Genomic DNA, 68,831 nt, shown 5'->3' with positions numbered 1-68,831 from the left:
CTGTGTGCTGTGGTGGGTGAGGCCCTACCCTGATCTTTAAGACGGACTCCCCCTCCCTCCCCACATGACCTGGTCCATACATTGTTTTAAAATTATTTATTTATTTATTTGGGTGTGCTGGGTCTTACTTGTGACACTTGGGATCTTTAGTCGTGGCATGTGGGATCTAGTTCACTGACCAAGGATTGAACCCAGGCCCCCTGCGTTGGGAGCATGGAGTCTTAGCCACTGGACTACCAGGGAAGTCCTTGTCCTTACATTTTTTGTTGTAAAATCTTTACTGTGAAATGTCTTATATGTATAGAAGAATATATTGCGTATATCCATGTACATATACACATATAAAAATATATGTATTGTTTACAGAGTGAAAATGAAGATACTTACTACTAGTTTAATGGGACATTTTAGTACTTTTGAAGCCCTCTGTATCCCTCTGTATGATCCTCCTCCATGGCCTCCCTTTTCCTCATCCTTCCAGAGAAAAATATTCTGAAAATGGTGTTAATCGTTTCTTTCAGTTCAGTCATTCAGTTGTGTCTGACTCTTTCTGACCCCATGGACTGCAGCATGCCAGGCTTCCCTGTCCTTCACTGTCTCCTGAAGCTTGCTCAAACTCACGTCCATGGAGTCAGTGATGCCATCCAACCATCTCATCCTCTGTTGTCCCCTTCTCCTGCCTTCATTCTTGCCTAACATCAGAGTATTTTCCAATGAGTCAGTTCTTTGCATCAGATGGCCAAAGTATTGGAGTTTCAGCTTCAGCATCAGTCCTTCCAATGAATAATCAGGACTGATTTCCTTTAGAACTGACTGGTTTGATCTCCTTGCAGTCCAAGGGACTCTCAAGAGTCTTCTCCAACACCACAGTTCAAAAGCATCAATTCTTCTGTGCTCAGCTTTCTCTATAGTCCAACTCTCATATGCATACATGACTACTGGAAAAACCATAGTTTTGACTAGTCAGCAAGGTAATGTCTCTGTTTTTTAGTATGATGTCTAGGTTGGTCATAGCTTTTTTTCCAAGGAGTAAGTGTCTTTTAATTTCATGGCTGCAATTACCATCTGCAGTGATTTTGGAGCCCAGAAAAATAAAGTCTCTCATTGTTTCCATTTTGTTTCCCCATCTATTTCCCATGAAGTGATGGGACTGGATGCCATGATTTTAGTTTTCTGAATGTTGAATTTTAAGCCAGCTTTTTCACACTCCTCTTTCACTTATATCAAGAGGCTCTTCAGTTCCTCTTCACTTTCTGCTGTAAGGTTGATGTCATCTGCATATCTGAGGTTATTGATATTTCTCCCAGCAATCTTGATTCCAGCTTGTGCTTCATCCAGCCTGGCACATCGCATGATGTACTCTGCATATAAGTTAAATAAGCAGGGTGACAATATACAGCCTTGACGTACTCCTTTCCCAATTTGGAACCAGTCTGTTGTTCCATGTCTGCTTCTAACCGTCGCTTCTTGACCTGCATTAGATTTCTCAGGAGGCAGGTAAGGTGGTGTGGTATTCCCATCTTTTGAAGAATTTTCCACAGTCATTCCTTTAATGGTGTTAATCATTTGGGCTGATTTATCCACTGGGCACAAGAAGCATAGTACCTAGGGGTCTCAGTACTTTTCAGTTCAGTTCAGTCGCTCAGTTGTGTCCGACTCTTTGCGACCCCATGAAGCGCAGCATGCCAGGCCTCCCTGTCCATCACCAACTCCCAGAGTTCACTCAGACTCACATCCATCGAGTCCGTGATGCCATCCAACCATCTCATCCTCTGTCGTCCCTTCACCTCCTGCCCCCAATCCCTCCCAGCATCAGAGTCTTTTCCAATGAGTCAACTCTTCGCATGAGGTGGCCAAAGTACTGAAGTTTCAGCTTTAGCATCATTCCTTCCAAAGAAATCCCAGGGCTGATCTCCTTCAGAATGGACCGATTGGATCTCCTTGCAGTCCAAGGGACTCTCAAGAGTCTTCTCCAACACCACAGTTCAAAAGCATCAATTCTGCGGCACTCAGCCTTCTTCACAGTCCAACTCTCACATCCATACATGACCACTGGAAAAACCATAGCCTTGACTAGACAGACCTTAGTCGGCAAAGTAATGTCTCTGCTTTTGAATATGCTATCTAGGTTGGTCATAACTTTCCTTCCAAGGAATAAGTGTCTTTTAATTTCATGACTGCAGTCACCATCTGCAGTGATTTTGGAGCCCCCCAAAATAAAGTCTGACACTGTTTCCACTGTTTCCCATCTATTTCCCATGAATTGATGGGACTGGATGCCATGATCTTCATTTTCTGAATGTTGAGCTTTAAGCCAACTTTTTCACTCTCCACTTTCACTTTCATCAAGAGGCTTTTGAGTTCCTCTTCACTTTCTGCCATAAGGGTGGCGTCATCTGCATATCTGAGGTGATTGATATTTCTCCCGGCAATCTTGATTCCAGCTTGTGTTTCTTCCAGTCCAGTGTTTCTCATGATGTACTCTGCATAGAAGTTAAATAAGCAGGGTGACAATATGCAGCCTTGATGTACTCCTTTTCCTATTTGGAACCAGTCTGTTCTTCCATGTCCAGTTCTAACTGTTGCTTCCTGACCTGCATACAGGTTTCTCAAGAGGCACGTCAGGTGGTCTGGTATTCCCATCTCTCTCAATACTTTTAGGGGTCCACAAAAATGTTTTAATTTATTTTACACATAGAGTTGATTTATTCTATACTCTTTAAACTTACACATGTATGTTAGTTATATCTCAATGAAGCAAAAAAATATATCAGAAATGACTGAATTAATAGGGAGAGCAGGCATTTTCCTTACAAAATTCCAAAATATGTAGAAACTCTCTCCTCCAGGAGGGGGCACTTTATCAGGTTAATGGTGCTTTATACCTAACTTGGGTGGCCCAGATGGTGACGAATCTGCCTGCAATGTGGGAGACCTAGGTTCAGTCCCTGGGTCTGGAAGACCCCCTGGAGAAGGAACTGACAACCCACTCCAGCATTCTTGCCTGGAGAATCCCCATGGACAGAGGAACCTGGCAGGCTACAGTCCATGGTGCCGCGAAGAGTCAGACACGACTGAGCGACTAACCACAGCACAGCATTTCTAAGCCTGGCTCCTTTGCTCTTTTGTTTTCTCCATCAATCAGGACTTGTTCAATTATAAGTTCAAAATAGCCCAGAATAGCTTAAGAAACACAGGAGAATTGCTGGCTCACTCAACAGAGAAGTCCAAGGGTACCTTTAGGTGCAACTGGAATCAGCTGATTCAATTGACTTCCACACTCACTAGGTCCCTGTTTCTGGGCTCTCCTGCCAGGCAGTAGGCACGCACTTCCTTTGTAGTGGCAAGATGACTGCCTGCAGCTCCAGGTTTATAATCTACTTAGTCAACAATTCCTGGACAAAGAAAGTTTCTCTTTCTCGGTAGTTCCGGGAAACTTCCTAGGGTTGAGTTTCCTTTGCCAGCCCAGGATCATAAACCCATTCCTGGAGATAGGCTGGGCTCAGCCCCACAAGAAACGTGCACTGAGCTTGTAGCAGCAGTGGTTTCCCCTGAAATATAAAGACATTGTTACTAAAAGTGGGACAAATGAATGGTGGGAAGGCAAAACCCACAGCTACCCACCTGTCATCCTAGAGCTATCTATCTAAGGCATAGGCCCGAGTTACTCTCTATCACATCACCCTGTTTTCTTTCTTCAAAACATGTAACACAATCTGAAATGATCTTAATTGTTTTGATTCTTTATGGCCTTCCTCTCTTCCTTTGGATTGAAAGTGCTCAGAGGACAGGGATCTTGCTTATCTTGATCACCGCTATATTTCTAGCATATGAAAGTGTCTGGTACACAGTAAGTATTTAATAAAGGCTTGTGGTAGGAATGAACTTGCTGGAGAGCTCATCTTCTCTTGCTTTTTCAAGAATCTCCTACAAAAGAAAAAGAAAGAATTCCTACACGGGAACCTCCCTGGTGGTCCAGTGGTTAAGACCCCACAGTTTCACTGCAGAGGACTTGGGTTCGATCCTGGTCGGGGGACAAAGATTCCACAAGCTGCACAGGGTGGCCAAAAAAAAAAAAAAGAATCTCCCACATGAAGTTGATAATGCCAGGCAGCCTTATTTTCCCTTCTACTAGATCAACCCCATCAGCATACAAAGGTGCTCCTAGCAGCTCCCATCTTACAGAATCCCTATTCCACTCCACCTGGAGGAGGAAATGACAACCCACTTCAGTATTCTTGCCTGGAGAATCCCAAGGACAGGGGAGCCTGGCAGGCTGCAGTCCATGGGGTCACAAAGAATCAGACGTGACTTAGCAACTACACACATTCGACCCCACTTTCTTCCCAGCTACCACTCCATATTTCTCTGCTTTTCAAAACAAAGCTTACACAGAAGAATGGTCTGCATTTGCCATAACTGCTTCCTTAATTTCAACTTACTGCTCAGCTCTCTTTTCTGTTTCCCTCCTCTACTGACAACCGTCCCTGCTCAGGCTCCTTGGCTGGTCCCTCTCCATCATCACCACTTCTAAGCATGGTGTCTCTGACTTATGTCCACTTCTCCATCAACACCTTCTCCCAAGGCCATTCATCCTGTCCCATGGCTTTAAGTACCATCTATGGATGACTCCGCAGATTTAAGTCTCCAGCTGTGACTCTCCAGTGCTGACTTCCAGAAGCCTCTGTACACTTGCCTACTTATCATGGATATCCAGCATGGGTGTTGTGAAATAATGGGTTATATAGATGCCCCCAGTTCCTGACACAGAGTTCCTAAAACGCTTGGAAATTTCTGGGTCATAGGAACATCTTTTGTTCTAATGAGGTGACTCTTGGTGGGCACCTGAATAGCTTCAGAATGAGAGCTGGTCACCAGAAAGACCAAACCATGATTAGAAGTTTGGAACTTTCAGCCCCTGCCCCTACCCCATCCTTGGGCAAGGCGGTTGGAGATTGAGTTGATCATGTTCAAGTGATGAAGACTTCATAAAAATTCCCCAAAGTACAGAGTTTGGAGAGCTTCTAGGTTGGTGAACATACCCAACGCTGGCAGGGTGGTGCACCCCAACTCAGTGGGACAGAAACTCCTGTGCCCAGGACCTGCCCAGATCACACTCCTTACATCTTTTTAGGTGGTTGTTCAACTGTATCATTTATTATATAATAAACTGGTAAGTGTGTTGCCCTGAATTTTCTAGCTGTTCTAGCAAATTATTGAATCCTAGGGCTCAGAGGTTAAAGCATCTGCCTGCAATGCGGGAGACCTGGATTCGATCCCTGGGTTGGGAAGATCCCCTGGAGAAGGAAATGGCAACCCACTCCAGTATTCTTGCCTGGAAAATCCCATAGACAGAGGAGACTGGTGGGCTATACTCCACGGGGTAGCAAAGAGTCGGACATGATTGAGTGACTTCACTTTCTTTTCTTTCCGGGGGATTGTGGGAACCTCTGATTTCTAGGTGAGTTGAGAAACCTGTATGCAGGTCAGGAAGCAACAGTTAGAACTGGGCATGGAACAACAGACTGGTTCCAAATAGGGAAAGGAGTACATCAAGGCTGTATATTGTCACCCTGCGATTTCACTTATATGCAGAGTACATAATAAGAAACGCTGGGCTGGAAGAAGCACAAGCTGGAATCAAGACTGCCGGGAGAAATATCAATAACCTCAGATATGCAGATGACACCACCCTTATGGCAGAAAGTGAAGAACTAAAGAGCCTCTTGATGAAAGTGAAAGAGGAAAGTGAAAAGCTGGCTTAAAGCTCAACATTCAGAAAACTAAAATCATGGCATCCGGTCCCATCACTTCATGGCAAATAGATGGGGAAACAGTGCAAACAGTGGCTGACTTTGTTTTTCTGGGCTCCAAAATCACTGCAGATGGTGTCTGCAGCCATGAAATTAAAAGATGCTCACTCCTTGGAAGGAAAGTTATGACCAACCTAGATAGCGTATTCAAAAGCAGAGACATTGCTTTGCCAACAAAGGTCTGTCTAGTCAAGGCTATGGTTTTTCCAGTGGGCATGTATGGATGTAAGAGGTGGACTATAAAGAAAGCTGAGCACAGAAGAATTGATGCTTTTGAACTGTGGTGTTGGAGAAGACTCTTGAGAGTCCCTTGGACTGCAAGGAGATTCAACCAGTCCATCCTAAAGGAGATCAGTCCTGGTGTTCATTGGAAGGACTGATGTTGAAGCTGAAACTCCAAAACTTTCACCACCTGATGAGAAGAGCTGACTCATTTGAAAAGACCCTGATTCTGGGAAAGATTGAGGGCAGGAGGAGAAGGGGACAACAGAGGATGAGATGGTTGGATGGCATCACCCAGTCGATGGACATGGGTTTGGGTGGACTCTGGGAGTTGGTGATGGACAGGGAGGCCTGGCGTGCTGTGGTTCATGGGGTTGCAAAGAGTTGGACTGAGCGACTGAACTGAACTGAACTGGACAGACAAAGTTGTGGTAACTTCGGGATCTACCACTTGTGACTGGTGTCTGAAGTGAAGGGCAGTCTTGTGGGAATAGGCCCTTTACCTGCGGGGTCTGCGTTAGTGTCAGAATCAAATTACACTGAATCACAGGACACCCAGCTAGTGTAGAATTGCTTGGAATAGGAAAACGCACGCACACATTTGGTGACCAAAAGCATCAGAAGTATTCTGTGAGTATTGAGAGGAAAGAAGAAAAACAGAAGACAGTTTCCAAAATAGGTATCCACAGCAAGATTGTTTCCAAAGGTTTCCTTATTCCGTATGTGTGTAGAGCTTTACTATCTAGTAAAATACGCTTTTCCGTTCTGTGTTACTTCTTTTTTAAACTGAGTTTTGCCTTTCTGTGTTAGATGGATGCAGAGAGCATGATTTTACAAGTCAGACTTTCATTTTCTAACACACAGTAACTCAAGCATAACATCTGAATGCTGCTGTGCTAATGTTAGTTATTTTAAAAAATCATTTCACCTTTGAACTGAACGTATACACCTTGCAAGGTATACTGTTCCTTGTCCATGGGTGCCCAGTCACTCAGTCCTGTCCGACCCTACGGACTCTAGCCCATTGGGTTCCTCTGTCCATGGAATTTTCCAGCCAAGAATACTGAAGTGGGTTGCCATTTTCTTCTCTAGAAGATCTTCCTGACCCAGGGATCGAACCTTCGTCTCTGTGTTTCCTGCACTGGCAGGGGGATTCTTTACCACTGACCCCCCCTGAGAAACCTTAGTTAGACTTAAAAAAAAGGGAAGATACATGGACCATTACTATAGATATTTCGATCCTTATTTTTGTAGTGAAGCAATTATCATGTAGGGGGTAAAAAAAATCCAAATACAAAAAAACCCTCTTAACCTTGATTTCTTTATTAAACCTGCTCTGCCCTTGGTCTTTCCCATCTCAGTCAAGGGCACCACAATTCAGTCTGCAGCTCTATCCGCAAAACCAGAGAGCATTCCCTCGCCCCCACACTAATCCATCCACAAGTCCTCTCAGTTCATCTCCAAATAAAATCCAAATCCATCCCTCCTCCCACCTCCTGCCATCACTCGGGGCCTGGCCTCCATCCTCTCTCAGCTGGATTACGGCAGTAATCTCCTAACCCATCCTCCTCTTGCTGCCTTTCAGTTTATCCCCTACACAGCTAACAGCAAAATCAGATCCCCACTTAAACCTTTCAAAAGCTTCCCCTGGCCTTAAGGTAAAACCCCAAATCCTCACCCTGACTCCCAGGCCCAGCTCCTCTGACTTCAGTTGTCCCCATTTTCCTGCTGGCTTAGTAGGCACTGAACACCCTGATCTTTCTGTCTCAGGACCTTTGCACATCCTATTTTTTCTACTGGGAAATCTCTCTCTCCAATTCCACATAACTGACTCCTGCTCCTCTTTCAGGTCTCAGCTCAAATGTCACCTCTTAAAAGAGAAGCCGTCCCTGACTCCCCTTTCTATCATGTCACCAGATTAGTCCCTGTTCATGATTTCTCGGGAAGCACTATGACCTCATGGTTGAAAACAGGCTCTGGAGGCAGATTGCCTGGGAGTTGAATCCTAGCTTTGCTGCTCCTGTACCATGTCACCTTGACCACAGTTACTTAACCAATCTGTCCTTTGGATTCCTTATCTGTAAAATGGGAGTATGTTAATAATAGTACCTCAAAAGATAGGCACTCTGTGCCATGTAGAGAGTAAGCATTCAATAAATATCGACAGGTATTTTATTGTTCCTTCATGGCACATTTCTTGGGATTTAATTATTTTGGTTTCTGAAATGTAAGCTTTTGTGGGAACAGGAATTGTGCTTTTCTTATTCACTGCTGTACTCCCAGCACTTTGCACAGTGGCTGGTACACGGCATATGCTTAATTACATTGCTGAATGTAGGAAGGCAGATTCCGACTCATCCCTTTTGGAACTTACAATCTAGAAAGCATAGACTCTAACCTTGTCCTTCTTACCTTCGACACTTTGCCATCTTTTTTTTTTTAAAGATTTTTTGAAGTGGACCATTTTTAAATTCTTTACTGAATTGGCTACAGTATTGCTTCTGTTTTATGTTGTGGGTTTTTGGCTGCCAGGCATGTGGAATCTTAGCTCCCCTACGAGGGACTGAAGCCACACCCTGCACTGAAAGGTGAAGTCTAAACCACTGGACCGCTAGGGAAGTCCCACCTGGCCGCTTTAGAGCTGTGAAAACAGAGACCCATAAAGGTGGGGTGATTTGAGCAAAGCTTCCAGGGGCAAGGGGCATTGCTCTTTCCAATATCCCACAGGGAAGTAAAATTGTTACTTTTCAGAAACCTGTTGGAGCCCTAAAAGCACATGAAACCTGCTACATCCATTGTGAACACAAGTCACAGCTGTTTATTCTAGGAATAAGATCCAGGGCAAAATTTTCATCACAAGAGGGGAAAAAAAAAAAAAAAGAAAGAAAGAAAACCTGTGAGGTCTCTGGATGGAGCGTGACTGAGATGGTTGACATTGCGCCTGTGCCTTCCTGGGGAAGGTATCCAGTCCCCATCCAAGTCACTGCCCTCCCTCTACCCAGGCATGTTGTTCATGCCACCTTTAGGAATCCAGGGGTCTCATTTAACAAATATGGGAACAGAGGCTTAGTGAGGAAAAGGGACTTGCTCAACACAGGTCCACATAATGAATTAAACCCAAATCTTCTGACTTCTAGCACAAGATTCCTTTAAGCCCTAATTAACACAAAAGCTCTTACTATGAGGTGAGAGGGAGGAGGAAGTTAGAAAAAGGAAGAGATTGTTGAACGAGGTGCCCACTGGCAGACAGGGGCACTGACAGGTGTGCGGGGAGACCAGAGACCCTTGTGGGGAGGGCAGGGGAGTCTGTTGAGGAAAGAGGAGATGCAGGCTGAGGCCGAGCTGGGTTATTTTCAGAGCTGCTATCTTTATCTGCATCTGCTAAATTATTAAACTGATATCACATCCTAGAGGGTGCCAGGCCAGGTTGCCAGGAAGAGACTGAAATGGAGGTGTTGGATCTCTTAGCCGAGGCCTTGAATCTTCTAGCTGGGATGGAAGTCGACTTTTCAAGCCTTGACTTCCTACCCCAGCCCCCTCTCAGCTGACAGAGGGGATCCTGCTTTGGGCCGCATCTGCACTCGCCATTCCCTTTGGAAGGTCCTGTGTCCGCAGCTGCTGTCCTGAAAGGGGTGTGTGTATAATGGATAAGACTCTGAAACCAGGTCCCCCCCACCCCCCTCACCTCGCCGCCAGCCTGCCTCTTCTCTTTCAAGGTCTCTGACTCAGACCACAGACAGACATGACTAGCTGTGAAACCTTGGAGGAATCCTTGATCTTTGTATGTCTTTGTGCCATAGGTATTAATGGTTCCATTCCTCAGACCCCGAAGTTCACAGAAAAAGCACCTCTCTCAGGGTTATGCAGCTTGGAAAGAACTAAGCTTCAATTCAAATTCAGGTCTTGCCAATTCCAGCTGCCTTTCCTCTCTATCCTTTAAAATATATATATTTTAGTATTTTCTCTATTTCCTGCAAAGAGAATGTACAACTTTGATAAGATCAGAAAGAAAAGAATAATCATTAGTTTAAAAATGTCTTTTCTAATTCCAAATGTTGTGTTAGCTGGGCTGGCTGTACCCTAAGAGATGGTTGGCTGTGGCCCTTGGCCACTCCTGGGAGCATGGAGCTCAGGGCAGTTAAGGAAGCTGGCAGATGCCAAAGGTCTCTCACCTCTGGTCCTGTACACGTGGTGTCCCCATCCTGAATCCTTCTCCCTTCTTGTCCCCCATCCCCTTCTGTGCATCTTGCACTTTGATTCATCCTTCAGATCTCTGTGTAAATGTCTTCTTCTTTGGGGAACTCTCCCTGATCCCCTCTCCATCTAGCTGGACTCAGTGTTGGCTCTGTGTTCCCACTGCCACTCTCTTTCTCCTATCCCAGGAGATAACTGCAGTCACCTGTGTCCCCCCTGGACTGTGTGCTCTCTGAGGGCAGGGCCCCATCTGATCACCCCTTTACCACCAGCAGCCAGCTCAACAGAGAAGGTAATGATCAGATTTGTCAGGTGAGTGAAATAAAGGGTGAATGAACAAATGAATGAAGAAGAGGACCTCTCCACTCTTGATTAGCTCTGAATACCCTTGTATTATTTTTCAATTCAAACGAACACTATGTGAGCGTCCTTATGGAGACAGGCACTGTACCTAACTTGAAGGACTCTCATGAAAAGCAAAAGCAGTCTGGGAAGAGACTATTAAGTAACTAAACAATAAACACATACATACATACATATATATATATATATATATATATATATATATATATATATATATATAGTGGGAAATGCCATAGAGGGTAGGAACAGGATGTATCAGAAAACAGCAGGGAGCAGAGCTATGCCTTCGGGGTGGGTCAGATCTGTGTTTGAATCTTTGTCTTGTCACTGATCTGTGGTGTGACCTTGAGCAATTATCTTCACTTCTCTGGGCTTCGGTTTCCCAGGAACAAAGGATCCTGATGCCCCTCCCTTAGGGATGCTGTGGAAAGATGAGAATGTTCATCTATTCGATAAATGTAGGCTGAATTCAGAGAAACAACTTGCCCAGAGTCACCCAGATGGGCAGTGTGTGTGGAATTCAAACTCAGATCTGACTGGTTCGCTGGATCTGGCCGATGGTGGAAGGTGGAGGTAAGTCCTAATCTTTCCCCCCTTGATTCATCCCCCAGAAGTGGGGAGCTGTGATCTGCGTGATTATCACCTGTAGATCTCCCCACAGTGATGGGGGAGGGGTCTTCTGCACAGAGGACACAGGTTTGATGACACAAAGGAGACCATTCAAAGGGATGACACCAAGCAGCAGGGCATTCCGTCATCCCTTGAGCGCCTCTGACTCCCCAGGCCCCATCCTCCCCGCTGAACTTCCCTTCTCCTTCTTCCTCTGTGAGCCTCTAGCACCAATGCGCCCCCTAGACCCCTCTTTCCTCACTGAGTCCACCACATTGACTGAGTCCCTCCCCTCGCCCTCCTCCGCGCCTCCACCACTCCTGGTCACTGAACACCCTTCCCCTCACGCCCTCCTCCTGAGTCTTCCTCCCTTTCCGTTCACTGAGCTTGGCAGCCCCCTCATGGACCTCTCCTTCCTCTCCCAGCCCCTGCGGAGCTGCTTCTTGGGAGCCAAGCTGTCTCGCCCACGCCCACGAGTTCCCATCACTCAGTCAAAGGCACTTAAAAGCACTTAGAGAACATGACCGTGCGGGGGTGGGGCGGGGTGCAGTGTGTGGAGGCGGTGTGCCCCCAACCTCCTCTTCCTTCTCCACATCAAGGCAGCGCAGCGTCCCCTTCAGCCTCCTCCTCAGGCTGAGGCGGTAGTCACACCGGCCACACTTTGGGCACGTCCCCCTCATCCACCCCCACCCCCAGCCCCCGCCCGATCCCTCCTGTGAGCCCAGTGTCTGCTGCAGTTCTTCTCATTCGCTCTCAGCTGGTTTCCAGCCTTCCAGCCCCTGCCACCACTTAACACAGAGCCTTTTTATTTCTGATGGCACTTTCCAGTGGATGGCAGTGCCATGGTGTCTGGTCAATGCTTGGAGGGGGTATGGCAGGATCCACTGCGGCTGTGGAAAAAATAACTAGAGCTCAGTTCTATCATTTTGCCAGTATGACTAAAGTCCCAGTTAAGCAAAGTCCCCTCAGTGACAGTGAGCCCAGGTTATCTGAGCTTCCCAAGGACATGAGTGGCTGAGCTGGTCCCATTCAGTGGTCCAGAATGAACCATGGACCACGGGCAAGGCTCCCCTACACCTTCTGGGCCTGTTTGCTCCTCTCTGTGAAAGGTGTGGGGCTTGGAAAGAATTTTGCCCACTGAAGGGTGGGCTCCTCTGGGGGGAAGGGGGTGGGCGGGCACTAAGGTTTGCGAAAGCTGCGCCAAGTTCCGCAGCAAGTGCTGAGGTTTGCTCTGCAAGTGCAGGGCCTGGCTGGTGATTAGTCAGTCCTGCCAGATCTCCACCAGGAGGGGCCAGTTGCCCCTCTGCGTTAATCTCTCCATGGCCTCCGGGAGATTGGAGAAGGGTGTCCTGGTGAAGTTTCCGGCTGGGGAGGCCAGGTAGAGCCGATTCAGCGGCGCGGCAGCGTTCGGTACTGTGCCAGGAAACAAGCCTCCTGAGTTCTATTTGAAGCTTTCAACTGTCACATAGTGTGGCTTCAGGCAAAACTCTCCCGCATGTGGGGCCCGGGGTCCGTGATTTCTAAGCCCCAGCTACCAAAGCTTATGACTCAGGGGTCAGACCGGAAACGATGCGGCGGCCCCTTTTCACCCAAAATGTGGAGGAGGTGGATGGGTACTGGATGCCGGTGGGTCGAAGGACGAGGGGACCAGAAGGGTTCCGGCAGGGTCCTGACGGGGCGGGGCATGGGAAGCGGGTTCAGGGCATGCACGTCTCTGATTGGCTGTGCTGCCCTTCGCTCCGCCCCCTGCTCTATAAGACGTGCGCGCGCGGCTCGCCTAGCGCTTGTGGGGGCTGCGGCTGCATCCTCACCCGTGTTTGCTGCGTCCATCCTCCCCCGCGTGGGGGAAACAGCCGGCCAGACCAGCGGACCTACAGCGGGGGCCGCCAGGGGTTGGGGGCGGGGGATGCCGGGCTGCCGCATCAGCGCCTGCGGCCCGGGGGCCCAGGAAGGGTCGGCGGAACCGGGGTCCCCGCCGCCGCCGCTGCCCCGGGAGCCCCTGTCGTGCCCTCAGCCCCCATCCCCAAGTCCGACCTTGGCCCCGACCCGGGCTCAAGCCTCATCGCAGCCCGAAGCGGCCCAGGAGTCGGGGGGCTCCGCTGAGGGGCTGGAGCTGCAGCGCTGGCGCCAGGGCGCTAGCGGGGGCGCGGGGGGCCCCGGGCCGGCAGGGGGCGCGGGCGGCGGCCCGGGTGCCGCGGGGGCGGCGGCGGCGGCGGGCGTCCGCGCGCTGGAGCTGGCCGAAGCGCGGCGGCGACTGCTGGAGGTGGAGGGCCGCCGGCGCCTGGTGTCGGAGCTGGAGAGCCGCGTGCTGCAGTTGCACCGCGTCTTTCTGGCGGCCGAGCTGCGCCTGGCGCACCGCGCCGAGAGCCTGGGCCGCCTGGGTGGCGGCGTGGCGCAGGCCGAGCTCTACCTAGCGGCGCACGGGCCGCGCCTCAAGAAGGGCTCGCGCCGCGGCCGCCGCGCCCGCCCGCCCGCGCTGCTCGCCTCGGCGCTGGGTCTGGGCGGCTGCGTGCCCTGGGGCGCCGGGCGCCTGCGGCGGGGCCACGGCCCCGAGCCGGAGTCGCCCTTCCGCCGGAGCCCGCCCCGCGGCCCCGCCTCACCCCAGCGCTGACCTCCGGCGCCGGGACCCCTGGCCACCCCGAGAGACCACCGCCCGGGTGCCGACCGATAGACTGCGGACGCCGGCTGGGTGGAACGACGTCACCGACGCGGATGGACAGATTGGCCGACCACAGGAAGAGACAGTCGAGGGGCCGGGGGCCCAGTAAAGAAGGCGAAACCGAGGTGCGGTCTTAGAGGCTGGCGCATCCGAGGGGCGGGGCGGGGAGACCTCCCTTCCTTAGAGCTTCTAGAGTTCGCTAGGTCGTTAAATAAAGCTGTCCACTTTCTGCTGCCGCCTCTCCCAGAACTCCTGGGGAATGAGGTAGTGGCACTAAGTCCCCATTATAGAGTTGGACACATTGAGGCCGCTCAGATGCCAGGAAGGGTTTGTCAGCAAACTTTTACCGGTTGGAGCAACCCCACTCTCACCTCCTCCAGCGTTGCCTTTCCTGGGTCCCTTGGGACTGTAAGAAGAGTCTTGCCCTTGAGGCTGCTACTCTGGCACGCCCTTTGCAGGGCAGAATAATGAGGCCCCAGGATGGGGTGGCGGCTGGCACAGCGATGTGGCTTTGAGTTGTCTGCTAAGGCCCTGTTTCCCATTTGGGGAGATGGAATCGCAGAGAGGTTAAGGAATTGCTCCCATCATACTATGCTTAGGCCCTTCCACTTCTGGGGGACAGGTCTTTCCTCAGGCCCTCATGCAGCTTCGCTGACAGCTGACTCAGACGACCAGAGATGTTTGGTGACTGCCTGAAGGTTTGCAGGTTCTCCTAGGGGCTCCCAACCTGTCGCTAAGATGGCTCTGCCAGGGATGGAGCCAGGTGACATCCTGTAATGGGCCCCAGGGGAGCAGGTATGTCATCGGCTTCTAGATTCTAGAAAGTGGGGCCTTAAAGGGCCAGACCTGAAATGAGATCCACTTTCCTTCCACATGCCCTTCAGGCCCACTCCCCTGCTCCACGCAGCTGTGAATGGCCTGGCTGATGCTTTGCTGCCTACCAGCTGAGCTGACTGCAGTCTCACTTGTTGGTCTGTGAACTGGGTGTCTTCACCTCCTGGAAGGTTTGTTGGGAGGTTAACACAGGGCAGAAGTCTGTCCTCTCCCATAAATCATGGAAGAATGTCTTATTCTCTTACGTCACACCTAGAAACAGGCACTGCTTTTGCTGCTGGAGCCCTGGAGCTGATCTGAAGTCCTTATTTTACAGAGTGGCAAGGTCACCTGCCAGCTAGGGACAGATCTAGGTTCCAGGGTGTATGTGTGTCTTTCTTGCTGTATCTCTGCTGGCCAGGGGGAGGGGCTAGGTAGAACTGGTGTCAGCTTGTCTTCCGTGTGACCTAGAACAGCGGTCTCCAACCTTTTTGGTTCCAGGGATCAGTTTCTGGGAAGACAGTTTTTCTACCGACTGGGGCTGGGTGGGTGGGTGGGGGGATGGTTTGGGGATGATTCAAGCACATTACATGTATTGTACACTTTATTTCTATATTATTATGGCAGCTCCACAGCAGATCATCAGTCATTAGATCCCAGAGATTGGGGACCCTTAACCTAGAACAACTGCATCCCTATATGGGGTGGTTTCCTCAGTCCCTCTCTGAACATAGCTGTCCCTTCTCATGTCAGAGCTTTCAGGGGAGAAGGGGGTAGAACGAGGCAGCTAAGAGTCACGGGAATCTGGTTTAATCCTAGAGTCCTTGGGGTCAGGCGCACTGCTCTGAAAGCCAGAGCCCCAGGGGCCCTCACCTATCCCTTCTCCAGCTAGCTCTTCCTCTTCCCAGGTACCAAACTTTTTTTCCTGGTTTCTCAGCTCACAGCCAGGCCTTCCTGAACCCATTTTTAGCTGGGGAGGGGAGGTCCAGGAGGAGGCCTCAGAGACTCTGAGAGCTTGGGGACCGAGAGGGCAGTGAGGAGCCCTGGCATCCTCCGGTCTCCCGAGGCAAAGGACCTTCCAAAGCCACTTGGGTCACTTTGGGTCTTGAGGCCCAGAGAGGACAAGGACTCCCTGAGGTGACAGTGAGGAGCTTCAGGCTGCAGTGCTGGGCTGCAGCCAAGACTGTTTGCATGGGAGGGACTCTTGGTCCAGAGAAGCTTTTAGCTAATGGTTTAAAGTGCTCTGTGACACCACAGTTTTGCCTTTCTCTGGGATTTATTGGTAATCAGCTTTGCCCTGGTTTGGAAGAGGGGAGTGGGGCGGATAGCGAATTAGAGATGGCTCTTGCTGGAGTAAGAGGTATATGTAGGGATGGAGATTGGTCCCAGGCTCACAGGAAGCTCTGTGCCCTCCCTCCACTTCCAGATGTCCCAGGCTTCTCATGAAGGGCCTCAGCCAGGGCTCACAGTGCTCACTGACTTAAACCCCAGCTCTTGGTTCAGTGCTCTGTCCACTACCCCTCAGCCAACAAATATAAGTCATCTTCCCACCCGTGCATGTCCCACCCAGGATCCCTCTAGAAGGTTCCATTTTCTCCTCAATCAGCAAACATTGATCTCTGCTCAGTCCAGGCGCTCAAGAAGCAGCACTGGATCAGAGAGTCTCTGCTTTCAAGGGCTTGTGTCTCCCAGCCCTCCTCTAGACAGCCTGCCCTGGCGTTGTTGGAGGAGGGCTGTCTTCAGGCCTTCACAACTAACTATGCAGTGAGTGAAAGTCGCTCAGTTGTGTCAGACTCTTTGTGATCCCGTGAACTACACAGCCCATGGAATTCTCTAGGCCAGAATGCTGGGGCGGATAGCCATTCCCTTCTCTAGGGGATCTTCCCAACCCAGGTTTCCCACGTTGCAGGCAGATTCTTTACCAGCTGAGCCACCAGGGAAGCCCCACAACTAACTCTGGCCCCTGGTTATATATTGTAGCTGCTCCCCCCGCCCCCTCGAGCCATGACTTCCTAAACACTTTCTAGATGGCCCAGCCATCTAGCCCTGGGGACTGGACTGAGGACAGGTGATCCTGAGGGATCTGTGCACCGAGGACACATGGCCACTAGTGAAGCTGGGATGTCAGCAAGGCGAAGGGAGGGGCGGGAAGACCAGTTTAGGGATTTAGAGGAACCTGCCCCTCCTCTGGATGAGTCCTGTCGCTCTTTTGGCTGGCCCTGGGCAAGTGTGGCGCCTCCGGGCGGCGCCACCAGAGGGCAGTGTGGGCTGCTTCCCGGGGCGTGGGGGCGTGGCCTGGAGCAGGTTCCCTCTGTCCATATCCCCGCCCCCAGCCAGCCCCAACACCTATTGCCCGGGCATCTCAGGCGTTGAGCTTTAAGGGTCTGACAAGAACGTGAGAGTACTGGCGGTCACTTAGAGAAAGGGCGGGCCTCACCTCAGAGGGCAGGTCCATCAGGAGGGACTTTCCTGGAGAGAGAGGTTGCACCTGTTGGCGGTACCATCTGAGTAAAAGCCCAGAGTACTTTACCCCTCCCAGATGCGTTAGACTGATAATTGATCAGAACACTCCACCTCTGCCTCCGCCAACTGGGGATCAAGGTAGCTTCCCAGAGATTAGGTTGAAGCGACAATTTGCAGCTAAGGTGCTCCAAGCCTGCAGTGGGTAGTCTCTAGAAGGCTCCCTTACCCTGACAGCCAGGCCCTTCCAAAAAAACTTGGGGTCCCAGTCTTCTCCGAACTGAAGGAGGAGAACCTTTATTTCCTCCCCGCCTTTACATCCAGCGTGGGAGGAGATAGTTGGGAAAGCTGGGAATCCCCAGCCTATTTCTTCCTGCATTAGATCTTGACCGCACCCTGGCTAGGAGTGATAGGGGAAGGGAATCCTTTGTTGAGGAATAGTATATTAACCACCACATCTATGCCAGGTACTGTGCTAAGCGCTTTACACCCATTAGCTGTTTCAATCCTCCCAGCTACTCTGCCAGCAAAGTAGGAGTTATTCCACAGATGAGAAAACTGAGGGTCAGGGAGAGCGAGTGACTGGCCCAAGGACATAGAACACCTAAGTGGGGGACACCTTCAACATTAGGCTATGTGGCTTTCTGTTTATCAAGATATTGAGGCTCCACATGGGTTTCTAAGCGCTCGCTCTTTGAGTCTGGGTACAGGAAACCCTAGTCCTTGGTTCTGGCGAGGGATGTGATCAGACGTTGGTGGCACATGGTGCCATCCCTCCAAGGTCTGGCCACACCCCCCAAAGGCTGGCTCCCTAGCTTGGTTGTGCTCTGGGGTATGAGTCAGGCTGAGTCAGCAAGGGCAGGTCAGGGATGCTTAGGGCCTGGGTTTGCCTTGGAGGGCTTCCTCCTCCCCTGTGCACCTGGGCTGGCATGATTGGAGAGTGAAGAGCCTGGGATGGTAGAGGAGGAGGCTGACTGGCTCCATGGTGGGGCAGAAAGTGTCCTGATACTTAGAACAAGAAAGACCTGGGATTTAGTCCTGGCCTGGAGCTCAGCTGGGAGAACTTTGGCAAATGACTTCCCTTCTCTGGGCCCGTTTCTTGTGTGTGTGTGTGTTTTATGGGGAGTTAGGGAGGAGATAATTTCTGAGTATTAAGTGAGAGGTCACATTAAGTGCCTAGCACACAGAGAAGGTCTGTAAATGCTCCGTGGAGCCAACCTACCTGGCTTAGGAGAGGCTGCCAGGACAGAGCCCCCAGGCAGTGTGGGCCTTTGCTTCTCCAGAGCATCGCCATATCAGGCATCCCAGAACAGTCCCCCTTCTCCCCCCAGTGCCTTCCCCGAGAAACTCCATAAGGGGAGATGTGGAGGAGGGGCAGGCGTTTTATCCCAGGAACATTCCATTCCAGCTGCTCAGACCAATGGGGATCCCAGCCAAGGACAGAGGCCCTAGGGAGCTTGCCCCAGGAGCCCCCACCCCTTCCAGGGCGGGAGCCAGTGGAGCCCTTTTCCAAAATATTGCCCTTGTGCCTTCTCTCCACAATGGCCCCTCTTGAGGAGATAAATGCTGAAGGGTTTGGGTGGGGCTGGGTGGCTGTGTGAGAGAGAGGTAATGAAAGCTCTTTAAATTATTCTTTCCAGCTCCTCCCAGCTCCTCCAAGCCTCAACTCAGGATCTCTCTTCTGGATTCTGCTCCTTTCACCTCCTTCAGGAAGACTTCTCTAATCCACCCTGCACAAGCGCAGCACCCTCCTCACCTCAAAGGAGCCCCTCAGTTGGCAGTGGCAAGGGGCTGGGTTCTAGGGAAGTTGCCTCTACTAGGAATTTATATATTCCTGCATTTGACTCCGGCTTACATGGTACAACTGGGGATGTTACAAGTCCTTTGAGATGCAATCAGATTAACAGAGCAGCAAACCTTTCCATTGAGAAAAGGATTTCTCTTTAAAAAACAAGACTCAGCACAGCTGGGGTCCCCATTTTGGTAGATGCCGGTGTTGCTCAGTTGAACAGTGGCAGGAGGGCTGTTTGAGGGAAAACGTTGCTCTGAACAATCCCTCAGTTTCCTTTGCCCACCATCCTTGCCCTGTGTGGGTGCCTGCCTGCGGCCCCTCAGAAAGATAATGGGCTGCTGGCTCCCAGAGGAGACACCTTTCTCAGGAAGAGGGGTTGACCACATAAAAATATTAAATTTTAAATGAAAAAGGGAGCACGATGGTCGACTGAAGGGGCCCACATGGACACCCAACCCAGAACTTGTAGAATTCTGCAAAATGGATGCCTCTGGAGTCAGTTGCCTGTTGTGTACATTCAGGAAGAATAAATCTCGGTGACGTGAGATAAGCTTGTGTGGCCTTGAGGTCTCCTCTGTGAGTGCCCGTGCCACCTTGCCTTTGTGCGTGCCTGTCAGGGCTCTTTAAGTTGGCAGTTCCTTGAGCAGCTTCTGTGTAGTTTCGTTTGGCAATCTGGGCCTGTTGATGGATTTGCAGACTGGATGCTCCCTTGACTTGGCTCCAAGCTGAACCTCTCCAGGAAGTCTTCCCGAATGAAGGATGTGGTGCGGAAGCTCGGGGATGGGATGCCCTCGGGACAAAGGGGTGTGAGTGTGATGACATGGCTGCACGGTGATCCGCGGGGAACTGCGTGTGGCTGTGCTGGTGAATGGGTGGACCTGTCCGTCGGGGTCCCAGCAGAGAAAGAGCACGCTCAAACTGGGGAGAGATTTTAAAAGGGACTACTTCTTGGACTTTCCTGGTGGTCCTGTGGCTAAGACTCTGAGCACCCAATGCCGCAGACCCAGGTTCTATCCCTGGTCGGGGAAACTAGATCCCACATGCTGCAACTAAGGGTTCACACGCCACAACTAAAGATCCCGCTGCAATGAAGATCGAAGGTCCTGGGAGCTGCAACTAAGACCCAGATCAGCCGAATAAATAAATTAAAAAAAAATTTTTTTTTTTTTTTTAAAGAGACTATTTCCAAATCTGTGGGCTGGGCTTAAAAAACTAACAAGGTACTGCAGCTATCTGTGGGGCTAGCAACAGACAGAAGTCTTTACAACTCCTGGGCCTGAAGGGGTAAAGAAGGGAGAGGGGAGGCAAGGGCTTTGGGAACTGGAGAGTGCAGCTGTGTGGAGAGGGACCCTGACAGGAGCAGTGGCCTTTGGTTGAGCGATGTAGGCAACCACCACGATGGGAAGTTGGGAAGGGAGCAGGGAAATAAACACCCCATTCTCCTCCTCCCTCCGATACCTCCTGCTGGGGACTCTCATTGGCTGAGCCCAACAGAGAGACAGGGAACAAGGGAGCCATTGATGCACAGTTCATAGAGGTCAGCCTCCCAGGGGCACAGGGCATGAAGGAGGGCAGAGAGTGGGACTGGAAGGGCCAACACGTCCAGCAGCTGCCCGGGGGCCTATCTTTCATTCCCTAAAGTTCATAACAAGGCAGTTCCCGCTCTGGAGCTCTCCTACCCACTGTGGGTCCTGGGAGGAAATGGACTGTTGCTTGGAGAGGAGAAGGGGTATGGGTCTTTTCCTCCCTCAGTCTTCCCCCCTCTGGCTCCTAGTTCTCGATTCTTTCCTGTCCTGGCATCTTAGATGGCTACAGGGATTGTCCATCAGAGAACAATGCCAGCCGCTGAGTCAGTGTTTCTCTCACACCCGGAAACACTACACCTCCCCCAAACACACCCACAGGCACGCCCGCTGCCATACAGGCCTCTGACACTGCCACCACAGCCATATCTGGTGTCATGGATGCATCAAGAAAATGTACAAGTGGGCACAGCTGCTACACTCTGCCATCGTTGTAAAATGGCCAAGGCACAGCAATGCAAGCTTTTTTATCTGTCACATGCCAAACGTGCCATGTCACATGTATGTATAGGAGACATATTGTCATGCCCAACCAGGTGAAACCAGAGTATAAGGGCAGGATGGTGCAGGGGTTAACGGCAATGGCCCACAAATCTCTCTGGCATCAGTTTTCTTGTCTGTAAAATGGAAATACTTGTTCTTCTCTCGTGGAGTTGTTGCCAGGGTGCATTGGGATGCTGTGACTGGGGAGATCTCAGCATGCCGCCCAGTCTGGGGGAGAGCTATCCAGAAGTGGTAGCTGTTAGTGGGAAACTCCCATCTCCCACTTCTCTTGGGGAGCACACACACCTGTGCAGGGTGAGCTGGGCAGCCTCAGGCACACGTGCCCTTCCCCAGACACACCTGCCAGGAGCATGTGATGAGTCCCCTCCACCCGGAAGGCTCTTTCCCCAGACATCCGCATGGTTTGCTCCCCATTGTCTTTGTTCAATCAGATTGTCGCCCTTTCAAGGAGGCACACCCTTTTTAAAATTGCACACCTCAGCACTTCCAATCCCTTACCCAGCTATGTACATTCTTAGGCGTCACTGACCTTCTAGACTATATAATTTATTTTCTATCTTTCCCATTCGAGTGTGATCTTCACAAGGGTAGGGATGTTGGTCTTTGTTTACTGTTGTGTTTCCACCCCATGGAGGGGTAGCCAGCACATGTGGGCTGAATCCATGCACACACGCGTATGCCATGGATTTCTGGCTCTCCCCTCTCGGAAACAAGCACATACCGGTGAATCCCACTCCCCACCCAAGAAGCTAGGCCTCTGTGCTTATGCTGTGAGCTTCCCCCTCACACCCCAAAGCAGGAGCTGGGACAAACTTAGTGCTCCCCATCCTAGGACCCTAGTTTGAGTAGGCACGGCCAGGGTAGGGTAGGAGGATGCTTTTAGTCACCAAGCAAAGACAGCCTTTCCACTCATCCTTCTAGCCATTCTGAGCCCAGCAGGGACGCACTGAGCAGGTGAGATGGCTGGACTCAACCAGGTGGCCTAGGGCCTCCTCCGCGGCCTTGTTTTCTCCACTCTGACTGGAACCATAAAAGCCAGCACTTCAGAGGCCACTAATGAGCCTCAATATGTTAAGGACATTGCACTCCCTGGATCAAAGAGGCTGGGTAAACAGTAGGCAGCGTCCAGGCCTGTGACTGGCTGATGCCCTGAGGGAACACCTCCCTAAGAGCTTGTGGCTGGTGGCTGGCACTCCCAGGCAGCCAGGCATGGTCCCAGCTGGGTTTGGAAAGGAGAGTCCTTGCCTCTCTAGGGGACTTGCTTAGAGCAAGGCATCCCCCCACCAGCACTTGGGGATGCGAGAGGGAGGAGACAGCAAGGAGATCAAACCAGTCAATCCTAAAGGAAATCAGCCCTGAATATTCACTGGAAGGACTAATGCTGAAGCACAGTATTTTGGCTACTTGATGCGAAGAACTGACTTATTGGGAAAGACCCTGATGATGGGAAAGATTGAGGGCAGGAGAAGGGGATGACAGAGGATGAGATGGTGGGATGGCATCATTGACTCAGTAGACATGAGTCTGAGCAAACTCTGGGAGATAGTGGAGGACTGGGAACCGTGGCATGCTGCAGTGAGGTTGCAAAGAGTCGAACATGACTTAGCGACTGAATGACAACTCCCAGTGGGGAGGCCAAACCTGGGCTCTGGCTTTGGAGGTGCCAGAAGCCCCTCTCAACCTAGTCACAGCTGCCACATCTAGAGCAAGGGTCTCCAGTCCAGACTCCCCCTGCTTGTTCACCTGCTTCCTGGGGAGGGTTGGGAAGGTTGAGCAGAGATGGAGTCAAGCAGCCCTGAGGATTGGAGTATGAGGCCAGTTCCAGGACTCCAGGTAGGAAACACTGAAACATCTGCTTTTTAGCAAGAGATTTGCTGAAATGATGTGCAGGGGCAAATCACATGTGTGGACAGAGGCTTGTAGCACAACCGCCAAACTAGGGGAAGTAGGGGCATTCCCTAACAACCCGCCAGGACTCACACCCTGACCCCCCCCAAGTCCCCTCCCCCAATACAACCCAGACTCTGGCTGGGTGAGAGGCAGCCACAGACCCCACTGCCATGGAAGGTCCTTCTCCCAGGAGAAAGCATGGTGCTAAGCTCAGTGTGGACAATCTTTATTGGCAGGTGTTAAAAGTGCAAAATAGTAACAAATCCAGAGGGATGGGAAGGGAGGTGGGGTATACCTCTCCTTTCCCTTGTGAGGACCCTGTAACCAAGCCAGGAGGGTGGGATCACTTGACTGTGGCTACATTGGACCCAGCACCTTCTAGAGAACAAGCTCCCAGGCAGGAGGGCTCCTCACCACGTGGGGGAAGGGAGAAGCACCCTGACAGGGGCATGGCTTGTCTTCCACCCCAGGCTGCTTGGTTCCTGCCCAAGGTGCACCTAGACAGCTTGGGGTAGGGGTGTTAGGGGGCTGAGCTAAACCTATCCCTCTCCAAACCTAGGCATCTGCCTCAGTTTCCCTCCTCCTAGTTAGTGGTTCAGCCCAACTCAAAGTGCGTGATTCTCATAATATAACAATATTTTAGCCATTGATGGGCTGCAAGCCCTTGGAGGCTGCTGATGTCACTGAGGGCTGGCCCTAGCCAGAAAGACCCTTTCTAGGTCACAGAAATCAGCCTGAGATGATGGGCCTTGAGGCTACCATCCCAAACATTCTTTGTCTCCTCCTAAAGGCAGTTGACCCTCACAACGAATTACCCCAGCACCCCACAATTATGCTACTCCAAAAGGTGGCGCAAATAACCAAAAAGTCCATGTACCGAGAACCCCAGCTTGGCCTTCAGTCCTCTGGGGCCCTCCCTCGGGGGAGAAATCTGGTTTGTTCAGTCTGAGGCCTGACTCTGCAGCAGTGCTGGGCCCTCTAGCCCTGGCTGTCTGTCTCTGGCCGGGTCCTCCCCGCCCTCCTGGAGGCCCCACTCCATCTGGGGTGGCCAAGTCCTTACCGGCCAGGGGCTGAGTCAGTTACAGGGCAGCCAGGTGGGATAGGAGGTGTGGGCCCGGGCCAACAGAGGCTGCACGGGGGTCACATAGTAACTGACGGTGGTGGCGGGCACCACCCCGTCAGGGATCACGGGGCAGCGCCAGGCCAGGGCGGCGGCGGCCGCTGGGCCCTGCTCAGCCAGCGCCTGGAGCGCCAGCGCGGCGATGAGGTCCAGCGTCTGGCGGCGCTCGTGGTTCATGAGGCACACGGTGCTCTCGTTGACCACCCGGTGCAGCGTCACCAGGCAGGCATAGCGGCGCGCCGCGTCGGCCCCGCTGAAGTGGGCCTCGAGGTAGCGCTCCAGCGTGCGCCGCTGCTCCGCCAGGTCGGGGAAGTCGATGAAGAAGCGGGAACACATGTAGCGCTGCAGGGCGCCCACGTCGGTGCTGGGCCGCGGCCGGAAGCCCCGCACCAGCAGGTGGCAGTACTTGAGGAGGCCGCCCCCGCGGATCTCTTCGGGGCTGCGCGTGGCGATGACTCGGTGTCGCAGATGGTCCAGGGCCTCGGCGAAGTCCCCGTACAGGCTCTCGCCGGTCACCGACGGGTGGAAGGCCTCCGACATGGGCGTGGGCGAGCACTGGCCGAAGAGCAGCAGGGAGTCCAGGAGGATCTGGAACGAGTCGACGCTGAACTCGAACTGGCGCCTGACCGAGTCCACGAACTTGAGCTCCACGTTCTTGCCGCTCTTGTTGGACAGCGAGATGAGGCTCCAGCGGTCCGTGTCAGTGCACACTTTCACCAGCTTCTGCACGTAAGCCTCCTTGAGAGTCAGCGGCGTGATCTTGGCCCGGCTCACGCCGGCCGGCAGGAAGTCCAGCAGGCAGGCCAGCACCACCTCCTTGGTCAGCTGGAAGGACGCCTCGCTGCGCAGGTCCACGCGGAACACCAGATCCAGGTCCTTGTAGCCCAGGCCGCTCTCGGGGTCCAGCACGTGGCTGGCGGCCGAGCCGTGCAGCCGCACACCGTGCACCTGCAGCCCCTGCTCCTCCAGGCTGCTGCGGACGACCTGCAGGGGGCCGGCGGGAGGAAGAATTGTCAGCGACCCGGCTTCCAGGAGGATCCGCTCTGGGTTTAAACGCAATAACCACAGTGACATCAACCATTGTTGACCACTTACCAGCTGGTTTGCCTTTGGAAAGTAATTTCATTCTCTAAACCTGTATTTCCTCATCTGGAAAGGGGCCCCTTTGGAGGAATGACTCAGAACAGCAATAATGATAACACATAGGTGCATAGAATTTACTAAATGCCAGGTCTTGATCTAGGCACTTTATAATTAGGATATAAACTCACACAATTCTTACAGTAACCCTATGAGGAAGGTACTCTTACTCCCACTCTACAGATGGGGAACTGGAAGCACAGAGGGGCCAAGTACCTTGCCCAAAGTCACACAGCCGGTGAATGCAGAGCTGGGAATTAAACTCAAGAGTTCATGTCTCAACCACTATGCTATTCCACCTTTCTAAAACTGCAAGTAAAGCAGTTTTGTGCCAGGCCTTATGCAAACCGCTCAAATGTGTTGGGAATGTAATTGGCACTTCACATGCATTACTACCCTTACCCTCATAATAATCCTGATTTTTATGTATTATCATCTCAATTTACAGGTGGGGGACCTGAGGCACAGGAAAGTCATGTCCAAAGTCAGAGTAGTCAGGCTGAGACCAGAACCCAGGTCAGTTGAATTCTCAAGTCCATGCACGCTCTTTTGATTATGACACACTCATTTATCTTTACAAGGACCCAGCGAAGCAAATATTAGACTCATTTTTACAGATGAAGAAACTGAGGCTTCTAGTAGTAAAACACTTAAGGTTCAGAGGAGAGGCCATTCAGAAATGGCAGGGCTGGAAGTTAAAACCCAGACTCTTTCTGCTCTTGGGCAGGGGGTGGGTCAAAATCTCAGGAAGCCTTCTGAGCCAAGTAGGAAAGGAAAATGAAGTCGTTCAGTCATGTCCGACTCTTTGCAACCCCATGGACCTACCAGGAACCTACCAGGCTCCTCTGTCTGTGGGATTTTCCCAGGCAAGGGTACTGGAGTGGGTTGCCATTTCTTTCTTCAGGGGATCTTCCCAACCCAGGGATCAAACCCAGGTCTTCCACATCGCAGGCAGATGTTTTACCGTCTGAGCCACCAGGGAAGCGAGCCAAGCGGGAAGAATGTAGCAGACCCCATCCGCTGACATAGGAACATGACAGGGAAACCTGTGTCATCTCGAATCTGTTCCTCTAGCAGAGGCCTAGCACCAGGGAGGGGAGAAGAGAGGAGCTGGGCTCCGACACTGTTTTCTTAGCAGCCCAGCTTCACACACCGAAAGTGACCAGGCAGCATTCCTACCCTGAGGATTCTGCAACCCCGCCTTGCTGCCAAGTCAGCTCCAGGCCGGCTGCTCTGCTGGCCTCCCAGGGAATTACTGCAAAGAATGCACCTAAGTGCTGAGGAGGCAAGCTGCAGTGGGGCAATCTGAGGCGGGCGGCTCCCTCCAAGAAGCTTCCTGGAGGAGGACCCTGACTAGGGGAAGGTATTATTGTGGCCATCAGGAACCTGGGGGGCCGGGCATTGGGCCTTCTCACCAGAACCTATGAGGGATTAGATCTTTAACATCTCCAAGTTATAGATGGGGAAGCTGAGGAGTGAATTACCTACACAGGATCACCCAGGGGTGGTTTAGTCACTAAGTCGTGTCTGACTCTGGTGACCTCATAGACTGTAACCTGTCAAGCACCTCTGTCCTTGGGATTTTCAGGCAAGAATGCTGGAGTGGGTGGCCATCACCCAGAGGTGCCTTCAGATTCAGCTATGGCTGACTTCCAATCCTATCCGCTTTCTACTGCATTACCAATCCAGGGTTTGGAAGGGGCAGAGACCAGAAACTAGGGCTCTAATCTGCTCTCCATTTCAGAGTTTCAAAGTGAGAGCAACCCTCCAGTCACTGAAGCCCAGGGTCAGAGTAGCTAGGGAGCAGGAAGGTGGGGCTGGGGGAAGCCATGGCCAGGCAGATACGGGAGGCTGGAGGTAAGGGGCCAGCCTGTGGGACTACTTTCCCGCACTCTGGCAGCTGTGCCCGTGTAGGCCAAGGGGAGGACTGGGCCACAGACCTTTGTCCCAAGGACTCTGGCAGAGCTGCAGCATTGACCAGCCCCCTCCCCAAGTCCCATTAGAGCTGACTGAGCCTCACTCAGTGCCAGCTCCTACTCCCAGGCTGATGCCCACCCCAGGGCATGGCATCTGGCCTGGTGAGTAGGTAGGAGTACCCTTGTTAAAACTCCTGCGTCAGGCCATGGGGTTGGCTGTGTCAGCCAGCCAGCGGCTGTTGTCTGGTTCCCAGGTGTGACTACAGCCAACTTGGCAGGCAGTCCCCAGATACTGCCACACCCAAGGACTGCAGGGCAGCTTGGAGCCTCCTGAATCAGACTTTCCAGCCATGGACGGGGCAATGGCTGCACCCTCCTTGCTCTTGTGCCAAGGCCCTCTCCCAAACCACTCTGCTCCCAGACTGCTGCTGAGACCTGCAGGGAGATCATAGGTCCTGTCAGCCAGCAGGCTTACAAAACTTGAGTCTGGAGCCACCTAATACAGGCCCTTTGGCTGCAGCTGGAGAGATCAGAGACGAGTTCAATCCTCTGAACCCAGAGAGGGCAGAGGACTTGTTTAGGGACACACAGTCAATAAGTGGCTGAACTTAAGTAGAGTCAGTTCTCCCAGAACTATGTTCCAGGGGGTGGGGTGGGGGTGGGGGCCTCCTACAGGAGAGTAGGTTCCTCTAGCCCAGGTACAAGCAGGAATCGTATCTCTAAATGCCCAGATTACTGCTGGGCAAAGCTTGTTGGGGGGCAGAGAGGGAGAAAGTTTCCAATTCTTGAACCATGGGACAACTCAGCACAGGTGAGAAGCCCAAAGTCAACAAACCAGCATCTCCCACCACATACACACAAACAGGACCCCCTGCCACCACCCGCCCCCCATACACATACACACACACATCCCAATAGCTTGTGAAGCTGCCAGCTACAAATTCCTGACAGAAGATGGACTTTCTTCCCTGTGGAGGCATTTGTACAGGCCACGTAAAGGACCCTTTGGATTCTGGAAGCAGAAGGGGCAATGGAGAGCAGTTCAACCCATCCCCATTGAACAAAAAGGGACACTGGGTTTCCCAGGGGGTACTACTGGTGAAGAACCCACCTGCCAATGCAGGCGATGTTAGAAACGCAGGATGGACCCCTGGGTTGGGAAGATTCCCCAGGAAGAGGGCATGGCAACCCACTCCAGTATTCTTGCTTGGAGAATCCCATGGACAGAGGAGCCTGGTGGGCTACAATGCATAGGGTTCCACAGAGTTGGACTTTGCTAAAGCAACTTCGCACGCACAGGGCCAGCAAAGGGAATTGACAATGGTCCAGGCCCTGAAACTAGATGTCCAGCCTTCCAGTCCAACTCTCTAAGTCGCCACTGTCCTCCTCCCCCCAACAGCCGGCAGTTCCCTGGTCTGTGTATTTCTGACCCTAGTCTAGGAGACATTGTACTTTTATCACATTGTAGAGTCAGCTCCTATTGACCTGCAGTCTTCCCCACCTGGATGGGAGTAGCTGGAAAGCCAGGGGGCTGGGTCTCAGTCACATCTGTGCCCCTGGTGTCCTGAACAGGGCTTGGCACGGAGAACATACCAGTAAAGGCAGTTTGGACCATACTGACAGGGGCAGGGACCTCCCCTTAGGGCACCCCAAGTCCCTGCAGAGAAGAACTCCCACACTGGGCTCATGCCTGGGATAATAGTCCTGGGGATATAGCATTTGGGGCCCCAAGTTTGACCTGACTGTCAAGGAGGAGAAAAACCTCAACTGGTTCCTAATTGCCCCATAACAGCGGGGCAGCCCAGGAATGCCTCGCCACTGATGACTCAACCCTAGGGAATCTGCCCCCACCCCCTCCCATTCCTTGAGAGGGAGGGAGAGGTAATCCCACAACAAGCAACCCTCCCCCTCTGTGGAAGCTAAGACAGAAGAGCCAGGGATGGGGGGTGGTCTGCTTTACCTGGCTTGCATGTCTACTTCCCCATCTGCTGCCAGGAATATGCAGGAATTGCAGCTAGATTTTCTGGTTTCTTCTAACTGCTAAGACCTACAAATTGAATCTTGGGAACTTGGGAAGTCTTGGGGAAAAATGGGAAAGCCTTGAACTTGTAGTAACCAGCTCCTGGGAAGACCAAAGATTCTCTGGGTTTGCTTTTCACCTCTAGGAAATCTTAGGGAGCTCACGGCCCTTCTTGGGGCCTCAGCTTCCCCAGCTATAAAATAGGTACAGTAATTACCATATTATGGTATTTCAGAGCATGACAGTGCCTGGGCTATATAGGTGAAAGAGCAATTTTAGGGTTGTTGAGGGCCAGGTAAAGGGAAGAGGGAGTCTGTGGAACAGGAAAGGAGTTGCCAGAATTCTCTTCCCCTCAGGAGAGAGATGGGGCTTGGGGCCAGAGACTCAACCCTCATTTCCAATCTTGGGAAAGGAAAGAAACAGCTAAACTGGACACCTGATGTCCCCCCACCCCACCCCGCACACAGGCATCAGGTGCCTCATGCTTAATCTCTTCCTGCCACACAACCCCAGTTGAGAGGGAGTCCTAGCTGGAATTTCTCAGCTTTCCGGAGGGGGCTCTTGAGCCGTGGGCTGTGGGAGCAGAGGACAGAGAGAATCTGCTCCTAAATCTCAAGAGAGGGAAAGGGTTGGGCATGAGACCTGGGGATGACGGTTTGGAGATGAAAAGAACTATCTCGGGTTCAAGCGTGCAAAACTACCCAAGCTACCCACCCAGGGCTGCCTGGCAACTCCTGTCCTTGCAGGCGGGGCTGTTCTTCCTCCCAGGCCAGGTCCCTCCCCACTTCCCGCCCCCTCCAGCCAGGACCTAGGTAAACGGTCCGAGGGCCATCGGGGCTCCTCAAGGGGCGGGGGACAGGAAAGTCAAGTGGGGAAAAAAGATTATGAGATGCGGGGGTAGTAGGATGTGGACTCCCATCAAGGTTGCGCGATTTTGTTACAGCTCTTGTCCTTCCCCGAGCCTTGTTTTCCTAGCTGTCCAACAAATCGAACAGACTCCGGGAACCTTGCAGCCACGAGAGCCTCAGGATGGAGACTTCCTATCCACCGCCCAGTGCCTCTCACCTGCACGATCTGCCGGGGCTGCACGCTTAGCGTGGGGAAGTTGCCGCGCCCGTGAATGGGAATCGGCTCGCTCAGGAGCGCATCCAGCCGCTTCACCTGCGGCCAGCTCAACCCGCTCAGGTGCTGTCCGAGGGAGGCCGATGAGGCCTCCGGGTCGGGGCCGCCGCCTGCCGGGGCGGCCTTAGCCACCGCCGCGGCCGCAGCCGTCCCCACCTGTGCAGCCGCCCGGTCCCGGCTCTCCGTTTCGCTCTCCGACGGCATCATTAGCCCGGCCCCGGGGCCCCGACGGCAGAAACCGGGGGGCGATTAAGGGGAGGAGGGCCGGGAGAGCGGCTGGGCCCCGACCAACGCGGAGGACGCAGGGACCGGACAGCAGCGACGGCGAGGCAAACCCAGAGCACACCTCCGACGGCGACGACCAACCGACCCTAAAGCTTGTCGCCCGGGGCCCCGCGGACTCTTATAGGCCGCGGGCGACACACCCATTGGTCCGAGCAGCTGTCACCCAGCGGGAACCGCCCCGCCTCTCGACGCGCCTGCCATTGGTCAGCAAAGCTTTGCACGTGAGTCACTGGTCGCCAGGAGGATTCCGATTGGTTGGATGGCACACCCCTGCCCGTCCTCCTGCTCCGGCTTAATTCCCTCCTTTGGTCCTTAAAGAACTTCTGTTCTCGGTGATTGGCTCGGGCCGAAGGCAAGTCCTGGATTTAAAGGGACTGCGCCCTCCAGGGGCAGACGAGAAGGAAGTGACCTGTGAAGTTTGTAGCGAAATTGGACCACTAAGCTCTTTTTTTTTTTTTTTTTTTTTGCACTGGAAGGAATTTAGAAATCACTGGGCCTGGTCCTAGTCATCCACTATTTTCAGAAGCTCAGAGAGACTGCGCCAATTGTTCGACTTCACACCGTGCTCCTCCTGCTCTCAGGCAATCTTCCAGAGTTGAGAAAAGGTGACGAACTTGTATACCGAGGTAGATACTTTGTAATGTACTCTCCTGAGCACACCTCTACCTGGCTAGCGTTAATGTTTTGGTTTGTGGGCCTGCTCAGTCGCTTCAGTCGTATCCGACTCTGAGACTCTATGGGCTGTAGTCCAGGCTCCTGTGTACATGTGACTCTCCAAGCAGGATATTCAATGGAGTGGGTTTCCATGCCCTCCGCCAGGGGATCTTCCCGACCCAGGGATCGAACCTGTGTCTCCCGGGTCTCCTGATTTGTAGGCGGATTCTTTACCCACTGAGCCACCTGGGAAGCCCCATGTTTTGGTTTAGGGATGAGGAAACCTGCTCAGAGAAGGGGCTTGACTGTCTCAAGGTCACACAGCAAGTGAGACAGGCCCTGGTGTTGAACCTGCACTAGAGAGTCTGCAGGCACTTGCTCTTTCCACTACACTTGAGCAGACTCAGGGCCTTCACAGGGCTGGAGGTTGGAGGGAAGCCTGAGCTGGAGTGTTGGTCTTCTGGCAGCAGCTTCCTGGGCAGCAGGTGGAAGTCCTTCCTGCCAGCCTCTTAGCTTCTCAGGTCCTGGTGCCTTGGGCAAGTCCCTAAATCTAAGTCGGTTTCCTCATCTACTCCAGAGAAGGGGCTCAATAAATATATATATTCTTAATTTGGTTTGGTTATTTATAGTTGGCAAAACATATTCATGTGTTCTATTGAAATAATACATTTACATGTTTTTCTCTCCCACTTTACAGAGCCTAGTGGGATGAGGCTTATTGTTATTATGTTTAATCTTTTCTTATTTTAAATATAGGTGCTGGCGGCAAAATTCTAGAAATTGAGTCTGATTCATCTCTGCAATATTCTCTCTTTTCAAAAAATATTTATCTATTTGGTTGTGGCATGTGGAATCTTTAGTTGCAACATATAGGATCTATTTGATCAACCAGAGATTGAGCCCAGGCCTTCTGCATTGGGAGTGCAGAATCTTAGCCACTGGATCACCAGGGAAGTCCCTGCAGTATTCTCTTTTAAATTAAACATCATTTTTCTTAACAATTAAATATAATTCTCCTAACACCCCCATTCTGTAATGTAGGCTGGGCAAGAGCAATGTGTCCAATGTACAGAGAAACCAAGACCTAGAAATAGTAAACTACATTCCAAGGTCACCAGATTACCTCAGACAGACCTAGGACTAGATCCCAGGAACCTGACACAGACTAGAGCAGCTGTTTCCTCTATCTGGAGGCCTGCGCAAGCAAGATCCCGCCCTTGACCCTTCTCTCCATCTTGTCTGGGGTCAGGGTGGGAATCTGCTATTTGCTCCACTCATTGGCTTTGTGACTTGGGGCAAGCCTCAAGCATGCACTGTCCTCAGCTCAGTTGCTTGCTATTTTGTTTTACCTTCTCTTGAAAGATAAGAAATAGATAAAAAAAAATCCTTCAGCTGAACCCAGAGTCTCCAAACCCTTGACCTATCCCTTCCATGTCCCAGCAGAGGGAGGAAAAGAAGGGAAAGTAACATTTACTGGGTAACCTACTAGGCACAAATATTTTATACACATGACATCTAATTCCTAAAACTACATCTCAAGATGTGGCATCATTATCCTCAACTTAGAGATGAAGTACCTAAGATTTAGAAAGGTCAAGTGACATGCCTAAGGTCATACAACTACTAATGGGCATTGTGAGACTTGAATCCAGGTCTCCTGATTCCAAAGTCCTCTTGCTCAACTGCTCTTCTTAGAAGAGTTGGCAGAGATCACAGTCATGCTTGGCACAGCCCTGGTACCACCCTCAGGATCCATTCATCCACTTATTTATTCATTCATCAACCAACACTGACATATTAAGCACCTACTGTGTACCAGGTGTTGAGTTAGGCCCTGGGGTATGATAGCAAGATCCCTGCCCTTCTCAAACTGTCATTCTAGTGTAGTAAGACCATAGTCCAGTAAGTAAATAAATAAGACATTTCTAATAGTGTTAGGGAGAAAATAGAACAGGGCAATGGGAGGGAGAGCAACCATATGTGTGAGTATGAAAAAGTTTTCAAGAGAGGGAAGAGAACCAGAGAGATTCATATACATTGTTAGATGGTGCAGTTGTGGAAAGCCTCCCAAAGGAAGTGATATTTCCATTGTGTCTACTGAATCCACTTCGGCCCAGTCTCCCCCTGCTTGTCCCTGGACAGCTAAGGCAACAGAGATGGTGCCAAGTCGCATATTCCTAGAACTCTGAAGGCTTGAGCTGACAGGCTCTTTGATAATCATTTTGTTTACTCTCTTCCCACTTTGTAGATGTGGACACTGGGGTCCAGAAAGCAGAAAGGATTTGCCCCAAGGAGACTGGCAAGGGCTGAAACTACTCACAATTGGGTCTTGTGAGAGTGGGCTGGTGCTGCACCCACTCCATACCCTGGAATTAAGATCTCTAAAGAAGGAAAGTTAAGAGGTCTCTTTTCCTCTCCCCTTCTTTCTAGGAGCGCTAGGAGGAGCAATTGGCAAATTCAGGGGCTATGAGTCACCCTTTTGTTGACACTTCTATTTCCAAAGCTAATTAGTCTAATGTTTGACCAATCACAGGACCCCAACGTCAGTGCTGGGGTGGGGGTGTGACTTGGGGATGTAGGAAGAGGAGAGAGAAGAGAGAGAGCAGGGGTAATTTCATAGGGTTTCATTTTCACCAAGGTCAACTTTTAATTGTTCCAGTGAATGGAGGGGAATGATGGCTAAAGTACATCCTGAAGAGTTCAACTGTCTTTCAAATTTTATATATAAGCCTTTCCCCCCTCGTACACATTTCCTATCTTAATCCAGACTTCAACTGATTTCAAAAGGGAACTTACTCTGTATGATAATTGAGTCACAGTGACACATGTTAAGTCACTTTTCCTATCTGGGCCTCAGTTTCCTATTCTGTAAAAAGGAAGAGAAATGGGAGTCAGGCTCTTCCAGTCACACCTTCTATGGTCTGAGATGGTGGGAAAGGAGAAGGGGTCCCGGGAGAGTCTTGGGCCCTACATTGGCCCCTCCTCAGCTCTGAGACCCAAGACAGGAACATCCTGGCATCCGCCCCCATTACAGAGCACCCTGTGCCTGAAACCACACCAGGCACTTTCTGCACAGCTCATTCAATTTTCAGAACATAATCTTTTGACTTAGGAATGATCTCTTGCTTTGCATGAGAGAAAACTGAGGCTCAGAGAAGCTGATTAACTTGAGTACGACCCCCATGAGAGGGGGTGGGCAAGAGGGGCTTCATACTCAGGTTTGGCTGAATCCCAAGCCCATGCGCTACCCAGGGCCCTGCGTCTGAGGATGACTTGGTTTGTTCAGTGACACATAGATGACCCTCCCCTATGGAGAACACCCGTTCCCTCCTCCCGTGGTTCTTGTCCTCCACCCTGCCTCAGCCCCTCATGGCCAAGATAATTTCCCAGACCTTGTTATTACTCATAATTGTGCCCCTACCCTGTGTAATTTAATTATCAAGTGTTCCATCCTCCTGACACCGCCTCCTGTCTTTTCTGCTCACTCCCTCCGGAACCCCGACTCCATCGCTTCCAGACCCACGAGGACCTTCAGTTCATTGATCTTCCCACCTTTTCCCCTACTGCTCCTCGCCTCCCTCATGTCCTGACTTTCCTCCTTCACCAGCTTAGATTCCATGGACCATCATTATAATGACTTCCTTGCATACGCCCTCAACCCCCTTGCTCCTTTTGTATTAAATTGCACTCACCTGGCAAAACCACACCCTGGTTAATCCAAAACCACAGCCCTGCACTTGCACCCACACAGTCGACAGAAGTTGGAGAAAGACACACAGCCGTGATGATTGGTTTCACTTTAATGTCACCCCCACCCTCCTCCGGGGGCCCCTTAGCACTGTCTTGATATCCTACCCTATGACCCAGTCTGGTCACTCTGTCGCAGTCCTATAGACAATTTCTTTTCTTTTCTTTCTTTTTTTTTTTTTAAAGCAGAATTATTTATTTGGTTGCACTGGTCTTAGTTGTGGTGGGTGGGCTTCAGTAGTTGCAGCACGTGGCCTTAGTTTGCCCTGATCTTAGTTCCCTGACCAAGGCTTGAACCGGTATCCCCTGCACTGCAAAGTGGATTCTTAACCACTGGACCATCAGGCAAGTCCTCCTATAAACAATGTCTTACTTCTCCTCAGTCCCTGATAGCTCTTCCCCCCAGTCCTCCCTCAGCTCTTGACCTTGCTTCCTAGGTCACTGAGAAAATAGAAGTAATCAATGGACAGTTTCCACAAACTCTCAACACCCCTTCTACCCAGTCCCTGAGTCTGCGCTGCATTTTGCCCCTCCCTCCTGCTATTTTGGATGAACCCCAGTTGCCCCTCTCTGTGCTTCCCCTCCACTCACACACCGGATTCCCTGCCTTTCACCCACTCAAGGACTTCACTTGGGCCATTTCCCCCTCTCCTGGATCAGTCCAATCAGCACTGAAATATAACTTCTTGCATCTCAGAAAAAAAACATAACAAAACCATGAAGTCTCATGTCTCATGTCTGCCTCCTCTCTACCCCATTTCTCTATACAGATCTTCCTTGACTTACGAGGGGGTTACATTCCATAAACCCACAGTGTCTGGAAAATATCCAAAGTTGAAAATGCGTTTAATACATGTAACCTACTAAACATCATAGCTCAGCCTAGCCTACCTTAAATGTGCTCAGAACACTAGCATTAGCCTGCAGTTAGGCAAAAGCAACTAATACAAAGCCTATTTAATAATTGAATATCTCATGTAATTGTTTAAAAAATTTTTTTGGCTGCTCTGAGCACAGTATGTAGAATCTTAGTTTTCCAATCAAGGCTCAAACCCATACCCCTGCACTGGAGGTCCAGAGTCTTAACCACTGCACTGCTAGGGAAGTCCCCTATCTCGTGTAATTTATTGAATCCTGTGCTTAAAGTGAAAGAATGGTTTAAGTGTATTGGTTGTTTCCCCTCAATGTGATGTGATAGTGTGATTCACTGGGGGCTGCAGCTTGTTGCCACTTAAGATGCATCATGAGAGAGTACTGTACTGAATATCACTAGCCTGGGAGAAGATCAAAACTCACAGTACATTTCCTACTGAGTGAGTATTGCTTTTGTACCATCGAAAAGTTGAAAAGGTGGCTCAGAGGGTAAACCGTCTGCCTGCAATGTGGGAGACCTGGGTTCAATCCCTGGGTCAGGAAGATCCCCTGGAGAAGGAAAAGGCAACCCACTTCAGTACTCTTGCCTGGAAAATCCTATGGACGAAGAAGCCTGGTAGTCTACAGTCCATGGGGTCGCAGAGAGTCGGACACAACTGATCGACTTCACTTTCACTTTCAAAGTTGAAAACTTGTAAGTTGAACTATTGTAAGTCGAACCATTATAAATTGAACCACTGTAAGTAGAGCACCATTTATATAGTAAAAGTCCTTGAAAATGTTCACACTTGCTGCCATCACTGGTTCTGTTCTCTTCTGAACACACTTCAGTCAGGCTCTTGTTCCCACCACTAGACCAAAACTGCTTTTGTCGAGGTCACCTCTCACCTTCACATTGGTAAGTCCAATCATCAATTTTTTTCGAAAATAGCTTTATCGAGATATAATTCACCCAACATATTCTTCTCACATATGAAGACTAGGCACTCGGGCTCAGTAGTTGTGCTGCATGGGTTTTGTTGCTCTGCGGCTTGTGGAATCTTCCGGGACCAGGTGTTGAACCTGTGTCCCTTGCTTTGATAGGCAGATTCTTAACCACTTGGACCACCTGGGAAGTCCGGTCAATTCTTAATCCTCATATTTTCCTATATCTATAAATTGCATGGGACACAGCTGGCCATTCCCTCCTCTTTGAAATACTTTCTTCACTTGGCTTTTAAGAGATCTTACTATCCTGATTTTTCTGATTCACTGACTACTGTTTTGTGGTTTCCTCCTCATCCCCTCCACCATTAAACAGTGAAGTACCCAGGACTCATTCCCTGGTCCTCTTAGCTTTTCTGTCTACACTCACTCCCTTGATGATCTCATTCAGTTTCATGCTTTAAATACCATCTCTCCGCTGGTAGGTCCCGGCTTTATACATTCCAGCCCAGAGCTCTCTTTTGACCTCTATATACTCATTTGTTTAATTTTACACAACATCTCTCCATGTCTCTTTATGTTCCTCAAATTTTGCACGTCAAAAACTGAATTCTTGAACTGAATTGCTCCTCCCACAGCAAATGGCAACTTCCAGTTCTTGGGCTGAACATCTGAAACCATTTCGTATTCTTTTTTTTCCTCTCCCATCCCACATCAAATGTGTCTGCAAGTCCTGTGGGCTCTACCTTCAAAATAAGGGTCAGACTCTGACCCCATCTCGCCCCTCACCCAGCTTGCTGCCAGCTCCGTGGCCATTGCCCCCGCTCCTGGATTATTGGAGCCTCCCGACCAGCCCCTTCTTTTATTGCACTTGTTGCTGAGAGTGTGGTTTCAACGCAGCAGCCAGAGTGATCTTTTTCAAACATAAGTCAGATCATGTGTATTAATGCCTCCATCTCAGTTTGAGTAAAAGCCAGAGTCCTTCCACTCCGCACAAGGCTCCATGGAACACCCCACCCCCATCTCCTCCCCCTCTGCCCTCCATCATCTGTTGCGGGTACACTGATCTTCTCGAAGCCAGAGCTCTCCCACCTCAGAGCCTTTGTAATTGCTTTCATCTGCCCGACACATTTATTCTTTCTTCTTCCCAGTTCTTCCAGGTCTTTTTCTCGGTGAGGCCTCTCTAACTATCCAGTTAGAATGGCAACCTTGGGATTTCCCTGGTGGTCCAGTGGTTAATAATCTGCCTGCCAATGCAGGGGACATGGGGTTCAATCCTTGGTTGAGAAGATCCCACTGCGATGAGAAGTTCCTGCACTGCAACTAGAGAGTAGCCCCCACATGCCACACAGAGAAGGCCCAGGTGCAGCAATGAAGGCCCAGTGCAGCCAAAAATAAATCTTTTTCAAAACCTAAAAAATAATAAATGGCAACCTCCCCTCCCCACCCTCTCCTCTGCTTTATTGTTTCCATAGCACCCGGCACCATCTACACATCATGCTGTGTGTTTACCTGTCTATATGTTGCCTCTTTGTTGGAACAGAATCGACAGGAGGGCAGAGAGTTTGTTTTCTGGGTATCCCAACTCCTGGAGTCTATAAAGATTCATGAGACAAGTGAGGGATGCTGGAGGGAAGAGCACTCTTCTAGAACCAGGGCGTGGTGCAGTGTGGCTTCAGGCAGATCTCTGAGGTGGGCCTGTGAATGGAGTCCTCCTCAAGGTCATGGAAAATCGGTTTCTGTTTTCCAGCCAAGGAAGCCCGGTGTCGGAGAAGCCAAAAGCTTGAGTTCCTGTTCCAGCGTGGCCTCTTATTGGCTGTGTACCCTGGGCACAAACCACTCCCTTTCGCTGAGCCTCAGTTTTCTCATCTGCTCAGTTCAGTCCAGTTCAGTTGCTCAGTCATGTCTGACTCTTTGCAACCCCGTGGATTGCAGCATGCCAGGCCTCCCTGTCTATCACCAGCTTGCTCAAACTCATATTCATTGAGTCGGTGATGCCATCCAACCATCTCATCCTCTGTCGTCCCCTTCTCTTCCTGCCTTCAACCTTTCCCAGCATCAGGGTCTTTTCAAATGAGTCCATTCTTCGTATAAGGTGGCGAAAGGATTGGAGTTTCAGCTTCAGCATCAGTCCTTCCAATGAATATTCAGGACTGATTTCCTTTAGGATGGACTGGTTGGATCTCCTTGCAGTCCAAGGGAGTCTCCAGAGTCTTCTCCAACACCATAGTTCAAAAGCATCAGTTCTTCGGTGCTTAGCTTTCTTTATACTACAACTCTTACATCCATACGTGTCTACTGGAAAAACCATAGCTTTGCTGCTGCTGCTGCTGCTAAGTCGCTTCAGTCGTGTCCGACTCTGTGCAACCCCATAGACGGTAGGCCACCAGGCTCCCCCATCCCTGGGATTCTCCAGGCAAAAACACTGGAGTGGGTTGCCATTTCCTTCTCCAATGCATGAAAGTGAAGTCGCTCAGTTGTGTCTGACTCGTAGCAACTCCATGGACTGCAGCCCACCAGACTCCTCCGTCCATGGGATTTTCCAGGCAAGAGTACTGGAGTGGGTTGCCATTGCCTTCTCTGTAGCTTTGACTAGACAGACATTTTTTCATCAAGGTAATGCCTCCGCTTTTTAATATTCTGCCTAGGTTGGCCATAGCTTTTCTTCTAAGGAGTAAGCGTCTTTTAATTTCATGGCTGCACTCACCATCTGCAATGATTTTGGAGCCCAAGAAAATAAAGTCTCTCACTGTTTCCATTGTTTCCCCATCTATTTGCCATGAAGTGATGGGACCAGAAGTCCCATCAGAATACATGAAGTGAGTAATACCTCATCTGCTCAATGGGGTATTATTACCAGGTCTGGACTGGCATAAAAGATCCAGTGCAGGAGGGATCCTGGCTTGTATCCAGCACTCAGTGCATGCTCCCTCTCTGCAGAAACAGTTCTAATTTGGAGCAAGGTTCAGACAGGTGTGGGTTTTTTGGAAGTGGGGGTAGGGAGGAAGGCGGAAGAGAGAGTGAAACCACAGAGGCAGAGGAGGCTCTGGGAGAAAAAGAGGAGCCTGAGGGCTGGACCCTGAAGGATCGGGATACACACCAGAAGATAACTGTGATCAGGGCGCTCTCAGGCCTCACATCCCTCAGGTACCAGGCAGCTCACAAAGACCCTCCTTGTCCCCAAGCTCATCTGAGCCTGTGCAGCCCCTTGGGGAGGCAGGCAGACATGACTGATGATTGTGTTTAGTCGCTTCATTTGCGTCTGACTCTTGAGACCCATGGACTGTAGCCTACCAGGCTCCTCTGTCCATGGGATTCTCCAGGCAAGAATACTGTAGTGAGTTACCATTTCCTACTCCAGGGGATCTTCCCAACTGAGGGACCAAACCCATGTCTCTTTACCACTAGTGCTACCTGGGAATCCCTGACTGATGACTGTTTATGCCCATTTCATGGGTGAGGAAACTGAGGTTCGAGAGGCAGCAATGTACAGCTGTCTCATCTCCCCCACTAGAAGTTAAGGTCCTCAGGTTCAAGGGCTGCCTACTCCCATTTCTGTCTCCTCAGGGCTGACACTGCAGACTAAAAATAGGAGTGGGTATTCATCCGTGGGTTTCCAGCCCCAGCAGATCCCACACCCTCTTTTATAATAAGTTTCTGGCAATATTGCGCTTCCCTGGTGGCTCAGACGGTAAAGAATCCTCCTGCAATGCCGGAGACCTGGATTTGATTTGTAGGTTGAGAAGATCCCGTGGACAAGGGACTGACTATCCACTCCAGTACTCTGGCCTGGAGAAGTCCATGGACAGAGGAACCTGGCAGGCTACAGTCTATGGGGTCGCAGAGTCAGACACAACTGAGTGACTTTCACTTCTGGCAATATTGCTTTCCTGTAATGGGATGAAATTCACAGATAAAATATCCTATTCACATACTCCTATTTTTGTTAAAAAAAAATAAAAATCAAGATTGTGCCCTAACTGAAACATAAAGAAGAAATGAAGTTCATGGTTTTTTTTTTCCCCTCATGATTTAATTATTAGTTGCTATATAATTGACATAAAACATTGAAGTTTCAGATGTATAACTTAATTTTATATTTGTATACACTGAAATGATTCCCACAATGTCTAGCTAACATCTAGTTACATTTTTTTTCTTGTGTTGAGAATTTGTAAGATCCACTCTCAGCGACTTTTGAATTACCATACAGCATTATTTTTAGCCACCATGCAGTACACCCATGAGTTATTCATTGTACTAACTGGAAATGTGTAGACATTTATTTATTTGCCTTGTAAATACACAGGCCGGCTGACACTTGCAAAACAGGGCTTCTCAAAAGGAAATGTGCATAGGAGTTACCCGAAGATCTTGTTAAAGTGCAGATTCTGAACAGCAGGTCTGGGGACGGACCTGAGAACCTGCAGCTCTAACCAGCTCCTGGGTGCTGCCCAGCTGCTGCTCCGGGCGCGCTGGCGGGAGAAGAAATGTCTTCTGTTCCCTGGATCCGCGCATTGCACCCGCCTTCCCAGCGAGGCCTCCGCCCAGAGCCGCCCCTTCCCCAGTCCCGAGCGAGGTGCAGTCCCGTCGAGACGGCCCGGAACAAACGCTACCCAGGTAAGCGCCCGCCCTGCCGCCAAGCCTCATTCCTGGCACCCACGTGGCTGGATGCCCGCTGCCGAGACAGCAGTTCCCACGGGAGGAGCCCGCCGGGGGGTTCTGGCCGCTGGGGAGGGCGGGGCGGCCCGGGAATTGACGTCTGAAGGGGCGGGGTCTTTGACTCCCACGTCCAGTCGGCCCCACCCTATATCCTGACGGAGCTCGCAGCTTGGCCTAGTAAATTCCAGGGCACTGTCTTCTTGCCGGAGCGCCCTCCCATCCCTCTGTCTCCCACTCCTCCCTCCTTCCTTTGCCCTCGGTCTGGCTTAGGCCTCCGTCGTGGGGAGCCCAGATGAATCCAGAGGTTCCCTCTCCTGAGAAACTCTCAGTCTGGAGGCCAGCAAACAGGCAAACCGACACCTTTCACCTTTAAGCGGGTGTTCTGTCAAAGGAGGTATGTGGGAGGGAACTCATTGCCAACCTTGTGGGTGCCAATCAGGGAAGGTTTCTTGGAGGAGGCAGGAGCTCAGCAGGGCGTGATGACTACCGAGGGATCCCTTAGACAGCCCTCTCTCCCAGAGTCCCCACCTGGCCAGGGTGCTGACTTGGGGCACCAGCTGGGGCGTTGCTGCTGTAAGGATTCCAGAGGACCCCATTTTAGGGGTCGGGGTAGAGCAGAGAGGCCTGGGTTTGAGGCCCAGGTTTGCTGCTGACATACTGTGAGCCTCCTGGAGCAAGCCCTTTTCCTGTCTGGGCCACTATAAAGGGACAGGACCTGAGGATCCCCCAAGGCCAGTCTGGCTCCGAACCCTGCAATCCCTTCGTGGCCAGTGAGGAAAATTTGTCATCTCTAAGGTGGGGAGGCGGGGAGTCCAGGCAGCTGGCTTATGCAGGGCTGGAGCCAGCTTTGGGCGGTGGAGTGGGTTCCGGAGAGACTGAGGAGGTCTCCCACCCGAGAGCTTGGCCAGACCAATCCACTTTCTGGGCTCTGCTGGAAGGCCAAGCATTAACCCATGACAACAGGAATGCCAAATGCCCCTCCCTCCCAGGACAACTGCACCACACCCTAAAAGCACTTTTTTTTTTATTTTTTGTGTGTGTGTGTGTCTCCTGTATCTTTCTTTTTTTTTTAATTTTAGTTTTTATTTTTAAATTTTAAAATCTTTAATTCTTACATGCATTCCCAAACATGAACCCCCCTCCCACCTCCCTCCCCATAACATCTTTCTGGGTCATCCCCATGCACCAGCCCCAAGCATGCTGCATCCTGCGTCAGACATAGACTGGCGATTCAATTCACATGATAGTATACATGTTAGAATGTCATTCTCCCAAATCATCCCACCCTCTCCCTCTCCCTCTGGAGTCCAAAAGTCCGTTATACACATCTGTGTCTCTTTCCTGTCTTGCATACAGGGTCGTCATTGCCATCTTCCTAAATTCCATATATATGTGTTAGTATACTGTATTGGTGTTTTTCTTTCTGGCTTACTTCACTCTGTATAATCGGCTCCAGTTTCATCCATCTCATCAGAACTGATTCAAATGAATTCTTTTTAACTGCTGAGTAATACTCCATTGTGTATATGTACCACAGCTTTCTTATCCATTCATCTGCTGATGGACATCTAGGTTGTTTCCATGTCCTGGCTATTATAAACAGTGCTGCGATGAACATTGGGGTACATGTGTCTCTTTCAATTCTGGTTTCTCGGTGTGTATGCCCAGCAGTGGGATTGCTGGGTCATAAGGTAGTTCTATTTGCAATTTTTAAGGAATCTCCACACTGTTCTCCATAGTGGCTGTACTAGTTTGCATTCCCACCAACAGTGTAGGAGGGTTCCCTTTTCTCCACACCCTCTCCAGCATTTATTGCTTGCAGATTTTTGGATCGCAGCCATTCTGACTGGTGTGAAGTGGTACCTCATTGTGGTTTTGATTTGCATTTCTCTAATAATGAGTGATGTTGAGCATCTTTTCATGTGTTTGTTAGCCATCCGTATGTCTTCTTTGGAGAAATGTCTATTTAGTTCTTTGGCCCATTTTTTGATTGGGTCGTTTATTTTTCTGGAATTGAGCTGCAGAAGTTGCTTGTATATTTTTGAGATTAGTTGTTTGTCAGTTGCTTCATTTGCTATTATTTTCTCCCATTCAGAAGGCTGTCTTTTCACCTTGCTTATATTTTCCTTTGTTGTGCAGAAGCTTTTAATTTTAATTAGATCCCATTTGTTTATTTTTGCTTGTATTTCCAGAATTCTGGGAGGTGGATCATAGAGGATCCTGCTGTGATTTATGTCTGAGTGTTTTGCCTATGTTCTCCTCTAGGAGTTTTATAGTTTCTGATCTTACATTTAGATCTTTAATCCATTTTGAGTTTATTTTTGTGTACGGTGTTAGAAAGTGATCTAGTTTCATTCTTTTACAAGTGGTTGACCAGTTTTCCCAGCACCACTTGTTAAAGAGGTTGTCTTTACTCCATTGTATATTCTTGCCTCCTTTGTCAAAGATAAGGTGTCCATATGTGTGTGGATTTATCTCTGGGCTTTCTATTTTGTTCCATTGATCTATATGTCTGTCTTTGTGCCAGTACCATACTGTCTTGATGACTGTGGCTTTGTAGTAGAGCCTGAAGTCAGGCAAGTTGATTCCTCCAGTTCCATTCTTCTTTCTCAAGATTGCTTTGGCTATTCGAGGTTTTTTGTATTTCCATACAAATCTTGAAATTATTTGTTCTAGTTCTGTGAAAATGTGGCTGGTAGCTTGATAGGGATTGCATTGAATTTGTAAATTGTAAAAGCACTTTTTTTAAAAAAAATATATTTTTTAATGTGACACACTGCTTTATTTATGCATTTTTGGCTGTGCTAGATCTTGCTTGCTGCACAGGTGCTTTCTCTAGTTGCAGAGTAGGGGCTACCCTCATGTTGCTGTGTGCGGACTTCTGTTGTGGAGCACAGGCTCTAGGCACGTGGGTTCAGTAGTTGCAGCCTTTGGGCTCAGTAGTTGTGGCGCACGGGCTCAGTGGCTCCTCAGCGTATGGAATCTTCTCGGACCAGGCATCAAACCCACGTTCCTTGTATTGGCAGGTGGATTCTTATCCGCTGAGTCACCAGGGAGGTCCCAAAGCAATTTTCTTCCTTTCTTCCATCTCGTTTGATCCTCAGAAACTTGGTGTTACTGCCATTTGACAGATGAGAAAACTGAGGTCCAGAGAAGCCAAGTCATTAGTGCAAGGAATCAGAACAACTAAGAAGATATCCCAGGACTTGAACCCAGTAACCCATCCGTGTTTTAGGAAAAGTTTCCTGGATCTCTTGGGTCTGAATTGTCCAGGAAGTACAACCCTTCCAACCCTTGAACATGGGGCCCTAAATTCCCATCAAGATCCTTGGCTTTTTTTTTTTTTAATTTATGTTTATTTATTTGGCTGCAATGGGTCTTAGTTGCAGCACGTGAAACCTTTTAGTTGTGGCACATGCGATTTAGTTCTCTGGCCAGGGATCGAACCCGGGGTTCCTGCATTGGGAGCGCAGTCTTAGCCGCTGGACTTCCAGGGCAGTCCCAAGATCCTTGGCTATTAGAGCTGGAAAGCTGAAGCTGTCACTCTACAGATGGGGAAACTGAGGCTGTAGAGAGGAATGATCTTGCCCAATCACCAGATAAGGCCCTGGCCTCCACCTCTAGGGTCTCAGATGAAGTTCCTGGGGCTTTTACAGCTCCCTGTCCTGCTGGTGACTTGGAGACCTCTGTTTGTGGACAGTGGGGATGGAGCGTTTAGGGCAAGAAAACTCCAAGTCACAGAGAGAGCCTGACAGGAATGGGGAAGGGTTAGGTCTATGGCAGCCCACTCCAGTACTCTTGCCTGGAAAATTCCATGGACAGAGGAGCCTGGTAGGCTACAGTCCATGGGGTCGCAAAGAGTCAGACATGACTAAGCAACTTCACTTTCTTTCTTTAGGTCTTAGAAAATATGTTTTGCCTTTAGGCTTTGTTTCCGAAGTTGAAGGTGTGTCACTAAAACAAGGAGGAGATGGTGATGGGTTTTATTTGGTTTTGTTTCACACTGTTTGCTTCCTAGGCAGGATCTTAAGCCTTGTCTGCAGAGGTGGACGGTGCTGAGCCAACCCCTGGCCAGGCTTGCTCCCCTCTGGGCTCAAGGGCTGGGCTTTGACATGATTTTAGGGCTGAGCCTATGTCAGGCACAGATAGAGGTGGGAGATGTGTGGCCCCATCATAGCCCAACCCAGAACCAGGGTGGGGTGCTATCTGTGCCTGGGTGGAGATCTTTGTCACCGGGCTCAGGTCCAGTTTATGACCAAGGTCAGGGCTCATCTTGGGATCAGGGAGTAGGGAGAAGCAGCCTCTTGGTCCCTCCCAGGACAGACCCAGCCCAAGAGGTTGAGTCAGACAGTCCGGTTCGGAATCCACAGGCTTCCTTTAGGCTCCTGGGCTGGAGCAGAGGCTCTGGTGATGCCCAGGCTCTCGGTAACCATCAGGTGTGTCTTGAGGGGAGGGGGACTTCCCCTCACCTCCACCTCCACCCAATATCCTCCCACCAGACGACCTGAGCACCAGAACTCTGGACCCTCCTTGCACTGGTTGTGCTCCAGCCTCTGGAGTTTACAGAGGCAAGTGGTGTAGGTCAAGGCCTCTGTCCTCAGGGTTTGCTGGGCAACTGACTACCCAGGAAAAATAACCAAAAGCCCTCCACTGTCTTGATTTGTAGCCACCTATGATGGTGTTGGAGAAGACTCTTGAGAGTCCCTTGGACTGCAAGGAGATCCAACCAGTCCATTCTGAAGGAGATCAGCCCTGGGATTTCTTTTGGAAGGAATGATGCTAAAGCTGAAACTCCAGTACTTTGGCCACCTCATGCGAAGAGTTGACTCATTGGAAAAGACTCTGATGCTGGGAGGGATTGGGAGCAGGAGGAGAAGGGGATGACAGAGGATGAGATGGCTGGGTGGCATCACTGACTCGATGGATGTGAATCTGAGTGAACTCTGGGAGTTGGTGATGGACAGGGAGGCCTGGCATGCTGCGATTCATGGGGTCGCAAAGAGTCGGACACGACTGAGCGACTGAACTGAACTGATGTGTTGCCACTGCGTGTGGCATTGGGAAGAGATTCGCAGCATCGTGTCTTGCAAACAGGAGGAGCCGGCTCTAACACACCACCAGCTCTGTCCCGGGACAGGCCCACCGCTGTGTCCACGGGCAGGTAGGGCTGGGGTCCTGCTAGCGCACAGGGCTGGGGTGCCCTCCAGGGTTTCCTGTCCTCCTCTTGTGCCTGTTGGTGTGAAGGTAATGGTGATGATGACCCTGACTGATGTCGTACTTGTGATGGTTGAGGCTTCAGTTGCTGCTACTGACCTCAGTCAAGGAAATACCTCCATCCCCCAAGGGGGACTGCCAGGAGGTGCCCAGGAGGATGAGGGCCTCCCTAGGGCTGTATCGTGGCTCTGTTGAGGACACTGGAAGCCTGACGTGGCCTTATGGACACATGTCCCGCCATCTCCTACTTCCCCTGTGCAGTGATGACCTAGTCTCATATCTCACTGAGGAAACAGGAGCCCAACATGGTGGGAAGCCCTGCCCTCACCTCTACTGACCCTGTACCCCTTCCTGCACCCAGTCCATCTTCTTCCCCACTCATTCCTCTAATCAAAGGATGGCCCTTAGTTGCCTTCCATTGATAGGAAAAAAAAAAAAAAAAAAGCTCTTTCTGCGGCTCCCTATTTACTTATTTATTGGCTGTACTCCATGGCAGGTGGGATCTGACCAGGGATCAAACCTGTGCCCCTGTAGTGGAAGCTCTGTCTCAACCTCACCTCCTCCAACCCCAGCTCCCTCTGCTCTGGCTACATGGGCCACCTGTCTGTCCCACAAGCACAGCAAGCGTGTTCCAGCCTCAGGGTCTTGGAGTTCACAGTCGCCCCAGGTCTCTGTACATCAGCTTCAGCTTGAGTTCAGGGTCCTTCCTATACCCCACCTCCCAAGAGGCTCCCACAGTTCTCCATCTCATTCTCCTCGAGTTTCCTGCCTGCAGCATCCTCATCTCCTTGCATGTCACTGGTTCTACTGTCCTCCCACTGGATTGTAAGTTCCGTGGGGTAGGGACCGTATTCTCTGCTGTACTGGTACCTGGCTGGTGCTCGATAAAAGGACATGGAATAAGTGAATAGATGTCTGTGTTTCTTTCCTCTGTATTCTCCCGGGTCATTGCTACCATCTTGTTTGAGTGACCTGGCCTGCTTTCTGCTCTGCGCTGGGCTGTAAAGGTAAGGGGCAGTGTGCCATCTGGACTTGGCCAGAGTGTGAAGGATGGCCTAGGGCACCACTGGGCACCTGTAGTGGTGGCAGCAGAAATAGATAGGTGATTGCAAGAGGCTTTGGGTCTGGCCAGTGTTGAAGATCCAGAGGCCTCTGACTTGGGTTTCAATAAAGAAGGCAGCATCTCCTCCAGGCGTCATGTCATCATTACCACCCGGCTTCCTTTCTTTTTTTTCCTTCTTACAATTCAATAAATTTTTATTTTATTTTTTACCACCAGACATTTGTTGGTTTTTGGCTGCCCTACAGCCAAACCCCCTTTCTCTTTAGAGGGAAGCCCCACTACATGAGTCTTGACGGACAACCTACTGCTGAAGCTAAGGGGCCCACAGGCCCCTCCTCCCACTCCCTGGCATGGACACATGACTTGGGCTCGGCCAAGTGGCTCAGCCCAGGGCTTTGAATCTTGAGTGAGTGATGCAAATATAGGAGGGTTTAGAATTCACTCAGAAAGGTCCTTTGGTTGCAGTGGTTGGTGTGGTTTCTGATGGTGCCAGTTCTGTCTGGCTGTCTTGCAGAGGGGCTGGTTTGTCCAATGCTGTAACTTCCTGGCTTCCTGCCCATTATCTCAGCCTGGATCACTGGGCTTTGTGTCCATCCTGGGAGCTCCTCCGTAGCTTTCGTTTCCTCAGAGGCCAGCCAGAGTCAGGTTCTATTGCTTGTACTCAACTCCGGGTGCCACCTCGATCCACCACTTGACATGGTCATTATCACCATTTCCATCAATCTCAAATCAGATGCTCATCAGCTGAGCCCCGTAATCTTCACCAGACACCATCCCCATCCATGTCTTATGACCTCCAGCATCAACAGCTTCAACCATCAGACTCTCAAACGGTATTTATCAGTGTTCAGTGCAGAAAACAGAAACCCCGCCTAGGTGTTTTTAGCAGGAAGATATTTAATACAGGACAACCGCTGGAGAGGCTGATGAGCCACACTTCTAAGAATGCTTCCCAGAACAACATAGAACTGACCCACCAAGAGAGTCACTGTGAATTCAAGAACAGTCCTCTAAAGCTTCAGTCCAGGAATCAGGAAGCTGCAGGTAAGAGGTTGCTACCGTCACATTCACAGTTGTCACTGTCTCCGGGAAAGCAGGAAGCTGGACCCGATACCAGAACACTGCTGCAGAAAAACCTCCTCTTACTGTGACCTTATGGGTTGGCACAAACAGCCAAAAGGGAGCAGGAAAAAAAATCAAGACAAAACCAGATTTCCCTGGTGGTCCAGTGGATAAAACTCCACACTCCCAATTCAGGGGGCCTGGGTTCAATCCCTGGTCCAGGAAGTTAGGATCCCACATGCCACAACTAACCTTGAGCAGTGTAACTAGAGAAGAGCCCATGTGCCGCAACTCAGACCCAGTGCAGCCAAATTAAAAGGATAAAGAAATGAAATAACGAAGCAAAGCAAACAACCACCACCACAACCAAATTATAAATAGTACTTATGATGTGGCTGGCACTGTTCCATTATTAATCCCTATTATATAGATGAGAAGACTGAAGCCCTGGAAGGACTGTGCCTCGTGTTAGCCTTCCAGATTGTACTGGAATGAATCTAATATGGGGAGCCTGTTCCACAAGTCAGTGCTGCAAGGGAGGGAAATGCAGGTGTTAACTTTCCACCCTCCCCATCTAGGAGGGTGGGATAGAAGTTGAGAGACTCCCACCACAGGATCTACCGCACTAATCATCACCCCTGCTGTCACCTCTCCATCAATGCTATGATCTTTTTTTTATCCCCCCCGCCATAAGCCGCTTTATTCAGACGGCACAAGGTTGAGAATCAAACATTATATTTTAAACCTCATTTTCACATCTTTGAAACCTGAGGGGACATCCCCAGCCCAAGCACCTGTCAGCTCTTGGCTGACAGACACCTGAGTGAGGGAACCATCTCCTTAACCACCATCAAGTCAATTACCTGCCCTGTCATCTCCTCCACCAGCATCGAGATCTGACAGCTGTCACCTTTTCCGTCACTTGACAACGTCATCGTCAATGTCAATACTACCATTGCCATGATTATCCCCATTACCTCCATCCCCAGTGGCAGGGCGGTGTTGAGCGGCCAGTGAGGTCACTTCCTCGCCTTGGCGCTCCCAGAATAATTGCTTAATGAGATGGTTGTGCTCTGAGTTATTAGTTATCCTCAAAGTAGAAAATCTTCCCAGGCTTCCATGAGGCCAGGAATGCTTTATATACTGGAGGGGTCTGTGCTGTGAGCGTGGGTGTGAGGGTCCACGTCAGGCCTCTGGGAGGCCATCTCGTCCATCCCTCTGCCGTTGTAGTGGAGAAAAACAGCATGGTAGTTAGGAGTGCTGGTCAAGTTAGTCTAGTTCAGCTTAAGCAAGTGACTTCACCTTTCTGGGTCTCAGTTTATTTATCTGTAAAAAGGGAATGATAAGGCCTAGCTTATAGAGGAATGTGGGGATTAGAGGTAATGTAAATGAAGTACCTGGCACAACTTTGCTTAGCACCAAAGAGGCTCTCAAATGGAAGTCACTAATATCTTTTATTTCTTTCTTTAAACACTTATATAGAGCTCACTTGGTGTCAGGCATTGTTTTGAGACCTGACAAGTTTCAGTTCATTAGTTGAAACTTCCTAAGAGCCCTAGGAGAGAGGTACTACTATTGTTCCCGTTTTACAGATGAGGAAACTGAGGCACAGAGAGGTCAAGTAGCTTATCCAAGGTTACACAGCTAGTTAGGGATGGAGCTGAGATTTCAGCCGAGAGAGTCCAGCTCAGATCCGAGCTCTTGACCCTGACCTGATGTTTTCTGGCAGCAAGTGCTTCCTCCTTGTTCTAAGAAGCTCCCCTTCTGCCCCATCCAGGTTGGAGAAGATGCTGCTCTTTTCATCCAGCAACTGGAAAGCAGCCCCCGAAAGTCACCATGTGCTGTCTCTCATCAGGACAGACATGTGGCCATTCACCTTGTCCAGTCACCTCCCAAACCTCCCAGCCAGGAAGTCTGTTGTCTGATTCGAATTTGGGCCAAGGCAGCAGTTTCCAGGGAGGAGCCTCCTGGACTGGGACACCTCGTAGCAGGGACCTCAGCTGATGTCGGGGAGGAAGAGGTCCTTAACCCTGGGCTCTCACCGGTGGGCTGGGCGGGGGTGGGGCCTCTGGGCACATGGATTCAGGGAGCTCTGGAGCAGGCCCCCCCCATAGGCTGCTCTCCAGGGAGCCTTGCTCCTCCATGCCCCCCACGATTGCGCCAGGGACCTTGCAGGCCCTCACAAGCTCCTGGCCCCTCTCCAAGCTCCCTCCCAGGCTCCTGTGTGCCTCTGCCAGGCCCTACCGCATCCTCTGCAGCCCCTCTTCCTGGTCCCCATCCCTTTTGCCCGCTGGATGTCTGACATCATTGCTTGCTTCCTGGATTCTAAGATCCCATTCTGCCCAGGCTCGCTCACCTCTGCCCAGGCTCCTCTCCGTCCACCTCCCGCCCCCGCCTCACAACACTCTTGGTCTCTTCTCCCTCTTACCCCTTCGTGGTGGGGCTCCCTGGGAAGCTGGCACCACACCCCAGGGCCTGGGTATCTCAGTCACACCAGGACCTCGGAGTGTCTCAAACCCACTACATCTTCCCTCCCCAGATTCGGCCTCCATCTTAGCCAGGCACCCGGATCGGAAAGGAAGCTCAGAGTCTCCCTAGACGTGCCCCCTTCTCCTCCCTACAGTCTATCCCGGTCATCTAACAGTGCGTGAGCGCTTACTGCATGCATACAACATGAGGAGCTCCCAGAGCTGGGCCTGACCGTGGTGGGTTCCTGGACATGCACAAACTCTCCTGAAGTTCCCACAATTACAGGGATGGGAAGAGGTTTGCGGGAAGTCAGGATTTTCCACAGTTAAGCTGAGATGGGATTCCCTGGTAGCTCAGAGGTTAAAGCGACTGACTCCAGTGCAGGAGACCCGGGTTCAACCCCTGGTTCGGGAAGATGCCCTGGAGAAGGAAATGGCAACCCACTCCAGTATTCTTGCCTGGAAAATCTCATGGACAGAGGATCCTGGTAGGCTACAGTCCTCGGGGTTGCAAAGAGTCAGACATGACTGAGCGACTTCACTTTCACTTTCAAGCTGAGATGAGGAGGGTGACTCTGGATGGTCGTATGCAGGGGCTGCTCATGGGCGCTGTAGTACATCACCCAGGACCCCCCCTGCCCCCTTAATGGAATGGCAAACCACTTCAGTATTCTTGCCTTGAGAACCCCATGAACAGTATGAAAAGGCAAAATGATAGGAAACTGAAAGAGAAACTCCCCAGGTCAGTAGGTGCCCAACACGCTACCAGAGATCAGTGGAGAAATAACTCCAGAAAGAATGAAGGGATGGAGCCAAAGCAAAAGCAACACCCAGCTGTGGATGTGACTGGTGATAGAAGCAAGATCTGATGCTGTAAAGAGCAATATTGCATAGGAACCTGGAATGTTAGGTCCATGAATCAAGGCAAACTGGAAATGGTCAAACAGGAGATGGCAAGAGTGAACATCGACATTCTAGGAATCAGCGAACTAAAATGGACTGGAATGGGTGAATTTAACTCAGATGACCATTATATCTACTACTGTGGGCAGGAATCCCTCAGAAATGGAGTAGCCATCATGGTCAACAAAAGAGTCCAAAATGCAGTACTTGGATGCAATCTCAAAACGACAGAATGATCTCTGTTCGTTTCCAAGGCAAGCAATTCAATATCACGGTAATCCAAGTCTATGCCCCAACCAGTAACACTGAAGAAGCTGAAGTTGAATGGTTCTTTGAAGACCTACAAGACCTTTCAGAACTAACACCCAAAAAAGATGTCCTTTTCATTATAGGGGACTGGAATGCAAAAGTAGGAAGTCAAGAAACACCTGGAGTAACAGGCAAATTTGGCCTTGGAATGCGGAATGAAGCAGGGCAAAGACTAATAGAGTTTTGCCAAGAAAATACACTGGTCATAGCAAACACCCTCTTCCAACAACACAAGAGAAGACTCTACACATGGACATCACCAGATGGTCAACACTGAAATCAGATTGATTATATTCTTTGCAGCCAAAGATGGAGAAGCTCTATACAGTCAACAAAAATAAGACCAGGAGCTGACTGTGGCTCAGATCATGAACTCCTTATTACCAAATTCAGACTTAAATTGAAGAAAGTAGGGAAAACCACTAGACCATTCAGGTATGACCTAAATCAAATCCCTTATGATTATACAGTGGAAGTGAGAAATAGATTTAAGGGCCTAGATCTGATAGATAGAGTGCCTGATGAACTATGGAATGAGGTTCGTGACACTGTACAGGAGACAGGGATCAAGGCCATCCCCATGGAAAAGAAATGCAAAAAAGCAAAATGGCTGTCTGGGGAGGCCTTACAAATAGCTGTGAAAAGAAAAGAGGCGAAAAGCAAAGGAGAAAAGGAAAGATATGAGCATCTGAATGCAGAGTTCCAAAGGATAGCAAGAAGAGATAAGAAAGCCTTCTCCAGTGATCAATGTAAAGAAATAGAGGAAAAGAAAGAATGGGAAAGACTAGAGATCTCTTCAAGAAAATTAGAGATACCAAGGGAACATTTCATGCAAAGATGGGCTCGATAAAGGACAGAAATGGTATGGACTTAACAGAAGCAGAAGATATTAAGAAGAGGTGGCAAGAATACACAGAATTGTACAAAAAAGATCTTTATGACCCAGATAATCACGATGGTGTGATCACTTATCTAGAGCCAGACATCCTGGAATGTGAAGTCAAGTGGGCCTTAGAAAGCATCACTATGAACAAAGCTAGTGGAGGTGATGGCATTCTAGTTGAGCTATTTCAAATCCTGAAAGATGATGCTGTGAAAGTGCTGCACTCAATACGCCAGCAAATTTGGAAAACTCAGCAGTGGCCACAGGACTGGAAAAGGTCAGTTTTCATTCCAATCCCAAAGAAAGGCAATGCCAAAGAATGCTCAAACTACCGCACGATTGCACTCATCTCACATGCTAGTAAAGTAATGCTCAAAATTCTCCAAGCCAGGCTTCGGCAATATGTGAACTGTGAAATTCCTGATGTTCAAGCTGGTTATAGAAAAGGCAGAGGAACCAGAGATCAAATTGCCAACATCCGCTGGATCATGCAAAAAGCAAGAGAGTTCCAGAAAAACATCTATTTCTGTTTTATTGACTATGCCAAAGCCTTTGACTGTGTGGATCACAATAAACTGTGGAAAATTCTGAGAGAGGTGGGAATACCAGACCACCTGACCTGCCTCTTGAGAAACCTGTATGCAGGTCAGGGGGCAACAATTAGAACTGGACATGGAACAACAGACTGGTTCCAAATAGGAAGAGGAGTCTGTCAAAGCTGTATGTTGTCACCCTGCTTATTTAACTTATATGCAGAGTACATCATGAGAAACGCTGGACTGGAAGAAACACAAGCTGGAATCAAGATTGCTGGGAGAAATATCAATAACCTCAGATATGCAGATGGCATCACCCTTATGGGAGAAAGTGAAGAGGAACTCAAAAGCCTCTTGATGAAAGTGAAAGTGGAGAGTGAAAAAGTTGGCTTAAAGCTCAACATTCAAAAAACGAAGATCATGGCATCTGATCCCATCACTTCAGGGGAAATAGATGGGGAAACAGTGGAAACAGTGTCAGACTTTATTTTGGGGGGCTCCAAAATCACTGCAGATGGTGACTGCAGCCATGAAATTAAAAGTTGCTTACTCCTTGGAAGAAAAGTTAGGACCAACCTAGATAGCATATTCAAAAGCTGAGGCATTACTTTGCCAACAAACGTCCGTCTAGTCGAGGCTATGGTTTTTCCTGTGGTCATGTATGGATGTGAGAGTTGGACTGTGAAGAAGGCTGAGTGCCAAAGAATTGATGGTTTTGAACTGTGGTGTTGGAGAAGACTCTTGAGAGTCCCTTGGACTGCAAGGAGATCCAACCAGTCCATTCTGAAGGAGATCAGCCCTGGGATTTCTTTGGAAGAAACGATGCTAAAGCTGAAGCTCCACTACTTTGGCCACCTCATGCGAAGAGCTGACTCGTTGGAAAAGACTCTGATGCTGGGAGGGATTGGGGGCAGGAGGAGAAGGGGACAACAGAGGATGAGATGGCTGGATGGCATCACTGGCTCGATGGACGGACGTGAGTCTGAGTGAACTCCGGGAGTTGGTGATGGATAGGGAGGCCTGGCGTGCTGCGATTCATGGGGTTGCAAAGAGCTGGACACGACTGAGCGACTGAACTGAACTGAACTCATTCCTCTGGAAGCCGCCTAGTACACAATTCTGTCCCCTTCGTGGGGCAGCCTGGGTCAGTGCCTGGCCACCAGGGAGTCTCAGGGGTCTGACCCCCTTGGGTCAGTCTGAGCTAACTCTGCCCCAGCTCCCTGGGGAAACTGTTTCTGACTCCCAGCAACCAGTTAGATTAGGCCTCTTGTTCCCTCATCAGTAGACTTCCTGTATTTTTCATTTATAGCCATCATCCCACTTTGTATCTGTCTTCATTCATTTGCTCAATACTTCCTATATACCAGGCTGAGTGCCAAAGAATTGATGCTTTCGAACTGCGGTGTTGAAGAAGACTCTTGAGAGTCCCCTGGACAGCAAGAAGATCAAACCAGTCAATCCTAAAGGAAATCATCCCTGATTATTCACTGGAAGGGCTGATGCTGAAGCTGAAGCTCCAGTACTTTGGCAAAAAGCTGACTCCTTGGAAAAGACCCTGATGCTGGGGAAGATTCAATCTTCCTGCCTTCAATCAGGCAGGAAGAAAAGGGGGTGATAGAGGATGAGATGCTTGGATGGCATCACCGACTCAATGGACATGAGCTTGGGAAAACTCTGGGAGATAGTTAAGGACAGGGAAGCCTGGTGTGCTGTAGTCCATGGGGCTGCAAAGAGTCAGACACAACTGAGCAATTGAGCAACAACAGTGTACCAGGCACTGGTTCATCAGTGAACAGGAGGCCAAGTCCCCACTCTAGACAGAAGACAGATGATAGCACTTGAGGTGGTGACCAGTGTTCTTTTTTTTAAGATTATTATTTTTTTTTTAGTGTGGACCATTTTTTTAAAAGTCTTTATTGAGTTTGTTGTAATATTGCTTCTGTTCTATGTTTTGGTTTTTTGGCCATGAGGCATGTGGGGCCTTGGCTGCTTGATTAGGCATTGAACCCACAGCCCCTGCATTGGAAGGCAAAGTCTCAACCACTGGACTGCCAGGGAAGTCCGTGTGACTTGGGTTCTGAAAGAAAGTGATAAGGGATAGAAGGAAGGAAGGTGCTCTTTAAAAAATAGATATATTTTGATTTACTTTATCTGACTGAGCCAGGTCTTAGTTGTGGCAAGTGGGATCTAGTTCTCCGACCAGGGATTGAAACCCAGCCCCCCTGCTTTGGGAGCGTGGAGTCTTCGCCACTGGACCACCAAGTCCCAGAAGATGTTGTTTTGAGATGAAAGCATTTGAATGGAGGCTTGTGTGGCGTGCGAGAGGGAGTCACAGAAACCTGGGGGCATGGAACATTCCAGGAGAGGGAACAGCAGATGCAAGGGGCCCTGGGGCAGGAATGTGCCCATAAACTCGAGAAACAAGAAGGCCGGTATGTCCAGAATGGAAGAACCAGGGCCAGCCGGATATGCTGGCTTCCTGGCTTCCCGGTTCCTTCACCCCACCTTACCAGTGCCCTTGGGCAAGAGCCTGCCTTATGCTATGGAGATTTAGGGTCTCCATCGGGGGCCAGCAGGAGTGAAACATCCTTGGCCACTGCTGGGCAGGTCTGTTGAGATCAAACTGGGGCCCCTTATCATTTCCTCCCCTGGCCCCTTGTAGCATTCTCTCATAGCTGTTAACCCAATTTCTAACTATATTTTTATGTGTGATTTCTCGCTCTCTGTCAGGGCTTTAGGTTCAGGGACAGTGCCTTCCTCATTCATCAGGAGATGTCCAGAGTCCAGCACTGTGCTGACTTATACAGGAGGCACTCGGTAAATGTTGAATGAATGAACGAACCCACTTCGTAAATTATAAAGCAAGAGTGATGAGAAAGGCTGGACTGATGGTCATAAAATAACTGCTGTCTACGCAGGTGGAGGGAGCAGGAGTCTAGCCAGTGTGTGACTCGGTGGGCAGAACCTGAGCAGCCTCCCTCAATCCCAGCTCTAACCCCAGGACTTGGTAAGACTGAAAACTACAGGAACAACAATAGTCATTTCATCCATGCTCAGTCAGTTCAGTTCAGTCCCTCAGTCGTGTCCGACTCTTTGCTACCCGATGAACTGCAGTACACCCGGCCTCCCTGTCCATCACCAACTCCCGGAGATTACCCAAACTCATGTCCATTAAGTCGGTGATGCCATCCAACCATTTCATCTTCCATCATCCCCTTCTCCTCCTGCCCTCAATCTTTCGCAGCATCAGGGTCTTTTCAAATGAGTCAGCTCTTTGCATCAGGTGGCAGAAGTATTGGAGTTTCAGCTTCAACATCAGTCCTTCCAATGAATACCCAGGGCTGAACTCCTTCAGAATGGACTGGTTGGATCTCCTTGCAGTCCAAGGGACTCTCAAGAGTCTTCTCCAACACCACAGTTCAAAAGCATCAATTCTTCGGCACTCAGCTTTCTTCACAGTCCAACTCTCACATCCATACATGACCACTGGAAAAACCATAGCCTTGACTAGATGGACCTTTGTTGGCAAAGTAATGTCTCTGCTTTTTAATATGCTGTCTAGGTTGGTCATAACTTTCCTTCCAAGGAGTAAACATCTTTTAATTTCATGGCTGCAATCACCATCTGCAGTGATTTTGGAGCCCCCCAAAATAAAGTCAGCCACTGTTTCCACTGTTTCCCCATCTATTTGCCATGAAATGATGGGACTGGATGCCATGATCTTAGTTTTCTGAATTTTGAGCTTTAAGGCAGCTTTTTCACTCTCCATTTTCACTTTCATCAAGAGGCTGTTTAGTTCTGCTTTACTTTCTGCCATAAGGGTGGTGTCATCTGCATATCTGAGGTTATTGATATTTCTCCTGGCAATCTTGATTCCAGCTTGTGCTTCCTCCAGCCCAGCGTTTCTCATGATGTACTCTTTGTATAAGTTAAATAAGCAGGGTGACAATATACAGCCTTGATGTACTCCTTTCCCTATTGGAACCAGTCTGTTGTTCCATGTCCAGTTCTAACTGTTGCCTCCTGACCTGCATACAGATTTCTCAAGAGACAGGTCAGGTGGTCTGGTATTCCCATCTCTTTCAGAATTTTTCATAGTTTATCGTGATCCACAGTCAAAGGCTTTGGCATAGTCAATAAAGCAGAAATAGATGTTTTTCTGGAACTCTCTTGCTTTTTCGATGATCCAGCGGATGTTGGCAATTTGATCTATGGTTACTCTCCCATTTCTAAATCCACTTTGAGCATCTGGAAGTTCATGGTTCATGTATTGCTGAAGCCTGGCTTGGAGAATTTTGAGCATTACTTTGCTAGCATGTGAGAGGAGTGCAGTTGTGTGGTAGTTTGAGTATTCTTTGACATTGCCTTTCTTTGGGATTGGAATTTTTAATCTGCATAACAAAGTCATGAGATGAGTACTACCATTATACCCATTATAAAGTTTTGGAAGCTGAGGCTCAGGGATTTTAAGGAATTTACCCAAGATAAATAAATGGTGGAACTGGGATTCAAACCCCAGTCTGTCTGAGATCATGGGCCACCAGAGGGTTAGTAATGACACTCTCCCGCTCCTCTCCTCACCTTTACTTTCCCCCGACTTTTTAAAAACACTTAAAAAAAATTAGTTTTGATTGGAGAATAATTGCTTTACAATGTTGTGTTGGTTTCTGCTGCACAACACAAATCAGCCATAAATATACATATATCCCCTGCCTCTGACGCCTCCCTCCCATCCCATCCCCATCCTGACCCTCTGGTCACAGAGCACCAAGCAGAGCTCCTGGCACTCTGCAGCCGCTTCCTGCTAGCTATCTGTCTAACACATGGCAGTGAGTATCTCTCAGTGCTTCTCTGGAGTCATCCCACCCTCTCCTTCCCTTGCTGGGCCCCCGAGTTTGTTATTTGCATCTGTGTTTCTATTGCTGTCCTGCAAGTAGTTTCATCAGGACCATTTTTCTAGATTCCATATATATGATTAAATGTACTGTGTTTGCTTTCCTCTTTCTGGACTACTTCACTGTGTATAACAGGCTCTAGGTTCATCTACCTCACTTCCACTGACTCAAGTTCATTCATTTTTTATGGCTAAATAATATTCCATTGTGTATATGTACCACAACGTCTTTATCCATTGATCTGTCAATGGACATCTAGGTTGCTTCCATGTCTTGGCTATTTTAAATAGTGCTGCTATGAATATTGGGGTACATAACCTTCAGTTCAGTTCAGTCGCTCAGTCATGTCCAACTCTTTGTGACCCCATGAACTGTAGCACACCAGGCCTCCCTGTCCATCACCAACTCCCGGAGCTTACCCAAACTCATGTCCATTGAGTCGGTGATGCCATCCAACCATCTCATCTTCTGTCGTCCCCTTCTCCTCCTGCCCTCAATCTTGCCCATCATCAGCATCTTTTCAAATGAGTCAGCTCTTCCCGTCAGGTGGCCAAAGTATTGGAGATTCAGCATCAGTCCTTCCAGTGAACACCCAGGACTGATCTCCTTTAGGATGGACTGGTTCGATCTCCTTGCCTTATACGTTTAAGTCTTCACCAGTCACATCGTGCATTATCCTTCTCCAGACTCTGTGCTCCAGGCACCTTTCAGAGCTTCAGCTTATCTATCTGTAAAGTGGACATATTAATCCCTGCCCATGTCATAGTTGAAGGCCCATGAACGAGGACATGCTCTGTACATAGTCAAGGGCTGGTGCTGAGGTAGTGGAAGACACAACAGTGACGTGCTGGCTGGGCACTGTGGGTGAGTGAGTGTGAGTATGTGAGGGTGTGAGTGTAGATCCGCTTCCGTGGGACTCTTGGAGGGCAAAAAAAACTCCCTCTGCTTCTAACTGTGAGACTTCCAGTTTATTAAATAAAAAAGTAAAAAAGGCTCCATAATACATGGTCTATTTTAAATGTTTACATTTAACAAATGAATGCTTTCAACATAGAGGATACAATGCAAAATAATTGTGCTATTCACAAGATAATTACAGGATTTATAGAAAATATTAATCCACAGTGCACTGCAGGAGGTGTGGGTGGGTAATGAGACACAAGTTTGGATTTGCCTAATGAGCGGCCTGTGCTTCTTTCCCACCGTGTACCTTTGTCACTGCATATTATATCCTCTTTTGGGCATCTCAGCGGCCTCCTAGGCCCAGCTCCATCTGGGCCCCTCCTCCTTGCACTCAGCCCCTTTCTGGCTTCTCCGGAGCTCCTTGAATCAAGGCAGGCGCAATCTTGCCCCCAGGGCATTTGTCCTTGCTGTTCCCCTCATTCCTCAGAAATTGCCATGGATTTTCCATCATATCTTCCGGTCTCTATGCAAAGGGCCCTTCTCAGGAGGCCTTCCTGCACCATCCTATTTAAAACTGCAAACCATCCCCGCACTCCCTATTTCATCTTTATTCTTCTCCCTAAAAGCGTTGTTCAACATCGCGCCACCTCCCGCCCCCACCCCCACTCTATTTTGGTTTATTGTCTACAGCGTCCCTAGGGCTGGACCATAGCAGGGACTTAATAAACAGGAATGAATTACTGGTTACATCAAAGGACTCTATTTGATGTCCCCTCTGTGAGGCACGGACACGACTGAGCGACTCAACTGAACGGCACTGAACTGTGAGGCCCAACCCAGTTCCTTGACCTAGTGCCCATGAATTTGAGGACGAATCTCTTCTATCTCATGGGAGTTGGATGTTTGGAACCCAGGGGATCTCTCAGTGCTGTCATCTGAGAGACACTGATTTAAACCAGATGGGGAATGTTATCCCCTGCAGCTCCAGTCTTAGGTCATTCCCCAGGGGCCTCTGGGAACCTACTTACTGCCCCCCGGTGGCCAACCCCCCAAAGTGCATCTGGTGTGGGTAACCCATCAGAGAGTCCTAAAGCTGAGCGCCGAAGAATTGATGCTTTTCAACTGTGGTGTTGGAGAAGACTCTTGAGAGTCCCTTGGTCTACAAGGAGATCCAACCAGTCCATCCTAAAGGAAATCAAAGGAATGGATGAATATTCGTTGGAAGGTCTGATGCTGAAGCTGAAGCTCCAATACTTTGGCCTCCTGATGTGAAGCGGGACTCATGGGAAAGCACCCTGACACTGGGAAAGACTGAGGGCGGGAGGAGAAGGGGACGACAGAGGGTGAGATGGCTGGATGGCATCACTGACTCCACGGACATGGGTTTGAGTGAACTCCGGGAGTTGGTGATGGACAGGGAGGCCTGGCGAGCTGCAGTCCATGGGGTCATCAGACACAACTGAACAACATCAAGGGTTACGGTGTGCCAGCCTTTGCCTCTCATTCCCTCCTCATCTTATTCCCATTTTGTGGATGAGAAATCTGAGGCATAGTTAAGGGGAGGATTTGTTTTAACGGCAAATAAATCTTGATGAATGCCCTGCAGACCTCTCTTTCTCGCCTTATGTTCCTCTTCAAGGCTTAGAATTTGAACTGCACACCGCGCAGACCCTCTCACGAGCTGGGGCCTCTACCGGGAGGGCCTCTCCCCACCCCTCCTTTATGGGCGTCGGCTCTGCTGGTCATCTTCTCAGCGCTTCAGGGCGGGATGAGGTTAGGTGCCTCCTCTGGGTCCTGAAGCGCCTGTGTATCCTTCTGGCAAAGCTCTGAGGGGTGAGGGGAGGTGGGAGGTGGGGTGCGGGTAGAGGCGGAAGGAACCACTTCTGCCCTTTACTGATCTGTTTTCCACACCAGGCTACCAGCGCCTTGAGGGCAGGGACAAATTTTCGGGTTTTAAAAGATCTTCATTCATTGATTTATGATTTCATTCATAAATGTTTATTGAGCACCTAGCCTGTGTTCTGAAATCAGTTTTGAGCTCTGGAGACTCAGCATCAGTGCTGTGTGCATGTGCTAAGTCACTTCAGTCGTGACTCTATGGACTGTAGCCCTCCAAGCTCCTCCAAACTCCTCCAAACCCTTCAAGGGAGAGATTTTGACCACCCCAGTTCAGTTCAGTTCAGTTGCTCAGTCGTGTCTGACTCTTTGCGACCCCATGAATCGCAGCACGCCAGGCCTCCCTATCCATCAACAACTCCCGGAGCTCACCCAAACTCACGTCCATCGAGTCGGTGATGCCATCCAGCCATCTCATCCTCTGTTGTCCCCTTCTCCTCCTGCCCCCAATCCCTCCCAGCATCAGGGTCTTTCCCAATGAGTCAATTCTCCGCATCAGGTGGCCAAAGTATTGGAGTTTCAGCTTCAGCATCAGTCCTTACAATGAAGACCCAGGACTGATCTCCTTTAGGATGAACTGGTTGGGTCTCCTTGCAGTCCAAGGGACTCTCAAGAGTCTTCTCCAACACCACAATTCCAAAAGCATCTTCACAGTCCAACTCTCACATCCATACATGACCACTGGAAAAACCATAGCCTTGACTAGACGGACCTTTGTTGGCAAAGTAATGTCTCTGCTTTTGAATATGCTGTCTAGGTTGGTCATAAATTTCCTTCCAAGGAGTAAGCGTCTTTTAATTTCATGGCTGCAGTTACCATCTGCAGTGATTTTGGAGCGCAGTGATTTTGGAGCCCCCAAAAATAAAATCCCCCACTGTTTCCACTGTTTCCCATCTATTTCCCATGAAGCTAGTGCTCAATAAATAGGAGGGAGAAGACAAGGAAGAGGGTGGAGGGCAGGAAAGTTAGAGGAATGCTGGTCGGCCTCCCTCTGCCTTTGGATCACCTGGGCAGGCAGTTTCACAAATGACCACGCGGTGGCGCCCGAATCCCAGTTATTTGGTTGTCAGTTAAAAAAAAAATTTCTTTTTTTTTTCCCCTTTAACAGATGTAGCTGTTTAGCGGAGTAGCGGGCCAGAGAGGCAGGTGGGCTCCTGTGGCTTAGGATGAGTTGAGGCTGGGGTCTGGACATGGAGCCTCTTCCAGTCTCTCTCTCCCTTTGGATTTTCTCTTGGGTTTCTCTGTTCAGGTAAGCAGTCCACCACCTCACCCCTCACTACCCCGCTCCCCTCCCCTTCCAGCCCAAGCCCAAGGCTGCTTCTATGTTGGCCATGATCCTTGACTGCCAGATGATGGGCACTCTGGCCCCTCAAGCCATTTCTGCTTCCCTTTCTCATTCATTAACCGGGCTGGGCTGTCGGGGGTGGGGCATACTTAACTGAACACTTCCCGTAGGCCTCGCAGGGTGGGGAGCCAGAGGAAATGACCCTGTTCCTTTTCTTAGTATTCTGGGGGTGGGGTGGGAGGTCCGAATAGAAACCAATAGAGGCAAAGGAAAACATGCGGGAGTTACTTAAGACTTCCTTCCCATCTGTATTTTCAGCACGCGTTAAATTTTATCCTCATTGCACTGATGTGGAAACTGAGGCTGAGAAGTGTTTGGCTAAGTGCATAAATTGCCCTTCTGGCTTGCAGTATCCCGGGCTCCCTCATCAACAGGGGGTGTGGCCCACACTAAGTATATTCATAAATTCATTTAACAGCCTCTACCGAGCTCTGCAGATCCAGTGAGAATCACCCCCAGCTCCTGCCCCTGGGCACCCGCAGTCTTGAGGGAGAGACTGGCAGGGAAGCACAGGGCAGCTTGTCCTTGAAGTCAGTGCTGGGTGCAGTGGGGACCCAGAGGATGCTGTTGCTGGTGCCACCTGAACAGGTTGGGGGCATGATGGGAAGGAAGGTCTGAGAGGCTTTGTAGATTCCTCAAGAACCGAAGATCTAATAAAGCATAATTTCCAAAAAGGTAAAATCATGACCTCATACACACAAAAAAAATTAATGTGTGTCAAAGATTTTCTTTAACTCTAACTGACAAGGACCCAGCAAGGTGTTAAAAGTAGTTTAAATGAGAATGTTCTCTACTGGACTGAATTCCTTTGCGTGGTTATAAATAGGAATCATTCGCTTGCCATGGGCAGGAATCATTTGCATTATTATCTGTTTTCTACAATTTACTTCTGTCCCTACAGAGTTATAAAGTCAGTCAAAGGCAATGAAGAGCATACACCCCTAAGGATGAGCTTATCATTAGAGGACAGTTCCTTTGAAAGGACATCCAAGAATCTCTTTTGCCTTTTCCAAACTTTGTATGTTTTCCTGACTAACCCTTGGAAGGATCCATCCCCCTGGGGATCCAGGTGACCGATTTCTCGCTCTAACAGGAGTTGGCCAGTCAGTGCCCGCCAGCAGGTGGCGCTGAGGCAAATTATCAGCAACACCAAAATGAATTCTGCAACTGGGAGCTGGGGGCTGGCTTCCTAGTTTTCCACCTCTGCTGGCTTTGGGCAGTCAGGTTTCTTGTCTTGAGAATTCCACAGGGCCGGTTCTGAGTTAGCTTCCTGTGAAGTCATTCATTCACTGACTGAGTCATTCAACAAACCTGAAGTCAGCCCCACAAATGATGTTCCTGAGATTCTGCAGAGAATCAGTCCTTGTCTTTGCTTGCCTGGCTTTGCTGCCAGGATTCAGAGCCATCTGATATTCTGAAAAAATCAGAATCTCTTTACTGTACCCCAGCCCTGCCTACCCCTGCGCCCACTTCCCTTGGAAAACTCACCTCGTCAGAGGTTGAATAAAAGCTTTACTTCTTTTTTTTTTTTTGACTTAGCTCTTTTTTTTTTTTTTTTTAGTTTTTTATTTTTTTAATTTTAAAATCTTTAATTCTTACATGCATTCCCAAACATGAACCCCCTCCCACCTCCCTCCCCATAACATCTTTCTGGGTCAACCCCATGCACCAGCCCCAAGCATGCTGCATCCTGCGTCAGACATAGACTGGCGATTCAATTCACATGATAGTATACATGTTAGAATGTCATTCTCCCAAATCATCCCACCCTCTCCCTCTCCCTCTGAGTCCAAAAAGTCCGTTATACACATCTGTGTCTCTTTCCCTGTCTTGCATACAGGGTCGTCATTGCCATCTTCCTAAATTCCATATATATGTGTTAGTATACTGTATTGGTGTTTTTCTTTCTGGCTTACTTCACTCTGTATAATCGGCTCCAGTTTCATCCATCTCATCAGAACTGATTCAAATGAATTCTTTTTAACGGCTGAGTAATACTCCATTGTGTATATGTACCAAAAGCTTTACTTCTGTAATCTGCTTTTAAGACCTTACCACTCCCATCTTTCAGGTGAGAAAGCAGACTTGAATTCTGGGGCCATCCAGACTGTGCAGAAAGGCCCAAGAATGGCTGAGATGCCGCCCTAGACCTCACCATTTCCCTGGAAGCTCACACTCACAGAGGCCTGCAGCATAAATGTCACCACCTCAGCCCTTCCCAAGGGTCATGAAAGTTCTTCAAAATGTAATGGGGATGACTACAAACTCAATGCCATCCCAACTTAGCAGAAAGCAGCTCTGGAGTGACCTCACTTCTCTCCTCAGCTGAGACCCCTCCTCTCTGGGGTAGAGGCAGCAAGCTCAGGGATGGAGGTGGGCAGCTGAAGGCCTTTGTGGTATTCAAGTCTGCTCTGGGCCACGAGTGGTGGTGGGAGCTATGGTGTGGGGCCACCAGAGGGCGCGTCTGTCCCACTGGGCACTGGGAAGTGGTTTCCAGGAGGGTCCTGCCCTGTACGTAGGGCCCAACGCTGTGGAAGAAAGTCTTCCTCCCATCATGGCAGGAGGGAGTGAGTTAGGGTGAGGGTCCCCTCTCCCACAGAGTGACTGTAACATCTGCCTGACAGGTCACCCCATGCTGCTGTCAAGCCCCTCAGGAATTTCCTGAAAGAGGAATCTTTGAAGAAAAGAGTGGGACTACTTGGGAAGTGGATCCTGAGGGGAAAGGCCTGGTCTCTGAGCCCCTTGGGCCTACAGGCCGCCAGATACGGTGGGAACGAGGCAGAGGAGGCGGGTGAGAAGCTTGTGGAGAAGCAGAAGGCGGGAAAGGGAAGAGGAATCATGAAGCCTCAGAGACTTACCTTTCCCTGGAAATGGCGAGCCCCGACAGGCCAAGAACAGTCTGCTCACTATTAGTACAACCTTGAGTCTCCCTTCTTTCCCAAGAAGCATTCAGCCTGACTCAGCTTGCTGGTACAGGACAACTTGTACAATGTTCTAGTCTTCGTAACTCTAACAAGTTGGGACATTCCTGAGTTGTTCCTCCAGGAAGGGTCCCTGGCGTTTGGAAAAGTAAGATTTCATTTTCTCCGATATGCTCTGAGAAACTACTAGAACTTCTGGTTGGGTGAAGGCTGTGCAGCTGAGAAATGGGTCCCCTCAGTGGTCTTGACTAGATTTTCTAGTTCTTTTTCTACCAGGAGAAACTAACTGGGTGGCCTCCTTTGGACTGGTAGCTTCTCTAGGATCCTTGGATTTACCTCAGGAGAAGAAAAGGTATGTCTCTCACTATTGCTAGGATCAGTTCAGTTCAGTCACTCAGTCGTGTCCGACTCTTTGTAACCCCATGGACTGCAGCATGCCAGGCCTCCCTGTCCATCGCCAACTCCCAGAGTTTACTCAAACTCATGTCCCTTGAATCAGTGATGCCATCCAACCGTCTCATCCTCTGTCATCCCCTTCTCCTCCTGCCTTCAATCTTTCCCAGCATCAGGGTCTTTTCCAATGAGTCAGTTCTTCGCATCAGGTGGCCAAAGTATTGGAGTTTCAGCTTCAGCATCAGTCCTTCCAATGAATATTCAGGACTGATTTCCTTTAGGATGGACTGGTTGGATCTCCTTGCTGTCCAAGGGACTCTCAAGCGTCTTCTCTAACACCGCAGTTCAAAAGCATCAGTTCTTCCCTGCTCAGCTTTCCTTATAGTCCAACTCTTACATCCATACATGACTACTAAAAAAACCAAAGCTTTGACTAGATGGACCTTTGTTGGCAAAGTAATGTCTCTGCTTTTTAATATCGCTAGGATGGGCACTCAGAAATCCTGGTATTTTGAATATCAGAGGAATTGTGAACTTGCTGTGTCTCTGGTGGTAATGAAGCAGGATATATGTTAAAGAAGAGGAAGTTAGCAGCTGCTTCCAGTGGTTTGGGTCCCTTCCCTCAATTGCCAGAGGCGCTTCCCTTCCACTTCTCCCTGACAGAGGGGAAGCTGGGGGTCTGCATGGCTACTTCTGGCGCCTGAGGCCCCAATGATGCAAGTCTGGGCCACACGCTCTTTTCCTGTCGTCCCCTTTGCGACTGCTTTCCAAGTCTAGCACATGCGCATCCTTAGTTGTATTAATTATTTATTTCCAGAACACAGACTTAGCCCTCAGCTTAGCCACAATAAACATTTATTGTCTCATGTAGCCTTTGTGGAGCAGGAATTCAGGAGCAGCATAGTGCTGGCTCTGACTCAGGGCCTCTCATGAGGCTGTGGTCAGGATGTCAGTCAGCACTGCGGTCACTTGAAGGCTTGAATGGGGCTGGAGGACCCACTCCGGGGTAGCTCACCCATGCAGTTGGCAAGTTGGTGTTGATGGTTGGCAGGCAGCCTCAGTTCTTCCCCTCATGGGCCCCTCCATAGGGTTGCTCGTGTGTCTTCACAGCATGGCGGCCGGCTTCTTCCAGAGTAGGTGATCCATGCAGGAGAGTGAGGCTGAAGCCATGATGTCTTTCATGAAGTAGCCTAAATCACATGCCATCTTCCCTGCTGTATCCTATTGGTCAGCCTATTTAACGTGGGAGGGGACTACACAAGGACCTGGCCACCAGGAGGTGGGGTTTGCTGGGGGCCATCTTGGAGGCTGGCTACCACAGCCTTCAGGTGAATCTTCAGAAATATAAACCTAAAACACTAATGCTTTCTTTCCTCAAAGAACTATTTAAGCATCTCTTCTGTGTGTAAACAATCCACCTGCAACGGAGGAAACACGGATTCCATCCCTGGGTTGGGAAAATCTCCTGGAGAAGGAAATGGCAACCCACTCCAGTATTCTTGCCTGGGAAACCCTATGGACAGAGGAGCCTGGCGGGCTACTGTCCATGGGGTCACAAAGACTCAGAAGCGACTTAGCGACTAAACAACAACAGACAAAGCATCTCTTCCATCCCCTAGAAGGCTCTGTCTGAAGATGGTGGCCGGGACAGGCCCCATTAATTTCGCATGAGCTCACTTTCTCCTTTGCCCTTATTGATCTCTTACTTTCTGCATCTTGGCAGTGAGTTCCAGCTGCAGCACAAAGTGCCTTTCCCAGACTGCCCCAGTTCTTCCCAAAATAGTGTTGGTTGGCCCTTGGCATCTCATAGTTTCACCAGGAAAAAGACTGCTGCTGCTGCTAAGTCGCTTCAGTCATTTCTGACTCTGTGCGACCCCATAGACAGCAGCCCACCAGGCTCCCCTGTCCCTGGGATTTTTCCAGGCAAGAACACTGGTGTGGGTTGCCATTTCCTTCTCCAATGCATGAAAGTGAAAAGTGAAAGTAAAGTCGCTCAGTCGTGTCCGACCTCAGTGACCCCATGGACTGCAGCCTTCCAGGCTCCTCCATCCATGGGATTTTCCAGGCAAGAGTACTGGAGTGGGGTGCCATTTCCTTCTCCAGGAAAAAGACTAGATGGGCCCATTTCTTAGGGACAGCCCAGTTTGAAATCACAGGGAAAACCTCAGACCCACTAACTCTGATCCCATGTCACTGTGCCAGCATACAGCAGTTAAAGTGCTTTTGGAGGCCAGGGATAAGAGCTGACTCAGCCAAAGTAGAATTTAGTGGAAGCATGCCAGAATGTGTCACAAGCTGGAGGGATGCTGAAGAGCCAGCATCCAGGAAGGGCAGGAACCAGGCAATCCTGCAGATCTGAACATCAGGGTTCATGGGCTGTCCCTGTGGAGCACAGCCATCAGTGGACACAGTACCAAAGACCCCTGTTTCTGTTTCATGTTCCTGGCAGAGAGAACCTGTGTGGTGAATTTTAAGTCAGGTGCCCAACCTTGGTCCAATCAGCAACAGCTGCGGCGTGGGTGGAATCCAGCAATAGCGCTTGTACGATGGGGGCTGGCCCTAGAGCGGGTAATATTAGTGAGGGCTGAGAATCTCATTGGGAGATATTTATTCAGGAAAGAGGTTTGTTTTGGGCAGAAATAAAGTATCTGAACTATTAGGGAGCTCCAAGACCA

The 68,831-nt window shown here is 49.9% G+C and overlaps 2 protein-coding genes and 1 long non-coding RNA gene across 3 annotated transcripts; 2 read left to right on the top strand and 1 right to left on the bottom strand.

Moving 5' to 3' along the window:
* Positions 1–12,980: 12,980 nt before the first annotated feature.
* On the top strand, positions 12,981–19,475 carry TRNP1 (TMF1 regulated nuclear protein 1). The gene is made up of 2 exons (XM_027965458.3): positions 12,981–13,985; positions 18,774–19,475. The coding sequence occupies exon 1, from the start codon at positions 13,108–13,110 to the stop codon at positions 13,810–13,812; it is 705 nt and encodes a 234-aa protein (XP_027821259.1). The 5' UTR covers positions 12,981–13,107; the 3' UTR covers positions 13,813–13,985; positions 18,774–19,475.
* A 3,637-nt stretch (positions 19,476–23,112) lies between these two features.
* On the bottom strand, positions 23,113–30,600 carry TENT5B (terminal nucleotidyltransferase 5B). Its single transcript, XM_004005086.5, has 2 exons — positions 30,164–30,600; positions 23,113–25,006 (listed from the first exon to the last, which is right to left on the bottom strand). The coding sequence occupies exons 1-2, from the start codon at positions 30,425–30,427 to the stop codon at positions 23,978–23,980; spliced, it is 1,293 nt and encodes a 430-aa protein (XP_004005135.2). The 5' UTR covers positions 30,428–30,600; the 3' UTR covers positions 23,113–23,977.
* Positions 30,601–41,519: 10,919 nt separating this feature from the next.
* LOC121818773 (uncharacterized) lies at positions 41,520–47,857 on the top strand. The gene is made up of 2 exons (XR_006058881.1): positions 41,520–41,759; positions 46,032–47,857. It is a non-coding gene; the product is annotated as an uncharacterized LOC121818773 (long non-coding RNA).
* The last annotated feature ends 20,974 nt before the right edge of the window (positions 47,858–68,831 follow it).

The sequence above is a fragment of the Ovis aries genome, chromosome 2, assembly GCF_016772045.2.
Source record: "Ovis aries strain OAR_USU_Benz2616 breed Rambouillet chromosome 2, ARS-UI_Ramb_v3.0, whole genome shotgun sequence".
Lineage (NCBI taxonomy): Eukaryota > Metazoa > Chordata > Mammalia > Artiodactyla > Bovidae > Ovis > Ovis aries.
The sequence above is the reverse complement of the archived record's forward strand: the minus strand, read 5'-3'. Positions and strand labels throughout refer to the sequence as shown.

Excerpts from the sequence above, each read along its gene's own strand:
- TRNP1 (XM_027965458.3), top strand. The coding sequence starts at position 13,108 with ATGCCGGGCTGCCGCATCAGCGCCTGCGGCCCGGGGGCCCAGGAAGGG.
- TENT5B (XM_004005086.5), bottom strand. The coding sequence starts at position 30,427 with ATGATGCCGTCGGAGAGCGAAACGGAGAGCCGGGACCGGGCGGCTGCA. Across the intron at positions 25,007-30,163 it reads AGCCCCGGCAGATCGTGCAG|GTCGTCCGCAGCAGCCTGGA; the intron begins GTGAGAGGCACT and ends GGCCCCCTGCAG.